Here is a 64,029-nt window from a genome sequence, read left to right as displayed (position 1 = left end):
AAGATCCAACAGCAATGAGTCACGCTCGGAAATGGTTTGTGAAACCAGCAAGTACTGATGACCAGGAATTTCCTCAATGTAGTCGGAGTCATAATGTTCCAGCCATTTTGTTTTCGAGTGGAGGATACACTGGAAACCATTTCCATGATTTCACTGATGTGGTGATTCCTCTCTTCATAACTTCACGAAAATACAAGGGTGAAGTTCAGTTTCTTGTCACGGATATACGACCATTTTGGATTGAAAAGTTCAAAGCAGTACTAAAAGGATTGTCCAACTATCAGTTCATTGACATTGACAAAGAACAAGTAGTCCATTGCTTCCCAAGCATAACCGTTGGCCTCATACGACACGAAAAGGAGCTGAGCATCAATGATCCATCAAAGTATTCTCTTTCTATGAAAGACTTCAGAAAGTTTTTGAGGACAACTTATTCCTTGAAGAAAGTTAATGCAATTAGAGTCAAGGATGGTCAACGCAAAAAGCCGCGGCTTCTGATCATCCCAAGGAAGAGAACGAGGTCTTTCACGAATACAGGAGAGATTATGAGAATGGCAAAACGCTTGGGGTACAAGGTAAGTGTGGCAGAAGCTAGCATGGACGTCTCAAAATTTGCAGAACTTGTAAATTCTTGTGATGTGTTGATGGGAGTTCATGGAGCTGGCCTCACAAACATTCTTTTTCTTCCGGAAAATGCAGTCTTCATCCAAATACTTCCTATTGGAGGGTTTGAATGGCTTGCGGCGACAGATTTTGGAGAGCCTTCACAGGATATGAATCTCAAGTATTTGGAGTATAAGATAAGCAATGAGGAGAGCACATTGATACAGCAATACCCACTTGACCATGCAGTTTTTACTGACCCCTACTCTATTGGAAAACAGGGGTGGGAAGCATTCAAGTCAATCTTTTTGGATAAGCAAAATGTAAGGCTCAATGTCAATAGGTTCAAACCCACTTTGTTAAAAGCCCTCGAGCTTCTGCATCAGTAGGTTATTATTTGATTTCTAGGGGAAACAAGGTCCTCTGGGTCATGTTACTTCATGTAATTCTTTTCCGTTTTGTCTATGTATTTAGCCAAGTGTTTCAACTCATTGTTTGAGAGGTCCCTTTTGTATATAACTTGAGGAAGAAGCATTTATGAAATTTTTAAGACTCTCTAGCACGCACTTGTGATTACAAATGACTTAAATGCATGATATAGATAATCCAATGAGAGAGAACAGTGCATAAATATTAAACAGATTTGAATGTTTTATAGTCTTTTACAAAGGAAAAACATAGAACAGATTAAGTGGTTGGTATACACTCATTTTCAAACATCCAATGGACTAGGAATCACAAGTTATAGAAGAGAGGGTATCATAGACAAAAGCCAAGCTAAGCAGATGGAATAAAATACAGACCAGGCCAAAGCCCCCATCTCTACCTTGTCATCATGTTAAACAAACATTTTGCATTTTTCATTTGGGTTCTTGTGCCATATGAATAATAGACGTCATTCTATGTTTTTTATTAAATTTTTGTTGCTGCAGTCAAAAGTTGTGATCAGTATTTAGTAGGGGTCGTCTAGAGTACTTTAATGTATGTCATACCCTTATTTTTTATTATTTTTAATAAATTAAAGTAGTGCAAACCTATTGAACTGGTTAACAGGGTATCCACTTAAATGTTGACATGTGTCATTTTTAAAAATAAAATTTACCATATTAACAATACATTCTATCTTGATTTGTAATATTGTTCAGAAACATGTAAGTATGTAACAAATATTGTCAAAATAATAAATTACACCTTCATGGTGGATTTCGGCGGAAAAGGGAAACGACGCTCATGGTGGATTTCGGCGGGACTGGTCTCGGGGCGAGGAACTGCTGCATCTATGGCGAAGTCCGTATCCTTGGTGGCTAGCCGGAGATTGGGATCGTCTTTTGAGATCAGGATCGGGATCGGAGCCGGCTGTCGACTTCAGGGTCGGGAGTGGCTTCTGCTGCAGGCTGGTGGGGGAAGTGAAGATCCGTCTTGGTCGCCCAAGAATGATGTGGTGGACTCGCGGCGGCGGTTGTGGGGTGTTCCCCTCTACTGGCATCGGCGACGGCGCATCTGGTGGTTGTTGGGTGGAAGAACACATGTGGGCTCAAGGGGCTAGGGCTTTGGTGTACCCTACTCTTTGGGCCTGCTCTTGGTGCTGCTGGGCCTCCTGGGCCTTGAACTGGTTTGTGACCCTTAGATTTGGGCACACTGGTCTAGGGTTTCAAGCGAGCTGGATTACCCTTTTGCTAAGGGGTTGGATGGATTGGGTCTCTATGGCCCATAGTGTTATTTAATTTTTGTCTTGGGTCGCAAAAACCAATGCCTTAGTTGGAACCATTTTATGAAAGCTTCGAGGTTTCTAGGTTTTTGTTAGAATAAAAGTGCGTGAATTTACCAAAAGGTGGGTGTACTCAGGATTTTTTTGGGATTTTATTCTTCTAGTTTCAGGAGGTTCTAAGGAACGATTCTTTCTGTCGACCCCATAGGGGTGTTTCGTTTTTGTACTGCTTGCTGAATTATAATGAAAGGGCTGACCTACTTCCTTCAAAAAAAAAAAAAAAAAATTACGACTTATGATAGTATTTCAGGATGTTCTCTAGATGCTTATTGTACTCAGGGATTTTGGCCCAATGTCCCCCCTTGTATTCGATAGTTTCTTTAATCAAGGCTTAAGGGCAGCCGCACCGCCCTTTATTCAAAAAAAAAAAAAAAAAAAATTACGACTTATGACCACATTTATTGTGGTTATGGTAATTGAGTAATGAAAGGTGTAAATATCATAGTTTGACAACTTTTATCAAATGGAGAATATTGATTATCAAATGGAAAACCTCCTTACGATTCTGAGTACTTACATAGCCGGACTCCCCATATCACACATCTCTCCTTTGTCATCCTGTAAACAAACATTCTGCAATTTTCATTTGGGTTTCTTGTGCCATATGAAGATTCACTGTTGACATCATAAATACATTCTAGCTTTTTCTTTACTAATTCACAATTGCAAAATTTCATCGATGCAATACAGAAGTTTGATTATTAGAATAATGATGCATCATCATCAGCAGTCAATACAGAATGACTCAATTACTAAATTTAGCCAATCACACTGAATGTTGCAAAGACAAGAAAATTACCGAGTATGTATAGAACTATACCTTCCATTTTCCAACTGTTTCTGATGCAATTCAAACTTTTAACCATACATTCTACTTTAGGAAATGTAGTGAATCAGCAAATGCATACACTGAATTAGCAACTTTGTTTTTTTAATTATGCCAAATTTAGGAACTATTTCATGTTAGTTTGATTTGATATGTTTTCTGGAATTTTGTTAATTTGTCACTTGAACCGGTTCATGTCATTTTAGGAATTGTAGTTATGTCTTTGTATGAATTTACATTGCTTCTTATTGATTTGTTGAATTCTTTAGTCAAGCATTGCATCCATATATTTCAGGTTTGATTTCAACAAACTGCCTATAGTTGAATTGAGAATACCATATGTTTTGGCTTTAAAATGGCCTTTCATTTAGCATTTTGAGTAGAGTATCTTGTATCATTTTAGACTTACAACAATGAAGTTTGATTCAATACTTGCCAGAAGCTTTAATGGGCTTCTGCAGAAGAGAAAATATGCAGCATTTTCTTGCTGCTTACTCATAGCACTGTGCTCGTCCTCTCTACTCAAGCCTAGCAATATAAATCTACCAACTTGTATGTCCATTTTTTCTTCTTCCACAATTATTTGTCTATGTCAATATTTTTCAAATACATGCTAATACATGATGATAGGTTTTGAGTAGCTATATATTGAAGTCTACCTTTGATTTTCTCACAGTGAATTTGCAGCTCTACCAAATGGGTGTTGATCTCAAAATGCTAGCCCACAGTGAAACAAAGATATCAGAACCAATATGCAATTAATGTTATGGAACCAGGAACTGAATTCTGTGAGATTGAGAATAGGGATGTTCGGGTCAATGGAAAAATGTCCTCAATGTACGTTCTTTCATCTCAAGGGGAGAATGTGATAGCAGCTGGGAATCACTCATGGACTATAAGACCTTATGCTCGAAAAGATGACGTAAAAGCAATAAGCCTCATTAGGAAATGGTCAGTGAAACAAGTAAGTACTGGTGATCACCAGGAATCAATCCCTAAATGTACCAGAAATCATAGTGTTCCAGCCATCTTGTTTTCTATTGGTGGATATACATTAAATCAGTACCATGACTTTGCTGATGTGATCATTCCACTCTATATTACTTCTCGAAAATATAATGGAGAAGTTCAGTTCCTTATCACTGAGAATCGTATTAAGTGGATTCAAAAGTTCCAAGAAATACTAAAAGGACTTTCCAAGTATGAGCTTATTGACATTGACAAAGAACTAGAACAAGTCCATTGCTTTCCAAGCGTAACGGTTGGCCTGAAAACATCTCGCAAGGAAATGACCTTTGATCCTTTGAGATATTCATATTCTATGAAAGACTTCAGAGGGTTTCTAAGAACCACTTATTCATTAAAGAGAGCCAATCTGCCAATGCAATCAAAATCAGAGATGGACAGCATCAACTAAAAAAGCCTCGGCTTCTCATCATATCAAGAAACAGAACAAGGTCTTTCACAAATACGGGCGAAATAACTCAGATGGCAAGAGACTTGGGGTGCAAGGTAACTGTGGCGGAGGCTGACATGAATGTGTCGAATTTGGCAAATGTTGTGAATTCTTGTGATGTGATGATGGGAGTTCATGGAGCTGGTCTTTTGAACATGCTTTTCCTACCCGAAAATGCAATTTTTATCCAGATAATTCCAGTTGGAAAGTTCCAATGGATTTCGACAACATACTATGGAGGGCCAGCAAAGGATATGAATCTAAAGTATTTGGAATATAAGATAAGCAATGAAGAGAGCACACTGATACAGCAATACCCACTTGATCATGCAGTTTTTACTGACCCTATCTCAATTGGAAAACAAGGGTGGATGGTATTCAAGTCAATCTATCTGAACAAACAAAATGTAAAGCTTAATGTCACTAGGTTTAAACCCACGTTGTTAAAAGCCCTTGAGCTTTTGCAGCAGTAGGGCATTGTTTAATCGAAGTTCCAACGCATGTTATTCCTTCTTCTTTTTTAAACAACTTCATTCATGTTGTAAACTATTATGGCTATATCATGTAAATTGTTGTATATTAGAAGATGCTTTTCTCTTTCCTAGTTTTAGGGGATCCATGTTTTAAGGAGGACTTTAAGGGTCCTTGTTTTATGGAGGACTTTAGGCTATATGTTCCTTGTCTTCCACTACATATGTAGTCCATTTCTCATACATGGAAGAAGATGAAAAACAGAAAATACTACACTTATTATCTGCATCTAAACTCTCTCTCTCTCTCAAGTTCTTAGAAGCAAAGCTCTCTCCATTTTCTGAAACACTTTCTATGTTCCTTTTACAACACGTTATCAGCACGAATAGCTCTACGATTCGGATTGCAGATTGACAAGAGGAGAGGTGAATAACTTGGGTTGCAGAGAAGAGGCAGTTCATTTTTCAATCATCTTCACTCTACCAGCTCTACAACCAAGTAGGTTTTTTCCAAACAAAAACCGATTTTGCTGTTTCATTTTACCTTCTGTTCTCTGTGTTCCAGTATTTATTTGAAATAGTAAATCAACTCCAAAACTCACCAAATTTTGTATGCTGGAGCCCTTATGTGTTTAGTGCATCTCTGTAAATTTTCGTATTTTTCTGGGTAGTTTTGCTTAATGTTTCAGTTCGTCTTTCGACTGTTATTCAGTAGAAGCTGCAATCATGTTTTTGTGATTTTTGTTGAAGCATTATGGACTTAATTTTTTGGTTACACTAATTTGAATTATGCCATTATAATTCCTTATGCTAGAAGCATTATGGGCTAAATTATTACGCGATTATTACATAAAGTTATGCGAGAAGCATTTGCTCAATTTATTACCTATACGAAATGTCAGAAGCATTAATGAGATTTGAACCCATTTCCTTAGGTACATAACCCCTGCATTAATTTGTTTCCGTTATGATGTAATAACATATATTGAATTTGGTTATGTTATAATTGTGAATATTAAATGTGGTTGAGTCAGAAACTCAAATCAAACCCGAGCCAGAAGCTCAGGCCCAAGCTACAAGACCATAACAGAAGCTCGCCATGTGTTGCCATGACAAAGACCAATTTGAGCCCAGCAGGCCTACTCTCCCTCTGCAGGACCTAGCAGCCCAACATGCCTCACACACTCTTTGACTAGTGCATGAAAGCTTGGGTCACGAGCTCGCAGCTAAACCCTGTAGAGTTTATTATCAAGCCCACTCTTTCTTTGGTCCAGCAGAACCAAATAAAAGGAAAAATGATTTGATTCTACTGAGATTTGAACCCAGACAACGTGCATGTCATTATGGCTATTGTAAATAAATTCACCATATTTCATATGTGTAATTAATTGCCAGAAGCATTTATTCACATAATTGTGTGATAATTAATATGTTATATTACTAGCATGCAATTAATATCTCAATTGATTTGTGATTTCCATTTATTCAATTTGTGAGATATTATTTCAATTTGCTCTATTCAATATTATTGTGTTACTTGTCTAAATTTCGCACTAGAATATATGTGTAGAAAATGCAGGTACCTAATGAACTAGAAGTTCTAAATGAACCAGTAGTTCATTCACATATCGAACCTGTAGTTTCGATAATGCCATTTAAGAAACTTGAAGTTTCCTTCATAAATTCACCACACATGATAAAACCAGTAGATTTTACATGTTTAATCCGATTTTCCATACCATGTTATAGAACCTGAAATTCCTATTAGTTGCTTATGGACGATACTACCCAAAGCACTAAGATTATTTGTTCATTTCCTGTAAGAAATGCCAAATCTCAACAAACTTGACTTTGTTGCTTTGGAGGTTTCCAGAAGAAACTATCTAAAGTGGACTCAAGATGTGATAATTCATCTAACTGCAAAGAAGATGAGATCAATAATCAATGTTGACAATGTCGCCCGAGAGGCTTTTAAGGCGAGTGCCATAATTTTCATAAAGAAACATATGGAGAAAGCACTCCAAGCTGAGTATCCGATAAAGATGATGCACAGACTCTCTGGGTCGCTCTGGAAGAGCGCTTTAACCATCAAATGACCATTTTCTTGCCTGAAGCAAGACATGATTGGCAGAAAGAAAATAACCCACATGACCGTCAGTCAGGTGGCCAAGGCCCAAGAGGCCAAGGAGCACGTAATCCAGCTCCACATGGCCAATGCCCATGTGGTGAGAATTGTGATGCCCTAGCTCAGCAAGCCCGAGTTGAAAGGAACACTAGTCTGGCTCGTCGCCACTAAAATTAGCATAATCTTTGTCATCGATGTGGAGGAATTGACTGTTGGTCCCGCACCTGCTGTGCGATAGCCGAAGCAGTAGATGAGTATTTCGCCAGTCGTGGAACTCGAAATACCAACTTTATTGAAGAGTCATTTTCCATCGATTCCACACTAGAGATCATGGATTTTCAGGAAGTTACTAAACATACCGAGAATTAGAACTCGAAGACATGGATATAATTGGCCCCTTGTGCCATATTTTCATCTTAATGAATGAAACATCTTCAGATTTTGGTGATTTATGTTTTCAATTATTTTGGATTATAGAAATGTGGTTATGTTCGAATATATTTAATTCAATAAATTTATTTATACATGTGATCCATTGAATTAAATAAATGAATAGGCATATTCTATGGAGAAGTTTGTTGTCTGGCTAACAGTGATATTATGCACACCATACTCCCAGATCGGAGATATTTTCAAACTTATTGCCTATTCATACCTCTGTGACAACTGCATCAGGACGATCCAACCTGATAGAGGGCTATGGCATAGTCCACTTTATGTTGTCCAATGGTATTGAATTTACCATTAATAAGGCCTTATATTCTCCACGTTCCAGAAGAACGTTATTGAATTTTAAGGATATTCGAGCCAACGGTTATCATGTTGAAACCACTGAGAAAAATGAGTGTAATATCTTTGCATAACCTTTCAATATGCAGCCAGAAGCGTATATTGGAGAAATTGAAATCTGTTAGCTAGAAGCTAACTTATTCGAGCAACTACTTGCTATGACATGACCATTTGGGACACCCAGGTCAAAGTATGATGCACCGTATCCTCAACTTATCACACGGGCATCCCCTTCTGAATAAGGGTCTTGTGTTTAGTAACACATTATGCCAAACTTGCTCGATCGTTAGGAATGTTAAACTCTAGACCATCATGTGCAAAGACTAGTATATACACACACCATTTTTCTGCACAGAATGCAAGGAAAATTTGTGGACCTTTCCAACCACCATGCGGACCATTTAAATATTTCATGGTTGTGGTTGATGTATCGACAAAGTGATCACATGTTACACTATTGTCCACAAGAAAATGCTGCTTTTGCTAAACTCTCGCCCAGATCATGAAATTGTGGCTCACCACTCGGATTATCCCATAAAGTCCATAAGACTTGATAATGCCGGAGAGTCACTACTACAGAAAATGCATTTAAGGACGTTCGAAAAACGTCCTAAAAAACTTTAGATGACGCTTAAAAAAAACGTCATCTATCAAGGAGTCATTGTAAGTCATCTTTTAAGACATTCGAAAAACGTCCTTAAATGTCTACAAGGACACTGTAAAAGCGTCATTGTTTCTATAAAAAAACGTCTTCTAATATTTTCAAGGACACTAGAAAGACGTCCTTGTAACTCAAAAAAACGTCATCTGATATCTATAAGGACGCTATGAAAACGTCCTTGTATCTCATAAAAACGTCCTCTCAAATCTTTAAGGATGTGGAAAAAACGTCCTGGTATGTTTTCCATGACACAAAAAAAAATATAAAATATACATATTTACATAAATGATTACGAACCATTATAAATTAATAGCTAAAATATGAGCACATTCATTTTCATAAGTTTACTAAACTAGAAATTCCAATCCAATCTAATAACAACTATACAAGTTCCATCAGATCATATTCATCATGAGGGTCCATGAATGTCTTCTACTTTAACTGCAAAACCAATAAAAGAGTAGTAAATAATAGTAACATCGAACACATGTTTGCCTAGAATTTAAAACTTAGAAGTAGTATCAACACATACAAGTGTTCCAACTTTTATCACAGAAATTTAGGCAAAAAAACCCACCAATATTGGAAATCATAAACTTGTACAAGTGCCAATAAATCAAGAAAAAACTAGACGAAATTTACCTCATTAATGAAGAAGGGCCGTGTGTCTTTATGTTTCTATCAAGCTTTAGATCTTTCATTCCCTGTAATTTACATACCCAAAAATTAACAAATGAACTCAGCATCCTTACATTATCACTCAAATAACAGAGAATTATAAGAAAATATTGAAACTGAAAATATGGTACATGATCTTAATTAGATTACCCCTATTGTGTTCACAAGTCCATGCAAACTTCAGCACGAACATAAAGATGTATAAATATATCATTCGTCAACATAGTGAACGTTGCCTACCACATTGATTCAAGCTATTTTCACCAAAATGGAACAAAAAGTTTCAAAAGGTCAATACATAATATACCTCAAAGCCAATGCAGCAACCTCAGAAGAAATGAAGCAACCCTGCCACCTGCAGATAAAAAAAATAACAAAATAAGGTAGTATATACAAGGAAATAGAAAACAAAAACCATATCCCACAAAAAGTGAAGTTGCTTACGTCAAGAAATTTCTAGCAACCATCATCATCCTACACAAATAAATCCCAGTCTTATTTAGATTCTGCATCCAAACCATTGAAATTAATTACCTCTTCTGTTTTTTTTTGGTTCAAAGAGATTACCTCTTCTTAACAATATATGATACCCAAGTGCACAAAGAGTAGAGTGCGTACAAGACATCTCAAATAAACAAGAGGAAAAAACAAACTATACAGATGTAAGAACAAATCAAAATGATAAAAATATAAATGACAGTGAGGACCCACCTAGTTGCTATACTTTGAATCTTCTGATTCTTGCCGCATCTTACCTACTAATACCCCCACACCCTACTAAAGGAATCTTCCCCTGATTGATAACAGATAACAAGTCAAAAAGTTTCGAGCTCTGATTCATATATTCAAAATGAACCAAAAAGTGCAATCTCAAGTTCTATGTACACTCTACCTCAGTGTAAACATCATGAATAACAAGTTATACGAAAAGCCAACGTACCCTTGTCAACAGGTACATATCCTTTAAGAGTCTGGTAGAGGTATCAAATAGTGGTTTCCCACTCAAGCCACCAGCTTCAGAAGCCACTGGGTTTCTACTAACAGAGTCTTCTGTCTGGTCTTGAAACAGTTGTGTTTGATATAATCTAGAAACAAATTAAACAAATTTTTAACTCGCAATAAACAAAATTTCAAGAATAAACCCCACATACTGAAATTATAAACTCATCAGTAACATATAGAATACCCTATAGTCATCATTTCACACCATGGGATAATGTAGCCAATTTTCCATCTTTCTCATAAGTTGAGTAATTGGCCATTCTTCTTAACATATGCCAAAGAAAAAGCTTTTTCCTTTTTCCCCCATTTCTCAGAAATCTCAAGGGGGTGATCAAAGACAACGAATTCTTGAGATGTTAATCATAAAGTATCTATTATGCAGAGAAACTTTGATTTTAATAAACCACGCATCAACAGCAACATCTAAGCAGTAAAGAAGTCTTTTATAATTTTATTACTTCACAAAGTTGGCAGCCTAACAGTGCAAAAAGCAAGTAATATTCACATTTTGATAGGCATGATAGAGCATATATGCCAAACAAGGATACTCATTAAGTTTCTGTTTAAAAGGAAACATACCAATCCGTCCAAGCGAAGGGCAAGGGCCACCTATATCCATACAGAAGAAAACCATGAGAGCACCATCTTAAGGACAAAAGAAGTAATCAATTACAAGCATATATATACATACTGCAGCAATATCTTCGAGATCTTCTTTAGACAAATCTGGAGCGATTTTCACGAGCAATGGAGGAGGGCCCTCTTCACCCCATTGCATTTCATCACGAGCAGCTTGTACCTTCATAACAGAAAGTTTTACATTTTGCACTAGTTTTGTGAACAACGATATTGAACATAGTTGAGCTCCATACCTTCTTCACAAGGACCTTTAACTGGTTTCTTCCTTGAAGCATACGTAGCCCGGGGGTGGTGGAAATCATAAACATTAATCACCTACAAAGGGATAAGCAGATAAACAGTCAAATTAACACCCCAGATCAGAAGTCCCTTTAGCTGATATAAGAAATTGTTGTGATGCACAAAGTGGGTACCTCTCAAATTAGAGACTTGAGAAAAACAATGAAGCTTCTGCTCGGATGTGAACCTGGTATGATCTACTGATGTGATAGCGAAAGATCTACTGATGTGAACCTGGTATGGGTTCTAGGTGGTGATGAGAAGACGAGATTTCAGCTATGGAGAAGGGATTTTGTGTTTGCGTTGAGGCTGTGTATCCCAACGCCACCGCACCGACACAAGACAAAGCCAACCACACCAGAAGATGGCCGGCATCCCAGATCGAAACCCGAGAAGAATCGGAGCCACGAGATCTAGAATCCGGCCACTGCCACTCCACCGTCCAAAGCCGAGACACCCTCAACAACCAGCAAATCGAACCCTGCCGGCAAATCGCAACACGCCGGGAAGACCAAACCAGCTCCCATGAAGAACGGACCCAGATCTGGTAACTCCGCCCCGATCCAAGCAGCAGCCGCCAATACCCATCCCTGAGCCAGACCGCCGCCCTAGAGCCACGCCGCTAACCTCCGTAATCATCCCCTCCCGGACCGGAACGCAGCAGCAGGGGCGCCGCCAACGATCGGCCGGGAGAGAGCGCTCTCAATCTCTCTGTTTTTTTCCCGCGCGTGAGGCGCGTTCTATCTTACTAGGGTACTGGAGAAAGACTAACGTTTATCGCGTTGAGGCTGTGTTGGGAAGGCAAAGGAGAAAAGTTTTCACTTTTAGTGAAGCGCCCGTGGTTTTAGAAATACTGCCGACTTTAAAACAAAGCCCCGTGTTTCTCAAACGTCCTTAATCACTTATAAGGACATTTTTTTTAAATTGCGTCATTGTATCTTTTAATGAGGTGTCCACATATTCAGTTTTTGTAGTAGTGAGTTTACAGATTGTCACTTTGATGAGACAATCTTCCCGCCGTTAGGGGGAGATAAGAACGTTACCGTTCCTGATGAACGACGTGAATTGACGTGGAATGTCCCCACTATGTCTCATCTCGATCCCCGAACCGCACAATGCGATAGTGAAGTGCGGAGAATTCTAGATCTACAAAGTATAGCCCAAAATATGCCAGACGCTTTCTCTGATCTAGCTAAAGTGACCAGATCACATATACCTGCTGCAAATATGCCTGTAAGGATAGACGTCCCCGTATGACATGTCATCCCAGATGGACGAGGTACAACCATGGCGGCTAACCAGTCATATGTCCCTGCCCAGAAGCGAGGTAGACCATTAGGTTCGAAAGATTCTTATCCCCAGAAGAGGGTAAACTCGGCACAAATGAATCTTCTTGACATCGCAATCTCAAACTGATTCATCTCACGAGATAAATCCGGATTATGGGTCCGTCCTAGAAGAGACGACGTTGGGGGACGCTCCAACATTTGAACCCACTCCCGAGAATAGAGAAATCTCGGTAAATTTTGTGAGATTTGGAATTGGAATGAGATTATCATCGATGATGTGTTTGTATTTGCGGTGGCCACCGAAACTAAAACAAGAGATGAAATCGAACCTTGCTCCATTGATGAATGTTAACGAAGAAATGACTGGCCAAAAAGGAAATAAGCAATCTAGGTCAAATTAGATTCCTTGACAAAGAGAAAGGTGTTTTGGACCTGTTGTTCCTACACCTCCCCATGTTAAACCTGTAGAATTTAAATGGGTATTTATAAGGAAGCGTAATGAGAAAAATGAGATTGTGATACACAAAGCTCGTCTAGTGGCGCAAGAATTTTCTCAACGCCCTGTGATTGATTACGAGGAGGCGTATTCTCCCGTAATGAACGTCATAACGTTCCACTACCTTATCAGTTCGGTAGTTTCTGAAAAACTGAATATGCAGCTTATGAATGTGGTCATAACTTATCTCTAGGGGGATCATAATACAGAGATATACCTGAAAGTTCCTGAAGGACTTAAGGTACCCAATGCAAATAGTTCTAGACCACGGAACGTGTTCTCCATTAGTTTTGAGGTGTTCACTTTATGGATTAAAACAATCTAGACGGAAGTGGTATAACCGTCTAAGTGAATATTTGATCGGGATGGGATATGTGAATAATAAACTACGCCCATGCGTGTTTATTAAGGAAACAAATTCCGGGTTTGCAATTATGGCGGTCTATGTTTTCAAAGACATGAATTTGATTGATATTCCTGAAGAGATCAAGGAAACTGCAAAGCACCTGAAGTCGGAATTTGAGATGAAAGCCCTTGGGAGAACAAATTATTGTCTCGACCTGGAGCCCGAGCAAAGTGCAGATGAAATTTTGGTCCATCAACCAAATTACATCCAGAAGATGTTAATATGCTTTAATAAGGATAAAAGCAAGCACACCCATGGTCGTCCGAAGTCTAGAGAGAACCGTATCGTTCTGCTGGTGATAACGAAGAAATATTGGTGCCAGAAGTCCCATATCTAAGTGCAATAGGAGCATTATTATACTTGGCTCAATGCCCTAGACAGAACATCTCTTTCGATGTGAACTTGTTAGCTAGATATAGCTCTGCGCCAACACGCCGCCACTGGAATGGCATAAAAGACATTTTTCGCTACCGTAGAGGTACGGCGGACATGGGCTTATTCTATCCCTATGCATCAAGGAATGGATCAAACCCACTTGATCCTCAGAATGATGCTCGCCTTGTTGTATATGCTGATACAGACTATCTATCAACCCGCACAAGGCGCGTTCCCCAACTGGTTATGTCTTTGCCATTGGGAATACTGCAATTTCTTGGAGGTCTACAAAACAGACCCTTGTTGCTATCTCTTTGAATCATGTTGAGATTCTAGCTCTTCACGAAGCAGTACGTGAAGAGCTAGAATCATGGTCGTCCGAAGTCTAGAGAGAACCGTATCGTTCTGCTGGTGATAACGAAGAAATATTGGTGCCAGAAGTCCCATATCTAAGTGCAATAGGAGCATTATTATACTTGGCTCAATGCCCTAGACAGAACATCTCTTTCGATGTGAACTTGTTAGCTAGATATAGCTCTGCGCCAACACGCCGCCACTGGAATGGCATAAAAGACATTTTTCGCTACCGTAGAGGTACGGCGGACATGGGCTTATTCTATCCCTATGCATCAAGGAATGGATCAAACCCACTTGATCCTCAGAATGATGCTCGCCTTGTTGTATATGCTGATACAGACTATCTATCAACCCGCACAAGGCGCGTTCCCCAACTGGTTATGTCTTTGCCATTGGGAATACTGCAATTTCTTGGAGGTCTACAAAACAGACCCTTGTTGCTATCTCTTTGAATCATGTTGAGATTCTAGCTCTTCACGAAGCAGTACGTGAATGTATATGGTTGAGAGCCATCACAAAGCACATGTGGGCTGCATTCCACCATTGATGAACCAACCACTATCCACGAGGATAATGCTGCTTGCATCAAGCAAATGAAGACGGGTTTCATCAAAGGAGACAACACCAAACATATTGCACCAAAGTTCTTCTTCAATCAGCAACAATAGGAGCATCAGAAAATTAAAGTCAAGCAGATTCGATCTGAAGACAATCGTGCAAACCTCTTCACTAAGTCACTACCAAAGTCTATATTCCAGAAGCATGTACAAGGTATTGGTCTACGTAAATTATCTGAATTACCTAACATGTATTTTCAGGGGGAGTTGAAATCAGGGGGAGTATCCAGAAGCATACCCACTTGACCATCGTGTACTCTTTTGTCCTTCGTCCAGGGTTATTTTGTCCCACTGGGTTTTATTACCTGGCAAGGTTTTAACGAGGCACATCTTTAGCATGGTCGCTCCACTTATACTACATCCTGAAGATGTTTGGATTCAACATATATGCATTTGCTCATCTTTTCCCTTCGACCACGGGTTTTTCCCACTGGGTTTACCGGGCAAGGTTTTGGTGTAGCAAATCTAAATGCATCCCTCTCGTAGACATAATACCTACTTATGGTGCTAATAAGAAGACTCCACTTATCTCCGAAGCTGTGATATTACTACTCCACACTCATGCGCGTTGTGCTCTTTTTCTCCTTCGACCAAGGTTGTTTTCTCCCACAGGGTTTTTATTACTTGGCAAGGTTTTTGATGAGACAACTTAGAAGCGCACAACCTAAGCAACATTATTGACATGAAATATCCAAGGGGGAGTGTTGTAAACTATTATGGCTATATCATGTAAATTGTTGTATATTAGAAGATGCTTTTCTCTTTCCTAGTTTTAGGGGATCCATGTTTTAAGGAGGACTTTAAGGGTCCTTGTTTTATGGAGGACTTTAGGCTATATGTTCCTTGTCTTCCACTACATATGTAGTCCATTTCTCATACATGGAAGAAGATGAAAAACAGAAAATACTACACTTATTATCTGCATCTAAACTCTCTCTCTCTCTCAAGTTCTTAGAAGCAAAGCTCTCTCCATTTTCTGAAACACTTTCTATGTTCCTTTTACAACAATTCATAATATATTAAACTTATGTGGGAGTGTGGCACACATTGTTTGACTCTGACCAAATAAAGAGAAATTGAAATGTATTATAATTTCTTATCAAAACCAATGTTTCAATATATATGCAAAATGGCTTTCTGAATAACATATTTAGTGTTAAATTATAGTTGTTTCAGTAAAAATGAAGTACGATTCAGTGATTTCCAGAAGCATTCATCGGCTTGAGCAGAAGAGACTAAGATATGGAGCTTTTCCTTGTTTCTTCCTGATAGCATTATGCTTTCGCACAGTGCTCGAGCTTGGTCTGATTCGACCAGCTTGTATGTCATTGATTCTTTTTCTTTTGCTATTAGTCTATGTTAACATGACGTTTTGTTGGAATTTTTAAGTTCTTACTGAAGTACTCTACATGATTTTTAGTTGCTACATTGATGTAAAACTTTCATTTACTCACAGTGAACTTGCAGCTGTCAGTAATCAAAGGTGAACTTGACTGGGAGATGGGAATCGAAGAGGTTAAAGATGTCAGCCTTCAAGTAGGAGACTTTGGTCTACAGGAAAATGAGAGACATGAACCAGATGCAGAGACAAATAGTAAGACACTACCTCTTTTCCAGTTGCTTATATTATTATGAAATATGCATAGCACTATCAAGTACTAGCTAGCATCAGTGCATCACTTATCAAGAGAGTTATAGTGGAACCCTGTATAGCCAAATGTACATTATTTCTGACTATACAGTAACATTACTTAGGTTGATCGTCTAAGAAAATGTTCATTTTCAGTTGCAGAAGTTGTGACAAAGAATTTGGAGCCGATTTGCAACGTTAAGGGACGGAGAAATGAGTTTTGCGAGATCAACAAGGATGTTCGGGTGGATGGGAAATCGGCTTCAGTGTTTATTGTTTCATCTGAAATGGATCTAGGAGATGGGAATAGCTCCTGGACAATAAGACCATATGTTCGAAAAGAAGACAAAGGGGCAATGAGGGATACACAAAAATGGTCAGTGCAACAAGTAACTAGTTTCCAGGAAATGCCTCAATGTACGCGAAATCACACTGTTCCAGCCATCTTGTTTTCAACTGGAGGATATACAGGAAACCATTTCCATGAATTTGCTGATGTGGTTATTCCGCTCTATATTAATTCTCAAAAATATGACGGAGAAGTTCAATTTCTTATCACTGACAAACGATCTTGGTGGATTACAAAGTACAAAGCATTACTACAAGGACTATCCAAGTATGAGGCTATTAACATTGATGAAGATGTAGTCCACTGCTTCCCAAGCACAACAGTTGGCCTTAAACGACATCCCAAGGATCTGACCCTTGATCCTTCACTATATTCCTATTCTATGAAAGATTTCAGAGATTTCCTATGAAACACATATGCCTTGAACAAAGCTAATGCAATCAGAATCCAGGATGGTCAGCGTAAAAAACCCCGACTCCTGATCATATCTAGAAGGAGAACAAGGTATTTCACGAATACAGAGGAAATTACTACGATGGCTACAAGCTTGGGATATGAGGTAACTGTTGCAGAGGCTGACAAGAACATGTCAAAAATCGCAGAAGTTGTGAATTCTAGTGATGTGCTAATGGGAGTCCATGGAGCTGGCCTAACAAACATTCTTTTCCTTCCTGAACATGCAATTTTCATTCAAATACTTCCCATAGGGGGATTCGAATGGATTGCAGCAAACTACTTCCGAGAGCCTTCAAGAGATATGAATCTGAAGTATTTGGAATACAAGATAAGCAAGGAGGAGAGCATACTGGAAAGTGAACCCCAATTGAATAAAAAAAAAGGATGGGAAGAGTTCAAGTCAAACTTTCTGAAAAGACAGAATGTAAAGCTTGATGTCGATAGGTTTAGGTCGACTTTGTTAGAAGCCCTGGAGCTTCTGCATCAGTAATTAGTTGCTTATTTTCTAGTCGTAACAAGCTCCTCCCGATATCTTTTCCTCTAAGAAGATAATGCCATTAGTCAAGAGCTCGCTAATAAGCTTATGTGATTTGTGTACCAGAGTCAACAAATGTTGAAATGCAGTTCATATATATGCTCTTCTTCTGCTCTAATATATAGAGACTCAATGAGAGCATTTAGCAGATGGAGAGCACTAATGTTTTTGCTCGGTCAGTTTTACGGCGAGAATGCAACAATTGAAACCTCTAACACAACACGGTTTAATATGATAAGAACACGCTGTTTTACTATGTGACTATCAAGCAAACATTCACACACGGAGTTGAAAAGAGAGAAAAATGACGCGAAATAAAAAAAAAGTAATGGATTGATAGAAATGAATAACCAAGTCTTATATATTTCCCAACTCGGAACCTCACTGGTGTTTGTCGTCTAGCCACAAGTTCTAGTGCAAGGTTCCTTTCCTCTAAAATAACATAAGTGACAATAATGAGTTGTTGCTTTACAGATACCTCTTTAGTAGAAAACAAAGGACTTCCCTCACTTTGCTCTTACTGCGGTCTCCAAAACCTATATATACAAACGGGCAGCTCATTGGCACAGTAGCAGGCAAAGATCCATGTGATCCTTTGTAAGCTGCAGTAAATCCTGAGTAGAATAATCTACAACTTCAACAGCCAAGGTACTTCTCCGTGCTCTATAAAGAATGTGCATAACCACCCATTTCCAAAAATATGGGTGGTTATGCCTATAAAGAATATAATCTATTACCCCTTTCCAAAGATCGGTCCGTAAAGGCAATCAATCACCAATCCTTTATTCTGATGTAGCTTCTAGACTAGTGGCAGTTCATCACCCGAGAAGATTGACAATCAAATTTCATTCACCCAAACCTTTCATGTTAGACCGGCCTCCAGTAGCTTGTCATTGTTACTGCTCAATGCTTAACTCCATCCTAAGAAAAGCAAGGCTTAATGCAACTCTTTGAAAGCAATGCTTAACTCCACTATATGCAAAAAGAATGCTCAACTCCACTTAGCGCTATCAAATGAGGTCGTTTTATGGATTTTCTTTCTGCTCTTCTTTAGAAGCATTGACATATGGTCAATATCTGTGGAAGATGAATGGTTATCGCCCTTTAACCAGAGCACAGCTTCAGCAGCCGCTTCCTTCTCTGCTTGTTTCTTACTATTGGAAGGCTGCCCTACAAAGTTCAACCCATTGAAGATCACTGTGGACCGAAACTGGTTGTTTTTCAGTTGTTTTGTTTTGTAGGTGGGAGCTTCATGTCCTGCTCTGACAAGCAATGTTTGCAGCTGACTTTTGGAATTGTTACCCCCGCTTTTACCATTATCGCCAACCCTCAAGGTGCCTGGACCTAACTCTTTTGTTATCTTCTTTGAGGGTACTGGCATCTTGCGACCAAAGACAAATCTACCATCACATCGGTCTTCAGAGACCAGTAATCTTAGGGCTGATAGGAGGTTAGTATGAGATTGCATATCCAATTTGGGATCTATAAGCTGTTTTGAAAGAACACATCACCATGTTAGCATTTAGCTATAAACTGAGTGATGCATGTGTGTTTGTGTGTGACAGACAGAGAACTGTGACATGGGAGCAAAACCAAACAACATGTATAGCAAGTGCATTGAACTCGAGAGCTAAGATGGCGAAGCTAAATACAAACCTTATTATGAATCAGTTCCTCAAGTTCCCTCTTTAAGCTAACATATGTATTTGCTAATGCAGGATTCATGAAAAACTCCAAGTATCCTCCCAACATCTTCAGGTGCCCATCCTACCAAAACCAAGTAGGAGTATTTAGCATATTTTCATCAATAACAGAACCTCGGAGAAACGAGCAGAGCAAAGTTAATGAACCTACCAGTCCACCCCTGGAAATGTTGCCTCCAAACAAAAGGAGCACAGAATCAGATACGCCGGTTGAATCCCGGAGGAATACTGAATTCACTTTCACCTTTTCGTTGAAAACTAGCCATGGATATGGAATTTTAGGCACTGAAGCATTGACAGAATTCTGTTTTGCAGATCCACAATTATTATCAAGATATCAGAAGAATGATGCATAATCAAAAAGGAATAATTTAAATCAATGCCACAAAGAAACAAGAATGTAGGGATGCAGCCAAAGGTGAGAAACTACCGAGTACAGAAGTACTTGTCCATCTTCCATTGTTTTCAACGAAATCGACTTCTCTTTGTTCTGTGGAACACAATTGCACACATCATACACCATTTATGAGATAAAACCGAGCCATCCTCAAGCAAACCAGTAATGCAAATGAATAAGAGAACTTGATGTAAGGACTACAGACACCTTCTATCACTCTTTTTGCTCAATTAAACTTATGACACCTTTTCTCTGACCTCACCCAGAGAAAGAGACAACTACAAGGAACTATGAATTTCTTCTTATGTGCCAGAAAGCTTTTACAAAAATAAAAATACACCAACATTGTAAGCTATGCATACTGACTTACCACAACAGAACATATTCCAGGAAATAATCCTGCACAGATGATTGCTCGGATAAGATGTTCATCATGGCTCAATGTATTGCAGTTCTCGGTGTTGTGATCAACCAAACCAGCATCCTTGAGCAAGAAGAAGAACTGCTTCCGAAGAGAGTCAATGGCTTTTAGAGTTTGTGCAGAAAGAAAATTTCTCCAGCAGTACTCATAACCAGCTTGTGATCTTTCAGCATTTTTCCAACCATCATATGCTCGGATAAGAGCCAGATGATCACTGCTATCACGGCCAGAAAATTGTGCTTTTGCCGATTCTGCAAGCTACAACAATTGAAAATAAAAAGGTTACTCGACAACCTATGCTTGTTGATTTCCTATGAAATAATGGGAAGCCAAGATCTGCCAATACAGGTATTGAATAATGACCAACTAATCTTATTCATTGCATATCCAATACTTTGAAGATGAAGAATAAAAGTCAACATCTAATTCAGTATAAAGTGGGAAAACATTTTTCACAAACTACAAAAAGCACAATATGTTGGCACACCAGGGGTAGGGGAGACATCACCAAATACACAACAGAGCAAATTAAAACTTAATTGTTGACAAGAACACTATGTCATACTCACATCCTTCTTGTCAAATGGCATCATGAATGGATCTCTCATACTAAGGCCTGCAACAATAGTCATTATTGGATCTAAACAATTGAAGATAGCCCCTAATATGAGCATTTTCCCAAGTTTTGGCTCAACCGGAAGCATTGACAGGTGGCGACCTGCAGAGCATACAATCAATATTTAAGCTATCTACTTGCAGACAAACCAGTTGCAATTTTTGAAAACAGCTTTGAAAATAATACTGCAGAATAACAGTTATTCATCACCTAATACTGTGAGATCTTCATTATCATCTAAAGCCCCAATGATCTTCAGATAATCAACAGCATTTTGAACCTACAAAAAGAAATAAAACTCAGAAAACAAACATGAATATCTGCATAGCAGTTATGAAAGTTCAAAAGAATTTGACAAAATTATCCTACGGCAAAGAAAATACTCAAGAGTATGCAGATAGGAATTTACCGACAAAGGTTCCGGTGACTGCAGTGCCTTAGAAAGGAACTCAGAAATACTTCCAAGTTGTAGACTCTTGATTTGTAAACATAGTGACTGCAGAGGCGTCCTCAAAAGTTCAGGCAATTGATAATCAGCAAAGGCATCATATACACATCGGGGATATAGATGGTAACACTCGCCAGGTTGAACACGACCGGCTCTTCCTCTTCTCTACAGATTTGAGAAACTAAATTAATATTGCAAATCCAAGTAAAATATAATTGTAAATTGCAAAAAAGATAACATTATATAACATCATAATAATAAACAAGATTTTTGGTTCCCAGATTCACTCACTAAAGTAAGTTAAAACCAATCTGAAACTTGTTTGCTACTTTCACTAAGTCTTCACAAGTGGAATGAATAAATACAAAGGTACATTTTAAGAAGGAAAAGAAAAACAGAGCACAGCAAAGGTTATTTAGTTTACGAACTATCAACCTAAAAAACTATTGAGAGAGAGAGAGGATAAATCTAAGCCCCATGAGAAAAGTTGGAAGTTGTTCATTTGAAATTGCATCAACTAGTTTAAATATTGAATCTCTCAAAACTGTCTTACTTGCCGGGAAGCAGCCTTTGATATCCAGGATGGAAGCAAACAGGGAGTATTATTGAGTGCATCATATGATGTTTCTTTCGCCTTTCCACAATCAATCACAAATACTACATCATTGATAGTGATACTGGTCTCAGCCATGTTTGTAGCCAGAACGATTTTCCTAACTCCATCTTCTGGTTTATCAAATATCAACCTCTGTTTACAAAAGCAATAGAGAAATTATTACTAAAGATCAAAGACTACATGTCAGAAAGCAAACCAATGCCACACTACTAAAACTATGAACTGGGAAGAAATAACAAAACAAAATTGATAAGTTCCATGTTAAATTGTTTAAATGTGACTTCAAAAGATTTATCCAACATGTGTGAAGCTGTAGTAGCTCACTGATTATGACATTCTTTTGCAGAACTAACAACCCAATTAGGCTGTGTTAAGGGATCATGTTTTAATAAATTTTGGATTAAATTACAAATCATCAGTAATAAGGTAAAAAAAGTAACCCCAATATAGTAACAGTGATTGTCACAATAGAGTACTTAGGACTGATACAGTCATAAGACTCGATACATTTCATTGATCAAAGTTTTTATAAATCTGAACCATGCAAACCCATGATTAGCATATCATTTTGGACTAAAACCTTCATCACCTTTTGATGGATGGAGAATCCCAATATATATGGATAATTTGATGAATTTTTATCCATGGGTTTTTCATCACTAAAACAGGGTAGTATAACTATATCCATTGAAAACAAGACTAAAGAACAGTGACAGCACCTGTTCAGAGCTAGGCATGGAACCATGACAGGCAAGCAGCAGGACCCTACTAGAATCTCCTAAAAGGGGATGAGATTGGAGTTGATCCTTCAAGGAATTTATGTCATCCCAACCAGTCATAAAAACCAAAATAGCACCAGGCCGTTCTTTCCTGACTATGTGGCAAAGCACATGCTCAATGAGATTAAAACCAATGGAGTCCGGATTCCAACAGGACAGAGACTCCTGAGTCCTTGGACTGTACTCCCTAAAGTCAGCAGCTTCAAGTGCATCCTGTTTAAGAAGGCACAGAAAAGTCAAAATACAAATCCTAGTCTTGCAAAGAAAATTAAGATACAAAACTTTTATATACCTCAACGGTAGAAGCAATTTGGCTCTTCCTCTTTTTGAAAGCTTGAGCTTGTTTCTGCATTTTCCACGTCTTATCTTGACCATAATCATCAATTTGATTATATTGATTTAACCGATATCCAGTCATTTCTAGAATATTCTCCAGAAAATATGCTCGGACCGGGTATGTAAAACCCTGTAAGCAAAGCGCAATCCCCAATTAAAAGTTAGTCCAGCATACCCTTTGAGGAAATCACATCTCTTTCAAAGGATGATGAACTAGTTCCCTGGACTTACAGGTATATGGATCATTGGAGCACCATTAAAGTATGAGGAGAAAAGCTCAGCATTTAAGGTTGCACTCATCAAAATCAATCTCAACTCAGGACGACGAGAGAGAAGTTCTTTCAGAACGATAAGAAGAAAATCTGACACAAATGCAAAAGGTTAATAAAAGTAACATTTGAAAACCAATCAACAAAGATAAATTCAAAAATTACCTTCATTCATTCCACGTTCATGAATCTCATCAACAATGACATGTGTAACACCTCTCAACTTTCTGTCAACAAGTAATCTTCTCAATAGTATGCCTGTGGTGCAAAAAAGAAGCCGCGTGTCCCTCCCTTTCATTCCTTCCAGCCTAACTTTGTAACCAACCTTTTAAGAAAAAAGAAAGAAAAAAGTAAATTCAGATTGGCCAGAAAAAGTTAAATGATCAACAATCCTAGCTGAAAATAAAAATGGATTATGGCAAGATTAAAATTTTGAAGAAAACAACAATGACATCAAGAACTCACTGATTCCCCCAGATTCTCCCCACGTTCTGCAGCAACTCTTTCAGAAACAGACATGGCAGATATTCGTCTAGGCTGAGTACAAATAATACTACAGACACCTCCAAGACCAGCTTCAATCTCAGATTCTAAAATGTACTGAGGAAGTTGTGTAGTTTTACCACAACCTGTTTCACCTGAGACAACTATGACCTGCTCACAATCAGAAACGTTTGTTCAGTTAACCACCAATACACAGAGAAATTAACCAAACAGTACACTGCTTAATGCTGATACAATAGTTTAACTAAAGTTATACATAAAAAAGTCTGCATAAGATTATCTAAACAACGGGGAAAGCAACCATATTAAGGAGCAAAAGCAATTGACCATAACCAGTTCTAAAAATCAAAAATCATAACTCACCTGATTTTCGGATATGGCTTTTAACAAGGAATCTTTCTCTTTATATGCAGGCAGACTTCTACGAAGTTCAAGCATCTTTTGACCTTCGATGGATTCCTGTAAAAGATGATTTTTTTTTTTTTTAACATGGATGCTTATAAGAAATAAATAAAAAGATAAACAAATGTAAAAGGGCCAGACTTCTAGCTTGCACAACTATGGAAAAAGGGAAGAGCAATGACCTGCCATTCTTGTTGCTTATTTTGCAATCGCAAGCTTTTCTGCTGAAGAATTCTCTCCATGGCAACACTATTCTGTATCAAGGGCTCCTCCTGCTCGTAGAGTCCCCCGTCTTTAGCTATACTTCCATTACTACTTGACCTTGACATTGAAGTATGCGATAAATTTCCTCTGCTCATTGGCTTTTGAGAAAGATGAGCTTTGAGATGAGCATCTACATCTTTATGCAGTCCAAAAGGTAAGACAACCTATAAATGCTTCAAAAAGTTAGAACAATATAATGGTTGCAAAGAATTACATGCAAGACTGTCAATTTATAAGCATGCAAGAAAATACCTCTCTTTGTGGTCGCCTATCATCCAGATCAGGTCTGTAATTTGGCTGAGGGACTTTACTAAAGACTACGACCTTTGAATACTGACGGCTGCTTGAGAAATTTCAAAATCAGATAACAGAAAAAGGAGATAGAATACAGCAAAAACTCATGTGTATAATATGCAGACTTACTGAACTAATAAAGCTATATAAACTTCTTTTTTGAAATAAGCTATATCAACTTCTTATCTAAAGAGAAGATATACCTATATAAACCCATCCCTCTTGCCAGTTCTGAAAGATGATCAAAATCACGCCTGTCCTTCCTTTCCCTCGACACCACTTCTTGCTCATCTTTGTTGCGAACAAGCATGGTTAACTTCCATCTCCACTCATCGATGTTGTCAAGGGTCGAACCAGTCTAAATACCATCATTTGCATAAATATCAACATCAGCAAATAGCATTTCAATTCAATTCGAGTATACAAACATGTACTTAACTACTAAAAGGCGCCACATTTACATCGAAAGGCAGTAAATCGAAATAAAAAGGTTCCGGCTTCACTGCTTAGAACAATGCTCTATAATCAACACACCATCCATTATGGAAATGTAGCAATAATGAACTCGAATTCCATCCAATTTTGCTCAACCATGCTCTAACCAAATATAATCAACACACCATCCATTATGGAAATGTAGCAATAATGAACTCGAATTCCATCCAATTTTGCTCAACCATGCTCTAACCAAAATCCAGCAGAGAAAGACTAACCATTTCCCGGCGAGAGCTCTGACCCGACCCGCACTCCCGGTCCGAATCTTCACTACCCGACTCGTTGTCCTGGTACGCAAACCTCCCATACCCCTGCTTCTGCTGCTGCTGGTACCACGCCGGCACGGCCGCAACGCTCCTCCGCCGCTGCTTCCAATCCGTCCTCTCCGCCGCACGCGACGAGGACGAGGCCGAGGCCGAGGCCAGGCACGTGACGTCAGCGTGACGGCAGCAGCCGGCGGAATTCCATTTGAGCAGGCCGGTGACGGGGTGAGTGTGGTAGTGGCCGTTGGCGTTCATGAAGCATCCGAGGAGGAGCGACGGCCGCCGGAGGAGGGAGAAGTGGTGGTGGTGGTGGCGGGGTTTGAGGGACATGGCGGTGGAGGTGGTGCGGATTATTATAGAGCGGTGAAAGAAGGCGGAGTAAGGCATGGTGTGGAGTTAGGGGGAGTGGGTTTTTTCAGTTGGGGAAGTTAGGGTGGCATTTGCTGAAATTAGGGTTTATGACAGGGTTGGTTGGGTTTATGGGGAAAAGGTTGAGAAGAAGTGGCGCTAACACCCTCTGCGTCACCACCTCTAGAGCTGGACTCTGTTTTTCCTCTCCCTCTCTCTTTTTTTTCTGTTTTTTTTTTTTTTTTTAATCCTATCTTTTCATCTTATCGAACAAAAAAAAAACAAATACACTCTTATTCAAAAAAAAAAAAAAAAACAAACAAATACACTCTGTTAGTAATTGTTGTTCTGCTTCAAACCGGTTTGGACTTGTGTGTATTTCTGAATCTCAAAATATCGCGTACGTAGAATTCGTGAGTTTTTACGTTTTTATTGTTGTATTTTGTATCGGTTAGTCTGTTACTGTATTAAATAAACTAACAATAGAACAAATTAGATAAACTAACAATATAAGATTTGAAATATTAGAAATATTTTGCAGTATTTTTTGGCGAATTATTAGATGAACTTGATCGAATGATGCAAGTAGGTACTTTTTCATGTACCGGGATAGGTGGTAAGGCACGAGATATATGTAGCGTAGTTTCGTGCCGTAGGTTTAATCTTATTACCTTATCACCTTAATGTAATTTATATACACGTCTCATATTTTACTAACTATGAAAACAAACAACTATTTATTGAATAAGTAACATGTACTTTAAGGTGGGAGTATTCTAGGTTTAAGGGGTGCATCTCTGTTCATATCAATGAAATGAACTTTGATGTTCATTCAACATGCATGTTCAACGTGATATATAGAATTGTCCTGTACTGGGTAGAATTTGCTAGCTCATGAGTGTTCTTGAGCTCTTAATTGGCTTTGAAGTTGGAGAGGCCATGACCATAAGTCATGAGGAGAAATGAGTCCATTCAACAACATTACCAACTTGAGAGACAAACAAGAAATCAGACACTAATTCAACAACATCAATCGAACACTAGCAAATAGATAATAGTGCTAATAGAGGTCATCTTCGCATAAGGTTGGAAACAACATCAAGTTCACAAAAGCTGGAAACATCAACTTCTTCACATAAAGATGAATATAACATCAACTAGTCATAGGCTACCAATGTAGTTTCAGTACAGAGTCAGGTTGATATAGCCTTCATTTAGCTCGGTATACGTAGACTTTGAGCTTACGTTCGCCTATCAACTGGAACAGACAATCATCACCTGCTTTCAGTTGATTGTCCTGCACAAATGCTCTCCAACCAGCAGCATTGAATCTTCCATTTCGCCTACTTTTGTCGATTGCACAATGAACAGTCCAAGTTCTCTCACCTGAAGTTTGTAAGGTCACATCGGAATAAGACCCTATTTCACACAGATGTTCGACGGTGAAATACGAAGGTACTCTCTGCAAATATGAGAAAAGGTAATAGTAAACACATTATCCAGTGTATCCAACACGTTGATTTCTCTCATTATACAACATGGCTATGTTGAGAGAAGCTAGCTTACCAATATAGCTGACAAGTATGATTTAGTCATTGTGATCCGAAAACCTGGCTTGTCCCCGAATATGAAATTGTTAGCTCCATAAAAATCATGTTGGTTGTCATTGTTTTGGTCTCTACCAGCATATGATGCAGAGGGAAAAGAGCTACCTTTTGAATTGGGTGTAGACATGCATCCACCAACTCCTGTTTGATTCCCATGATTAATACCATGAAGTATGCATCCCAGTTAAAATTGTCATAAAAATTCTAGATGGTTACTAACTTGCACAAACTTATTTTAATACGTACCTCCTCCACGAATTGGGTAATCCATTTCCATATTGTTGCAGTGGAAAATGTGTACTTGGAAATGAGAATGTTCGCCTTCATAGCTGAACACTATGAAGTAATCTTGGTCTATGGAGTAAAAGTCTGTGAACTGCTCCCATCCTTTTTGTAACCAGATTCGGCTACCACGAATCGTTTTTTTCAGTTCTACTGGCCATGATGTTCCGCAATTGGGAACCTTGAGGAATATGGAGTCTGCCATACAATTCCCATACTTCCTCACAGCTGGCTCTGGAAGTTCCTGAAATTCATATATAGCTTCCCAAAATTGATATGTGCATGCAATTACAGCATTCAGGAACATCAATGTACACAAATGATCATCATTCAATGATCAAGACGAAGGGTATACAAATCAATAAGATGAAACTCAGTAATGTTTATGTAATGATCAACATGTCTGATCATATTGCTTAATCAAGCCGCAAACTCGACAGAATGCTACTAAATTAATAAAGACTAAACAAGAGTACTGCAAAGTGCAAACAAAAGCATGTAATTGCTCCATTCTTCTAAATGAGAGAATAAAACATGTAAAGGTCTAGATGGGGCATGAGAAATGAACTAAAACCGCATTTTTTCCCCTAAAAGAACAAAAAAGTTTTCAGCTTTCACGTTGATGAAATATCAGAAACCAAGCAGATATAAAATCCCTTCTTTAAAAAGACCGAGTTTTTTTCATATACAATTATACATTATGAATGAAATTCTCTCTAGCTCTCATAAAAAATTAAAAATTATAAAAAAAAAAAAAATCAACTTCTTCTCTTACATGTTTTTTTTTTCTTCTTCTTTTTGTCTAAGAAAAAAAAAGTTCCTGGTTTCAAGTGAAAAAAATTCAGAAATCAAGCAGACGAATTCTTTCTTCTTTCTTTTTTTTCGTTGCCAAACAATGAGAGTAAAAACATGCAACTTTCAAGCTGACAAAAATTGAGAAATGAAGCAAAAATTAACTGAAAAGGTTTCAACTTTTAAGGTAAAGAAGCTAAGAAATGAGGCAAATTAACGTTTTTACAGCTTTACTACCAGATTTGCAAGCTTTGGCTCATGAGACAAATTAAAAGGCAGAGGTTCAAGCTCACAATTACCTTCCCATCTTGGAGATCCACAGCAGTAACAATCTTCAAGCAGAAGCTTGGAGAGTCCACCGGGAAGGCATGTCCTCTTCCCTCTCTCTTGCTCCGAGAAGCCATCGGGCGTGACATTGTGGCCATCTCTGTTCAAAGGCTCAACTTTTCTTTTGGAAACTGAAACGTTCAAACTATGAAGGCTTTTTTTTTTTGTGAAGGTTTTGGACTACTCTTGAGATGTAGGTGTAGCTATATCTCTCATTCTTAAATTGAAGCGACAGTCATTACTCCGGTCATAACTCTGTCAGTGAGTTAAATTGAAAGCGTGCAGCAAGGAGTTCCTAGGACAATGGGTCCATTAGAATCTCCTCCTTGCATTTGAAAAGGCAAATGAACGGTCTAGATTTTGAACCCTATGGTACATTTTATCATATACAACACAAATACATTGTTTACTTGAAAAAATTGTAGGCAAAAAAGACATGATCGACAAATTGACTCAAAAAAACTTGAAGAGAAGACAAGTGTCGTATCAAAGTAACTTATTGTCGAGCCGTAACCAATGCCTTTCTTCTCTACAAATTAATAGATAACGTAGCAAAATGAGATAGCAATATGAGACTTCATACAAGGAAATGTAGCTGAAGTCCAAACTTACAGCATAAAAGCTAAAGCTGCGATCAGATATCAATAAATATTCAGCTATAGTTCTACAACAATAATCCATGGCTGCATTTTTCAAAACTCCAGGTCACTTCATCACTGAATAACTAACCAATGGACAACAATTAGTCAGCTTATACAACCAAAGACACAAACGTAGCCCATATTGTGTTTCATAACAGGTACAGGTAGACAGTATTCCTTTCAATATGGAGTTGGCGCCTGGAATTACTTGTGCCTGAATAGGATTATGATTGCCGTGCAGTTATCTTTACAGCGCCGCTCACGCACAGCTTCCCTTACTAGAGAGCGGCTAATAGCCGTAACAGGTAGTCCCTCCTGCAGATTGCAGACAGATCATATACAAGGAAATCAGACCACAGAGAAAAAAATAAGAATGGCAAAGTGACTTTTAGTTCAATGTAGAAGGGCAGCCTATCTGACCAGTGGACCTATACATTCAAAATCCAGTGCAAGCCAGAATGACCACTAAGAAGAATATTTGCTCTAACCTTCAACTGTTTCTGAACAAAATCAACAGCATCACTTGGTCCAATTACCTGTAACGAATTTAGAAACATCTTGTTCAAAAACAAAGAATCTAAAGAGTAACACCCAATATGGAAAAAAGATGTTTGATTAACATTTTAAATGTTAAGGACAGACTTCAATACTCTAGGGTTGTCTCTAGTGAAGTAGTAGTAAAGAAGGAAAGCATACCCCCCAGAGGCCGTCGCAACCAAGAATTATGAAGTGCTCTCTTTCTGTAAGGTCAAATGAATGAATATCTGGGGTAGCAACAACACCAAACTGCAATTACAGAGTTCACAGAACGAGCAATTCAATCACATATTGTAAGGAAGAATACAACGTGATTGGCCCCAAAGAGAGAGGAGGACACAACCAATAGATGGTATGAGTTTTAACTCAATACTTCAAAATAATAATCCATATAGTTTTTTATCTTTTACAGTGACATGAGCAATGTTTATTAACACCAAAATCATGCTTTGCAGGTTTAATCTTTTTCTAGATAGAAAATGTTCTCTGCTGGATTGAAAACAGATGAATCATTTAAGTACAGGGAAAAGCGTCTGAAAAAAGAAGAAGAAACTAACACCTTTTTGAACTGGCGATCTCCAAAGGCCCTAGAAACTTCAAGGCGACCCTGCAGTCGTCCATTTGAACTCACACTACCACCAGCCTGATGACACCAGCATGTTTCAAGCAGAAAGGAGTACAAAATCATTTGACTGATATAGATAAAAGTAATCTAGGCTAGAAATGAAATACATTAGCAAGATTTTTATTTGGACTCAAATAATATTATCCCACTATTGAGTCTGCTTTAATTCTCTGCATTCATCTGAAGAACTAAAACACCATTCCCCTCAAAGTAGCAGACACCAAATAGCAATACCACATATGAAAATCATAGTCCTTTTATCAGCTTTTATTAATCATATAGTGCTTAGTAAAGAAGGTAAACAAGGACTACTTCCCTAGAAACTCAACTCAACAATGTTTTACATAAATACAGCCCTTACCTTCTGAATACGAGCACGCTCCTGTGCATAGATGGCTTTGTGTTCTCTTGTTAAAACAATGGCCTTCAAAAGACGTGCTTCATCAGAACCATTTTGCAATCCATCAACAGGAGATGATCTTGCTACCACAGCTTTTGCATCCCCAATATTAGCAACAAATACCTAGAAACATCCAGTAGCATTACAATCAAATACAAGGTGCCAATGTGCCATTACCTTCTTTTCGGAACATCATAGTTATTCTACTTGGCAAGAGATTTGAATTGTCATCTAGCATTCTTTAGAAACTTTAATATTGTTTCTCAATACAAACAGAAGCAAACTTACTGTTTTTCCTAATATCCAAACACATACAGCTGTAGCACCGTCTTGCCATCCCCCTGACAAAGCCAAAAAAAAGGATATCATACAACATTAGACCATTAAATAGTTTTGGATTCTTTTACTTATTTTCAGGACAAAATATTTGACCAACAAAAGTAGATGGATGAATATATGGATACACAAAAGATGTGACAAGTAACTATTTGTGATGCAATCCTTGCAGCACAGGATAATCAAAACAAGAGAAATTCAAAACAGAGGATAGAAGATTAAATCAGTACCTGCAGCACTTTCTTGAAGAATAGCCTCATCAGTTTTCCGAAAACCTAAATTAGGGAAATTCAAATACATATCACCTACTAAGAAGCAATCCAAAGATGGATGAAGTACTATACGATAAAAAAAAAAACATATCTTGCAAAGTTGCATAGTAAATTCGTACCATCAAGAATGGCTTTCTTAGCTGCTTTCACATTCAACTGCAACACCACAGAATCCAATTAGACTCGAAGTAACAGATTCCAGGAATGCAAATTGTCAATACAGTAAGTCAGACATCAATGCCGCATAAGAGTTAACCACATTGTGCATGCATGAAATTAACATGGTAATACTATAATTTTCAAGCATTATGATACTTTTCCGATAACCCCCTAAAGCGGTTTCATCAATGAAATCTTGTTTACCAATTAATTGTCATCAAATCATATGATTATTTCACTATAAGCTATCAAGTGCCTTAACCATATACATGAAATCAGACCAAGTAAACAGACCAACTCACGTGGTAACCCAGCCGAAAGCACATTCGAATGCAAATGCTTCTGAGCATACTCTGCAGCCAATCGACCTCCATGCCCATCATAAATCGCAAAATGTGCACACCTGAAACATTCAAAGTTCGAAACTTTACCAAACACCTTACAAATATACTTCATTCACAACACTAAAACAAACCCAAAACTGAGCATAATAAGCAAAACCAAAGCATCAAGAACCTCAAGTTTCCCTGAAAACCCAAGCTCGCATCCAAGAGCAGAACCCACGCGTCCTCCATGGCGTGCCTTAACCCCTTATCCTCTGCTACCTCAGCTTCGATTTCAAAACCCATTTCCCTCGCATCTGGATTTGCCTCACTTCCACTCGAATCAACTTCTGGGATTTGGCTTTGATCGATTTTCAGCTTCTTCGCAACTGAGCTTGAATCCCCGGAATCGCTCTCGCGCTTTGGCTTCGATTTTTGGATAGCTTCACTCATTCTCAGCTCAAAGATTCAACCTTTTATCTCAAATTTCACTACTCAAATATTGTTGGAGCTCTCAAGATAAATGAATGCTTCTTCTTCTTCGACCTCTAGAATGAGTTGAAGCTCTCATTTTTTATAGTTATACAAAGTTACACAAATAGTCACACCATTTCGACTTTTTGGTTATTTTATAAATTTGTCACTTTTGTCGCTTAACTTAGATACCGTCTTTTAATTTAATTATTCTGTTAATTTTGATACGTAAAAGATATTTTGGTAAAGATGATATAAAATTAATTTTTGCGCTCCTTATTACTTTTTTTTTTTTTTTACTTTGTCAAGGAGAATCCAAAGGCTTCCTAGGTCCAAGATAAACCCCTTCGGCGCATATGAAATGCTCCAATTGTGCATTGCAGCACAGTGCCTGGCCACTTTGACAACTTCGGGATTCGAACCTCGCTCCTTATTTCTTTATCCTCTCACGATCATATTCATTTTCATCTTTTTCAAAATACTCACAATCTTCATTGAGTTTCGAACTCGACCATACTCGATCAAAAATAGAAATTTAAAAAAAAAAAAAAAAACCCAGTTTTGTTTCTTGAATGATCGGACTGAAATATCCTCAAGTTTAATTGAGTTTAACGATAGATTTGATGACAATAACTAAAATAAATTGCTAAATTAAATGTGAGTGATAAAAGTTGGTATATTTGTAAAGTCGGTGAATAAAGTATTGAACGGATTATAGTTTAGTGATCATTCGTGTAATTAGTTTCTAGTGTTAATTGGGCTAGGCCGGATCTCCTTTCGTGTTGGGCCCTTAAAACGTCCCATCTATCATAGGCATATCCGTCTTTATGAAAAGTTTTCAAAAAAAAAAAAAAAAAAAGACACAAACTTTCAAGTCAGAAAGTGGGAGAGAGTAGTGAAGTGAAGTCTGAAACCCTAACCGAAACGGAAACCAAAACCCAAACCCCGTGATTTTACGTCCACGACAAGAAAACAAATCCGAAACCTACCAAACCCTAACCCCCAAATTCCCTCCCCGCCAATGCTCCCCGCCACCTAATTCGCCGGCCGGTGCTCCAATTCCACCGCTTCATGTCGGTCGACGGCCGGGACGGCCCGGCTCAGGCGGCCGGAAACGGACTGGGGAATTCGAACAATTCGGCGGCGGCGTTCGTGACGATGTCGAGCCAGCGGCTGCGTCTGAACCCTAACAAGGAGCACAAGCCGGAGAGCTACGACGACATGCAATTGGATTTCAGCCCGTCGATCTTCAGCTCTCTGGAACGGTACTTGCCGCCGAACATGCTCGGAATGCCGAGATATGATAAGGTCAAGTTCATGAGGGAGATTCTGCTCAAGTATTTGCCTCATGGAGAGCGCAACAGAGTGAGTTTTTTTTTTTTTTTTTTTTTTTTTTTTTTCGATTTTAATTTTGATTGAAAAGGAAGAAAATTTGAGAAATGTTTGGATTTGATTGAACTCAAAGCCTTGCCTTTTTGGTGATTTGGGGGTGGAATTAGGGTTTCTGCTTCTAACGGGCAAGTGAGCGTGTGTGCACGTGTGTGAATGTGTGAGATTACGATATTGCCCCTGGAGTCCTGGTTTTCTCTGTGTGTTGTGGGAAATGAGGGAGCTTGAGCTTTGCAGTTGTTGGTTATAATTTTCATTTCTGATGTTTTGTATGTAGTTAAAGTATTGAGATATTGATGAACAATTTGATTATGATGTGTGTACACCGTTCTAATTCGTTGTTAGCTCTCGAGCTTATGATGGATTATGCAATTTATGTTGTTTGGGAATTTTGTGTACCAGGTTCAGAAGCATAGGGATTACAGGCAGAAGATCATATTGAATTACCAGGTACAGATTGATGCATGGTTTGTCTTGGTTGTTTTTCTTTGTAGTAGTAGCTGGGGCTAAATGGTGAGTCTTGTTTTGCTTATGTTACTTTAAGAGCAGTTGGGAAACTGATTTCATTTCTTTAATTTTTTCATTTCAAAGTCGGTTGTGTTGGGGCACAAATACACGCCCACATATGTGTCATATGAATGCATTCACTGCCTTTAAAAAAAAAAAAAAATGAAGCTTTCGATGGGAATTGTGTTTTCACACCAACTAAAAGTTGTTCTTTTGAAGCAGTAGGTACTTATTGAACTGTATGACATGTGTGTGCAGCCTTTGCATAAAGAGTTATACCAGCTGGATCCTGCCACCACCTTTGTTCCTGCATTTCTAGAAGCAGTTAATGAGAATACTGAGGAAAGCTTCAAAAGGATATGTTCTGAACCCTCACCTGGAATATATACTTTTGAGATTTTTCAGCCACGGTTCTGTGAATTGTTATTAGCCGAGGTATTGGCCATCAGTATTCTTGTATCTACATTTGTATTTAACTTATCTGTCATTTTATAGGTGCCCATTTATCTTTTCTTTATTATTTCTTTTGCTGCGTAGGTGGAGAATTTTGAAAAATGGGTCGGTGACTCCAAATATAGAATCATGCGACCAAATACAATGAATAGGTATGGTGCTGTTCTTGATGATTTTGGCCTTGAAACCATGCTTGACAAGCTTTTGGAGGGTTTTGTTCGTCCTATAGCTAAAGGTGATATATTGTTCTCTTCACTGAACATTTTGATAATTGTGTTCTGCTAGAAGATATTACTTGTTAAGGAAGCATGTCTTGATTTAGTCCTCTGCCAATTCTCTGTAATGCAGAGCTGTTTCCTGAGGTTGGTGGATCAACTCTGGATTCTCATCATGGGTTTGTGGTTGAATATGGTAACAATAGGGATCTTGACTTGGGTAAGTATTTTGTTTTATGGATATATAGTTTGAAGTTTATCCTTTTTTGCAGTTAAGCATGGTAGTGTCAGTTAAGCACTCCACTTTCCATATATCTCCTGTTTCATTTGAAGTACATATGTTCATTAGGTTTCATATTTGTAGGTTTTCATGTTGATGACTCAGAAGTAACTTTGAATGTGTGCTTGGGTAAACAATTTTCTGGAGGAGAGTTGTATTTTCGGGGAATACGTTGTGATAAACATGTAAATAGCGGAAGCCGTCCAGAGGTATGTTGGTCGTAGATGCAGACAATTAATCCCATACTTTCTGCAAGGCAGTGCAAACACTTTTAAAACACATTCTATTATCTAGTTAGGTTTTCCTTGATCCACGTTCAGAAGACTGACTATCCCTGAATTTAATTCGTTCTTCCCCAAATATTGGTAATCAGTTAACATTAATTACCTTTCAAAATGATATATTTTGGATTCAATAGGTGTCAATTACCAAATATAACACTACTGTACTCTTTATTTCTAAAGTTTTTAGTATTGTTTGGAAGATTTAATTTTTTATTCCCGCAATACTTTTCTCAATAGTCAATACTGAAGTGCTTAACTTAAATTTTTTGTTTTTGACTTTCATTAAATTGGAAGATCAAAATTATCATTAGTTTTAAAATTGTCTGATATGGCTTTTAAGTGTGCACCTTTAGGTTTTGGAGGAAATTATGACAAAGTTCTTGGGAACATTTCAGGAATGTGCAAGACTGGAAAAATAATGATTGTTATTATCAAATAGTAATGAATAAAGCACTCTCTTTTAGGAATGTTTGAGTGCTCATTTCATGATCTCATTCTGCTTTTTTTTATAAGGCTTTTGTTGCTGCATCATGGCATCATGTGGTGGTGTTGAAGTCTGGCAATAGGATAGCCAAAAAGATTTTTTTAAAAAAAAGTTCTGTCTTCTACAGTAACCAGTGGGAAATATATTTAGCAAAATAGAAAGCTGATAAGAAATATATAGAGAGTAATGTTATAGTATTTGAGTTCATAGCTTAGTTCATGACTTGTAACTTTATAGGTCCTAGTTCTTGATTTTTAAAGTTTTATGATGTGAGTTAAGAAACATTGCTGGCTGCTGTCATCCTTAGGTGGTTTTATACTGATGGAGTATGTTTTTTGAAAGCAGGAAGTCTTTGATTATTCTCATACCCCAGGATATGCTGTGCTTCATCGTGGTCGTCACAGGCATGGTGCTAAAGCCACGACATCAGGTCATCGTGTCAATTTACTTCTATGGTGCAGGAGGTATGTCTTTTATTCTTTCACAAGAAGCTATATATTTTGATCATCTCTGTGCATCTTACTTGCTGCGTAATAATTTTGTTTGTTTTTATTTGTGGGACTATTGTTCCATCTAACAATTTTCATCTAATTGTTTGAAGTGGGTAATAAGTTTAAGCGGAAGTTCCTAGTGAAAGTTGAATCTGTTCTCTAGACACTATCTGAGAGGCTATCCTTTATGGATACAACATTATCAGAAATGAGATTTCTTTTAAATAAAATTTCTTTCAAACCCTTCCTCTCCTTAGTTTAGTGCAATTTTAGCATGGGTAGGGTGATTTCTGTGGTATTAAACACGAGTATAGGGTTTGAAATACTTGTTTAGCCATCTCTCAAAGTCTGGTATCTCCTTGCAGTTCTGTCTTCAGAGAGATGAGGAAGTATCAGAAAGATTTCTCTAACTGGTGTGGGGAATGCTTGCATGAGAAGAAAGAGAGGCAACGGATGTCAATTACAGCTACGAAACAGGTAATGTCTATTTAGATGCATGCAAATAAAGTCAGCATTTTGGGAAGTAAAGGCATGGACCCAAACACACTGCCACGAAGCGCACAGAGTGATGGATATGATTTTCACCTAAGCAATTAATTGGATCAAAGTTGATGCCCATTAATTGATATGAACAAGCGCTAATATTTTACAGCACTTCCATACTATAGTCTCGAAATGCATGATAAACAGGATCAAAATGGAATACATACTCAAGCAAGTTGTTTCTCTGCAGGAGTTGTTGCTCAGGAAGGATGATGAGTCAACAGCGTGATCTTCATTCACTGCTCATATACACCATTTGTTGTAAAATGTAGCTGTAGCCTTGTCCTAGCACCAGAGAGACTGGTCTACAGTAGATGAGAGTTATGCTTTTGTGCATTATTTTAACTTGGGACGCATCTGCTTATGTACATCAGTTTATGTTATGAAATTGATAACTTCCTATATTGAACTTTGAAGCATTTGTGGAATTGAACTTCTGTAAAAAGTCCTAATGTTTATGTGAATTCATTGGGTGGCTGTTTTATTCGATTTCATAAAGGAAACTCGTATTAGATAGTTTCTTCTATTTACCGGTTTTTGGATCATAAATTTTTGTTTTTCTTTTTTTTTTTTGTTTTTACACGTTAGAGGAAATATAAAAAAAAAAATTCTATACACTGAAAGTGCAATTGACTCAATTAAATTTTTTTTAATTAACTAAAAAGTGTCGTTCATGTTACCGTCCATTCATGTTGGTGTAAATGCACACGTTGATGCTCTTAATCTCTTCCCTCTAAATAGGAGTGCAAGAGTGCTTGCATCCGTATAACAAGAAGCTTTTGCCAAACTAATCCTCATCTGTCAACCGCTTAAGCTTCATCAACAACAACGATCACATAGTCACTCACCATTGGATTTAATTTCAAGGGTTAAGACTAAAACACTTAAAATTTATTTTTTTTAATTTCAACCCTTAATATTAAATTTAAGGGTGAGTTATTTGGTCACCAGTGACCTTGCGAGCATTACTGTCATCCTCAAAGCAAATCTTGCAAAAACCAAACTAATCAAAGCCTCCCATGAGGACGAGGCCCAAAAGCCCAATCCGGTCCGCTACGCACCCTATAGCGCCAATCCAAAACTGTTCATTACTTAATCGTTTCAACGCGAAAACACAATTTCCATGATCAAATAAAAATCTCTCTTTTTTACTTCCACTGCTGATTCTTTCAGGCTCTTCAATCTCACTTCCAAGATTCTCACTCTCCGATTCGCAACCGTCGCCCGAGCCCTCCGCCGCCGCCGCCGATTCCCAAACCCGGCGCCCCGTCTTCTTCTTCTTCTTCTTCTTCCCGCTCGGCGTCGATAATTCTCTCGGTTGCTGCCTGTCTTCGTCGTCCGTGGTTAGGGCTTAGGGTTTCAATTGGCGTTGTACTAAATCAAGGCTAGGGTTTTCAATTTTGTGTTATGGCTTTGTAGCTTTGGGGTTTCTCCACCCGATTATATACTTGTACTAGTGGAAATTTTTATTTCATTATTGTCGAATTTAATTTGTTTTTGCTTTTTGATTTGATTCGAAGAGAAAAAAAAAGAGAGAGAGAGAGAAAGAAAAGAAGAATAAGAGAGTGTAAAATATCATCAATAAAAAAAAAAAAGTGTTCTTGACGGCCCCATATTGCTTGAAAAGTTTCATTCAGAATATATTTTTCGATTTTGTGAACAATTATATGGTAATGGGGAGCCCCGGATTAAGCAACCGGAATAATGGCCAGCAGCGGTTAGGCATTACTGAGCCGATTTCGTTGGGCGGTCCCTCGGAGGAGGATGTGATCAAAAGCCGTGAGCTTGAGAAGGTTATGGTGATATTGAATTTGATTCGTGACTATATTTTGAGTGTTTGGTTCTAGTTATGCTGAATTGAGTTCGGTTTTTGGATTTTTGTGGGCTTTTTTTTTTTTTTTTTTTTCAGTATTTGCATGATGCTGGATTGTATGAGAGTCAGGAAGAGGCTGTAAGTAGGGAAGAGGTGCTTGGAAGGCTCGATCAGGTTGGACTAAGTTCTATGTTTCCGCTTTGTGCTTTATATTTGTGAGTGAGGTTATTGGTTCTGTAATTTTGGTTCATATGGTTATTGTTGTGCTCTATGATTGTAATGTATGATGCTGAAATGCAAGCCAGATTGTGAAGATATGGGTTAAGACCATTAGCCGGGCAAAGGGTTTGAACGATGAACTGGTGCATCAAGCAAATGCTAAGATCTTCACGTTTGGTTCATATAGGCTAGGGGTATGAACTCTCTTACTCTTTCCCTTCCAACTCTAGGGAGAGATTCTTTGTTTGCAGTGATCCTGTTCATTTTTGTTTTTCAAGAATTTTAGAAATGTTTGTAGATGTTCATGTATCCTGAACTCGTGCTCTAAGGCATTGCTGCATCATGCATAGGTGCATCCTTCCAGAGACAGTGAAATGTTTTAACTACTGTACATTCACTCTTTTAAGGGTAAAGGTGAAAAGAAAAATGCCTTGGGATTCCTCTCTCTCTCTCCCAATTTTTTGTACTTTTGATGCAGTCTTCATCTCAAAGTTGTTCACGTACTGTGCTATAAGCATGATACTTGACAGAATTTTAACTGTTCAACACTTCTGCTTTCATGTTCATGTTTTTGTGTCTTTCTTGGTTGCTACTCTCTAGGACAGTGTGGTCTCCTCTAGATAGAATTGGTATTACCAGTGAGGCTCACTATTACTGTGAAGTCTTAATCTTGATAGATTTCGAGGATTATTTTAAAGAATGCTTACTTAGATGTGAAATCTCTAATGTGACCATGAGCTTGTATCTTCTCCACAGCAGCTTCACATATTGCTTTAACTTTACTTTTTGCTCCTTATTGTTAGGTTCATGGCCCTGGTGCAGATATAGACACACTCTGTGTTGGACCCAGACATGCAACTCGAGAAGTATGTAGCCTTCCCTTTTATTCTGCAATAAACTCTACTTATCGCCTCTAAACCAAGTGCTGATTTCTTTTGTAACTTATGTGTAGGAAGATTTCTTTGGTGAGCTATACAGGATGCTATCTGAAATGTCTGAAGTAACGGAGTTGCATCCTGTTCCTGATGCCCATGTTCCCATTATGCAGTTCAAGTTTAACGGAGTATCAATTGATCTTCTTTATGCAAAACTATCTCTTTATATTATTCCTGAGGTAAGTCTTAATAAATGCCGGAAATTTATTAATTATGTTTTAAAACCTCATATTAGCATTATCTGATGCATAACTATCAAGATAAAAGATGGCTCACTTGTAATTTTGCATGCATTATTTTGTAAAAGCAATTGAATTGTACACAGTTCTTAGAGGTTTTGGCACTCATTTTTACCGAATGTATGTTATGAATTTCATGAAAGATACTTCAGATGGCTAGGCAATAACCGGCTGGCAAAAAATTTCTTAATCTTGTGTTTATATGTAAATCTCAATTTAAAATGTGTATAGTTATAATGGCAAACTTTCAATATGTACTCTGTGATTTTATATTAATGGTTTTCTGGTATTTTTTCCCCAACATTTTTAACTTGAGCAGGACTTAGATGTATCACAAGATGCAATACTACATAGTGCAGATGAACAGACAGTTCGCAGTCTCAATGGCTGTAGAGTTACAGACCAAATTCTGCGTCTAGTCCCAAGCATTCAGGTTGAGGCCATCAGTGTCTTTTGCTTATTTACATACTGATTCGAGCTTTGAGTGTTCTTTAGCATCTCTTTTGTCGCTCATCATGTATTTGACTTTTTCATTACAGAATTTCCGCACAACACTAAGATGCATGAGGTTATGGGCAAAGCGTCGTGGTGTTTATTCAAATGTATGTTGATAGATTTACAATGGTCTAAATTAAGCCATCGTTCTTATGGTGCCTTTTACTTATGGTGTATTTTTTTTTTTCTGTGATGAGCAGGTTGCAGGATTTCTTGGTGGTATAAACTGGGCATTGCTTGTTGCTCGCATATGCCAACTTTACCCGAATGCATTGCCTAATATGCTAGTATCTCGGTTCTTCAGGGTCTATACTCAGTGGCGTTGGCCAAATCCAGTAATGCTCTGTGCTATCGAAGAAGGGTCTCTAGGACTTCCGGTTTGGGATCCCAGAAAAAATCCAAGGGACAGATATCATTTGATGCCTATAATTACTCCAGCTTATCCTTGCATGAACTCTAGCTACAATGTGTCCTCAAGTACTCTGCGTATCATGTTAGAGGAGTTTCAGAGGGGAAATGAAATTTGTGAGGTATGCTTATGTGATATCTTCTTTTGCCTGTATGGAGAACATAGAAAGTACAAAAGAGAATTCATCAATCACTTGTATTATTCAGTGATCTGGCTGGCTGGAGTGGTGACATTTTGTATGTTAACTAGGTCTTCGGCTCATAGCTGCATAGTTCAGTTTTTAAATAGTTCCTGTTGCATTTAAAGTATACCATTACAACTATGTTTGTGTTCAGCTATGTTTCCATTTCTGGTTTATTTGAATCTATGTCGGGCTAGGGATGTTAACTTGTATTAATGAGTTATATGAATTGTAAATTAATTTATAAGTGAAGTAGTCTAAATTCTCTGAATGTTGTGTCGTGGCAGCCATTCTCTATCTTCCTGAGTTTTATGTTTGTTAGTGCTTGCAGGCTATGGAAGCAAATAAGGCTGATTGGGATACCCTTTTTGAGTCGTATGCTTTCTTTGAAGCATATAAGAATTATTTACAGATAGACATCAGTGCAGCAAATGCTGATGGCTTTAGAAAATGGAAAGGCTGGGTTGAGTCACGTCTCCGTCAACTAACATTGAAGGTGAAACTGATGAAATATATATTTTTTTACGTTTTACTTCCCTCTTCTTAGTAAGCAATGATCCTTATTTCTTGTTGATATGCAAATGCAGATTGAGAGGAAAACTTATGAAATGCTGCAGTGTCACCCACACCCAGGTGGTTTTCCAGATAAATCCAGACCTTTTCATAGCTCATACTTCATGGGCCTACAACGAAAACAAGGAGTTCCAGTCAAGGAAGGTGAGCACTTTGATTTAAGTAAAGCTGTTGATGACTTCAAGCTTGCTGTCTACCAGTATACATTAAGGGAAATTGGAATGGAGATCCGTGTATCCCATGTAAAACGCAGGGAGATCCCTAATTTTGTATTTCCTGGAGGCGTTCGGCCTTCGCGCCCATCTAAAGTAAGTTGGGTTAGAAAGCGACGTTCAGAACTGGAGGTTTCTGGCAGCACTCAACAAGATAGGTCAGGTGAAGATAGAACTGTTTCAGATGGAGCAGATAGTGGTAGAAAGAGAAAATTGGAGAATGATAATGTAGAGACTGACCATGCCAAGTCTATGCGTCCCTGCGTTGGGGAAGTTTGTGAGGCTAGCCCTCCTTTTAGTAATGTCAGCCCATCCTCTGCAAAATATGAGAATAATGTAGAAGTTAGCACAGGAAAGATAGAAAGCCCAGCACAGATTCCTGATCAGAATGGTCAGGCTGAAGTATGGTCAAGGTGCAATCCATTAAATGTTGCTGGTGATGCATCAAGTTCTAAAGAAGCAGAGAAACTGGCCTTAGAGAAGATTATGGCTGGTCCATATGTTTCACATCAAGCTTTGCCAGAAGAACTGGATGAGCTCGAAGGTGATTCTGAAGACAGGCATCAAGTCAAAGACTTTTCTGGGAACATGAAAGACAGTCGCATCGAGCCTTCAATCGAGAAATCTAACAATGGAGCTGAAACTTCCACTGGTTCATATAATGGAGGCTTAGAGGAACTTGAGGTCAAACATATTACTTTTGCTTGTACACGTTATATTTCGATTTCAAATTCTTTTTATGTCATTAATCGATTATGTTTACCATCCTTTGTAGACATTACTTTATGTTTTTCTTCATTTTTTTTCTAAAGGCAAATTGGCAAGAACATGTAAAATGTATATGCACTCTTTTTCTCAAGTTTTACCCTTTACACTGCTCTCCCTCTCGACTCTTAGCACATATGATTAGACCAACATTGTCAGGAAAGCATGTTCTTGATCCCATATTTTCATTTTATGCTCCCAATCTCTTCTCATTTGTATTGTTTTGTGGTTCAGTTTCCCATATCTATGTGATTGTTCATCTAAGCTTTTAACAGTTGTTTCCTTCTTTCCTTGTATGTTTTGATGTCCCGAAGCCTGCTGAACTTATGGCACCATCCTTGAATGGAACCCCTGAACCTGTGGCACAGAGGAAGCCAATCATCAGGTATGTACAATGATTTCAATCGATTATATAATGATTTTCAATCTAAATTCGTGTGATTGATCAGTTTTAATCTTGAACTACAATTTAAACTGGTAATTCCTCAGTTTTACTTTGGAGCCATGTCTTGATCTCTTTCTCATGTATGTGCAGGCTGAACTTCACTTCCTTGCCCAATGCTTCTTGAAAGAGCTCATTGGGTTGTTGAATCCTTAACGTTTATATGTACTATAAAAAAATGTTCATTTTTGACTCTCTGTATGAATGATCATAAGTTAATAAATATTGAGTTAGCAAGCCACTCTTTTATGTATGTGAGCATGAAAAATTGTATAAAACCTATTTGGCACTGAGTATTATAGTTTGAGGATTCCTCGACTTGAGTTCTTCGTGGTTCGTTTTTGTTGGAAACAGGAAGATATCAATATCGTCACATCTTTACCATCCAAATTGTAGCATCATATGTATCACTAAATCTGAGAATCATATTGCAGCATCATACGTATTACTAAATCTGAGAATCAACTGAATTCATGGTTCATGTTTCATCTGCAAGATTCTTAACAAGTACACCAATTTGTGATGTTGACCAGTTAGGATTGGGCATACAATGTCAGACGTGACAATGTGCCCCGGCCAGCTATGTTTTTTATCCTCTCATTGTCTTAACCTATTCTAAGGAATATGAATATTCGAACTTACAACTTCTACTCACTTTGTTGAAAAAGAATGTTTTACCGCCGAATCGAATCGAATCAAATGCTAGTTGGCTGAGATAGGTCAGGTGTCCTCCTAGTGGGATTAGACACACTAATCAAATTTCTAAAATAAGAAAGTAAAGACCAAATAGTACTGCGGTCTGTCTTGACTCTTGAGTACTGTACAGTGTCAGAGTGTATACTAGTACAATCTGAAAAGCGTGTTACCTGTTCTTTCCTTTTTCAGTCTCCCATCATGTCTCTCTCCCAAATTCTCGTTCACTTCTTCAAAAACACGCACATAAAATCTATAGAGAGAGTCAGAGATGGAAGAGGAGGATTTGGACTATGTTCTGGTGCCACTGGGTCTGTGTGTTCTGGGAACATATCATGTTTGGCTTCTCATCACCGTGCTACGTCATCCAATACGAACTGTGATCGGTCTCAATGCTCAGTCTCGTCACCAATGGGTCTTATCCATGATGAGTGTTAGTACCCAGTTCCTCTCTTTTTCTCTCTATATATACTTTTATTGTATGAATTTTCCATTTTGATGGTTAGTGTTGCCATGAAAGTAGAATTGCATAGTATAACCAAACAGAAAGAAGAAAAAAGATTAAGAATTGGTTTATGGGATTGAAGTTTGAGACCTTTATGGCTTTAGTTCATGTAGGAATTGGGCATTACCACAATTGGATCATAGTTTCTTTGTACACTCAAAAAGGTCATGGTATGGTTTTGGGGGTGCCCTTTACAATTGAGCATATGCTGTGCTTTCACATTCTGAGCTATTGAAATTCCAATACTGATCCTTTATCTGTAAGAGGTCTGAGTTAGCTATAAAGTATGATGCTTGAAAATTGGAAATAATTCCTGATGTGGTTTCTGTGAGATTAGTATTTGGGTAAAGGAGAGTTGTTTACAAATAAGACTCTTTAGGGGTTAAGGGATTTGAAAAGATCTTCATGGTTATCTTCTAGTAAGATTGGTCTTCCTTTCAACAAGTGTCTAATGACAGAGGCAACATCTAACATCACATGTTTATTTTGATAAAGAAGTTTTCTTTTTATCAACTTTTCAAGATCTAGAATCTATATTGAGACTTGAATTTTCTGGCTACCTGGTGTTGAGGATCAAGTAAGTCGATTCATGGAAGTAGTTAGGCTGATCTATGAACAAGATCTTTTGGTAGAATCATGGTCAAGCCATACACCTTTAAAGGCTTCCTAAAGTATCTTTCTTGCTTGATGGATGCAAGTGCAATTTTTCGATACCTACTTTTCTGAAACCATGATATCTAATCTATGCCTGACTAACTTCTCAAAAAATGAAAAGAAAAGATAGTAGAGTTGTGAGTGTTGGTTTGGTGTTTTTAAAAAGAGTTAACTCCTCCTCTCCATATATTCAGGACCCTTTGAAGAATGGTGTTTTGGCTGTTCAGACAATACGCAACAACATAATGGCATCCACACTTTTGGCAACAACAGCTATCACTCTCAGTTCTCTTATCAGTGTATTTGTCAGCAGTACATCAAACTCTGGCAACACCTCGAAACTAATTTATGGCAATAAGACAGCCACTCTCTCTTCAATAAAGTACTTCTCTATATTGCTGTGCTTTCTTGTTGCCTTTCTCTGCAATGTGCAGTCCATTAGATACTATGCCCATGTTAGCTTCTTGGCCACTGTTCCAACATGGCAAGGTAGAAAGGATTGTATTGAGTATGTTGCAAGAAACTTGAATCGGGGAAGCTACTTTTGGTCACTTGGATTGCGAGCTTTCTACTTCTCATTCCCTCTCTTCCTTTGGATATTTGGGCCTATACCCATGTTTGCATGTAGCTGTGTTATCTCTTGTGTTCTTTATTTCCTGGACACCACCACCAGCTTCACACGACATCTTCACAGTTACTCAATCAAAGAGGTGAAAACTGATAATGATCTAGAATCGCTCGGACAGTTATCATAGTCTCTTGGAAAGTACATAATACTCTTACAGTTGGTAAGTCAAAAGTGAATCAATCTTTCATTAGACTATTAGCAGGTTTATGTGTATAATATCTATATTTTGTATCACTGTGAATGTGCTTGGAATCCTGCCTTTATTGTGCTATTAGTCTTTAGAATGAAATGTCATCGGATTCAGGTAAAAAAGAAAACTACAGATTAGATCATCAAGGAATCATTGATACTCTGGCGGGTGGCTTACAACTTTTCAAGTATTCTGCTTCATTCAAGAACAAAAAGCCAGGGAATAAGTAATTTTCAGATCAAGAAGCGGCTCTACTTTTGAACAATGAGAATGGAGTCTGTGTATCTTTATTTTATTTTTTTTCCTTTTTTTTATTGTAAGTTGGTAAATGTATATTTGTTCATCAATCTTGTACTTTTCAAACTTTGACATGTATAATTCTTGAATCCTAATACTATCCCACTTAGATGTGGTAGAATAACTAGTATGACATTTCATTCCTGTCTCATTTCTTGCCCTTGCTCAGATTACAGTATGTTATTTCCATGTTTGATCTCATTGTTTGAATCATCATTCCTGCGATTCAAAATCCCCTAATATTTGGTATTATGCTGTTCTAAGCACAATTGTTTCTGGATGGGAGCTCTTTTATTACTGCTGAAGATGTTGAGCCCTGCACACAACATCTGCTTCATAATAGTGGTTTTTTAGTACAATGTAGCCTCCTTGTGTGAGTCATCAAGAACCTGCATAGCTTTGTCATGAAAATGTTATTTCTCATATGCGACTAATATTACTGAACTGAGGCAACAGGTGCCTATGAGTCTATGACAGATAATAGCAACTTCCTCGTAGTTTATTTTGCTTTCTTTACGCTTTCAATAATTGGAGAATAGTGCCTGAACCAATAACACCAATGCACTAGTAAAGTCAATGTGTGCCGCTTGTCCTTTTCTGCTCGATAACATGCATTCAGTCGGCATTCAGATACTTGGTAATTGAGGATCGTCAGATCCAATCCAAGAACAATTATTTATGATACATTTGGTGATGTCACCTATGATAAGAATCCAGGCCGACCTAATTGATAACTGGAGGTATCTTTGCCTTGCACAGTGACCAAAAACACTCTTAGAACTATAAGAACTGTCATTGGCCTCAAGGGAGTAAGTGGTGAAGCAACAGTTGGGAAGAGATGGTTAGCTTGGACAGTGTGCTGGTAGCAGCGGGTCTGTTTGTGTTGGGAATATACCATGTTTGGCTATTCATCACAGTTCTGCACAATCCCATAAGAACTGTCATTGGCCTCAATGCTTACACTCGTCAACAATGGGTCTTCTCCATGATGACTGTTAGTCCTCTCTTTATCTCTCTCTTTCTTTCTATCCCTTTTGCAATTTACAGTCATTTCTTTTTAGATTTGATATGTGGATGACAAAGTAGTACGAATTTGGTGAGTGGAACTTTCCAATGGGGGAACTAATTTCGATCATTTTCTTCATAAACATATGGGAGCATGCCTATCTGGGTCACTATTTCATTGTAGCCAATATTATCAGAAAGGGTATCACTTGATGATAAGTTAATTTCAAGCTAGTAATGGAGATTGGAATCAAGTTTGGGTATCTTCGTTCCAGTTAATGATGGATATTAGCACTAGATAGTGGTCTTTACTACAAAGTTTAAGTTGAGTCCATGAATTTCAGGACCCCTTGAAGAATGGTGTTTTGATTGTACAAACTTTACGCAACAACATAATGGCATCGACACTTTTGTCCACAGCAGCAATTACTCTTTGTTCGGTGATCAGTGTACTTGTGAGCAGCGAATCCAGCTCCGATAGCACTGTATCAGTACACTTGGTTTACTCCGACTACACTCCCTCCTTACCTTCAATCAAGTACTTGTGCATTTTGCTTTGCTTTCTTGTTGCATTTCTCTGCAATGTGCAGTCTACTAGATATTATGCCCATGTCAGCTTCTTAGGTACCGTCCCAACATGGAAAGACAAGACAGGTTTCATTGAGTATGTTGCGGCAACTTTGAATCGAGGATACTACTTTTGGGCCCTTGGATTGCGAGCATTCTACCTCTCGATTCCTCTCTTTCTCTGGATCTTCGGGCCAATACCCATGTTTGTTAGTTGCTGTGTATTGTCAATTGTTCTCTATTTCTTGGACACTACCTCCAGCTTTGCACAACTTATTCATACCCAATTGTTCAAGGAGGAATCAAGAACCGCTGATGTGGAGTCGACCGCTCAATCATTGTGAGTTCTGTTCAATGTTGCATAGTATTGTAATGGCTAGTTTAAGTCTTAGTTTGGATGTTTGAATATTACAGAGTTTGTGTACCTTTATTTATGAATATGAAATCCGTTTGTGTCTAGTGTATATTAACTTGTTTCTTAACTACTCTAGTTATATTTCAAATATAATGATCATACTGAAACGGAATCTCAAGTTTATAATGTAATTTTTCACATTCTTGCTGAGGATATTGTTGGCTGTCACTTTCGAAATCTTGCTTTTAGGTTAGCTACTTTGGGGTAATGCATCTGTCTGTCTTGTCAGAATGCTTACTCTAAGGCGATCTTGTTCTTTCTCAGGAACAATTCTGGTCGTGAGAACTTCTCCCAACTTCGTGATCCTCTACTCACCAGGTCCGGCTAGCTATAACTCAGTCAATTATGCCTCTTATGGTGCTGGATATATGGTCTGCAATGCTGGTTGCAATGGTTGCAGCGGCAGGACATGAAGAGGAGAAGTGTTTCGCTATCATCTATGCTTGACACTTACATGTGTTACCTTCTTCTCCAAAATGTAACAATTTATTCACTCAGGGTGTCATGATCGATGGCATGCTACTTGTTGATATGAATGACTTCTTTCTTTTACACAGATTCAGCATGTGCCATAGCTTAAATTTCAGAAGCCGAAACCATTTTATTATGTTGATTTCATGAATAGAACAAGTGCATTATGCATGCGGCTCATGCCTTAAGGGGTTTAACCACAAGGGAGGAGCTACTTCTGGGCTCCATGAGGACCATGACCATATAGGCGGGGAAGATTTTGGACAAAAGGACTTGAAGAAGTGAGATAAAAGAAACAGTAAAATCTCGTCTGGTTTCCGAATTGGAGGATTTGGAGTGGAAAAGAATACCCATCTTATGATTGGTAAGTGCAAGCTTAGAAAAACAAATGCATTGTATGCTTTATTTCATGAAAGATCAATCTGAATGATGGAATTAGGTTGACAAGCACAAACTGATCGAAATCTTCTCGAGTGTTTTTAAATATATATACAATCAATTAAGTCATATTTGGAAGACCGATCTGAAGTTGGACGCATTATCGACGATTGTAAGTCATATTTGACATCTTTACACTCAATTAAGATTTCTCATGTCTTTCGTGAAGCAAATGGTGTAACTAATAGATTAGCCCACCTTGCTAGTTCAAACTATCTTAATGATGTATGGTTAGAGGAGGCTCCTGTTATTATTCAGGATGTCCTCTATGAGGATTTTTGTAATTGCACTCGAGGTCAAGGCTCTATGTCCCCCTCGCTGCATTCTTTTAATATAATAAGTCAGGCGTGGGGATGAGCCTCCCAGCTTGGTTGGGTTCCAAACCCCTTTCAAAAAAAAAATATATATATATATATATATACACACACACACACAATCGTGTGCTTTTTCTTGGAATGATACTTCACCATGATTGACAAGCACTAAGAGCAAGTCCAGCGGTTCTCTTTTGCCCGGGCTCCAGCAAGGAAAACTGATGTGGTGACCGGGCAAGGGGAAAATCATCCCTCCACCGGTGTAGTTTGGCCCAGCCAAGGTTTGGCTTTCTTGACTGAGGCAAAAAAAAAGGCAAAGCCCTGACTAAAATTCTGACCAGTCGAAGGAGACGCCAGCTCGGCCAAAGCCGGATGTGGCCGACGTCAGCGATAGATAAGCAGAGAGAGACGCGGAGGAGAGGACGCTTGGAGGTGACGCACGAATGAGGTTTAGCAGGAGGACGATTTGCTCCGCCTGGGGTTGCTTCGATCTCGGCCTGGGGGCAGCGTCTGGGCGGGCTGACGCCACGGAGCGCCAGGACAAGGTGAGGCGACCTCGGGGGAGTCGGGTCCGTGGACGGAGGACGCCGGAGGAGGGAGAAAAAGGTGGGTCGGGTCGGACGAAACCCGCCAGGTCTGGGGGCGCGCGAGAGAGAGAGAGAACCGGAGGGGGAAATGAAAAAAAGAAAAAATTTCGTCCTGAATTTTTTTTTTACTATTTAATATTTATAGAAAATTTTCATATTTTAAAAATTCATAATAAATTCATACGAACTCCGAATATTGCGTTCCATATATGCACGAGATCGTATCGACAAGCTCTACAACTTTCATGAAGGAAGTTTTCCCAACTTTCACGACCCCCTAAATAACGTTTGTTTCGAAAATAAAAATCGATTAGAAACCGAATTTCTCGTACAACAACTAAATAACGTTGTATTGTACTTATTCCTAGTTTTTCATGTATGTAAGAAAAAATCGATGAACAGTGAAAAATGAACAGTCTTGACTGGTCAAGAAAAAAAACGGGTGGAAACCCATGTCCAGTGGCAGTGAACAGTTACTTGACTGGTCGACGCCTTGACTTTTCGACCTTGACATTTCTTGACTACGGGTGAACTTGCTCTAAAGGATCGAGACAAGGTATACTAGGCTGAAATATAGAAATTGACCGAAACAAGGTTTCATAAGTATAGTTATCTTTCTATTATAGAATAAACAGAGTAAGATTTGAAATATTCGCCGATATTTCTTTCTATCCCTAAGAGATGCTCATCATTACTAATCAATATATCTCCGATTCTAAGGATGTATATGTCAATATATCCTTAAAGTTGGGTGCCGGTATTTCAAACCTCGGAGAACCCTATCGTCTGGCTAGATTGGTCATATATAACTCGAGAGCTAGAAAAACCAACAGATCTTCAAACGTGGAAATATTCATACCCAGTACTACGTGAAAAACCCAACTCAAAACATCACTAGCTTAAAAAACTCAAATCTGCCTGTGGCGCTAGATCTGTAAGAAGTCCTATACTCCTGTAAACTAGAGAGCATATTAGACATGCCTCAGTTGATGAGACAGTTCTCTAATCTTTCATAGCATCACCTCTATTAATCAACAAGTGCTAAAGATCGAGCTGGTTCGTTTTGTTGTAGAATTTTAGGATAAACCAATCTCCTAACACCCTTTATATAGCCAGTACCAAATGAAGGGAAGCATGTCGATGTAATTTGGGGCATGAGTAACAGGATATACAATTTGATCACAGTTGTTGTAAATGTTAGAGCATTCAATTCCAATCGATAACAAGGGAAGAGCATGTTCATAATTACATCACTATGTAATCGAAAGGTTATCCCGTGAGATTTTGATAACACTTCTCCTCAGTGTGCTAGGGCTGGGGCCAATTAACACTCCCTCCACGCAAGGGTAGAGTCTCACATTTGAGGATCAACTTTTACTGCAACACCTTGTTATGTTAAGGCCTTGTTTGGTTTCCGGAAAGGAAATTGGTTCCTTGGTCTTTCCTATGAGTATGGGAATGTAAATTTCCCACTAGTTTTCCTACAAATGTTTGGAAACACCGGGACAGTAATCGGAAAATGTATTTTACTTTCCTTTCTGATGTTTGGTTTGTGCATGAATACTTGAATAGGAAAGTAGGTAACATCAATTTTCCAATAATATCATTTTATCAAAACATAAACAATTTAAGATTCAAAAATTTCTTGGAATAAACTCTTAGTAATGTTTGATCGTCCAAAAAAATGAGAGTCGAGAGCTTTTCTCTCGAAACCCTAGAGCCGCCTTCTTTGGGCTGCTTCCAGGGAGGTCATCATCGCCTCCACATGCCTTCTCGTCTCGACGATCTTGTCATGAGACAAATCGTTTCAACCCTTGGGTTGAGGAATGGTGGGTTGCCTTTGCGGCAGTGCTCGATTGGCTTTGCTTCGGGGAGCGATCACGGTGGAGATGCTTCTGTGGCCAGAAAGGGAGATCCGGTTTCGGGTGGCGTCCAGGGATTGGAGGATTTTCGATGGCGGAACCGGGCGAGTGCTTGCAGTGAAGCGAGGCGTCCAGTTGCTGTCGGAGTTGTCGAGGTGGCCAGCGGCGGTCATGCTGCAGTCGGCGATGGAGCAACTAGTTTGGATGGGCTGTCTTCAGGAAGGTCGCTGGACCCTTCTCTGGTGGCAGTACTGGGTGCAGGTGGCGCAGGGGATGGGGGAAAGACGACGATCGACCCTGTCCCGGGTGTCTACAACTGTTCGGACCTCTAGGAGATTGGGCTACTGTGGGGCCCACAGTCTGTTGGGCCAGATCTTCCTATGGGCCTAGATGTGGGATTCAGGAGACTTGTGCATCTTATTACGATGCTTTCAAGAGATTAGCCCTAAGAATAACGGCAAAGGAAAGCTTTAGGCTTCCTGTCTTCGGTACCTAGCATTTGATTCCAGTCTATTGCTATTTAAGTTTAGTTTCTCTGATTGTACACCAAATGAGGTCTTAGGCAATTAGGGTTACTCTAGTAAGGATTTAGGTAGTTGTTTGGATTTGTCTCCTGATGGCTAGGTCTAAAATTTGTGCTCAAGTTGTTCCCAATGAGGGTTACTTGTTATGTGCTTAACAGCTTAGACCAACTAGGTTTTATTTGGTGTAAAACAACATATGATGTACGTGCCTTCTGACCATGGATAAGTAATAAAATTATCTACTTCTAAAAAAAAAAGATTCAAAAATTTCTTGGATAATTTGGGAGTAACAACCATTAAAATAATCTTTAGAGTAGGTAATTAATGTTCAATTAATGCTAGGAAAGTATGAGGGAAAATGAATCTCATGGGTATGAAAGGATCCATTTTTCCCTCCTATTTTCTCTACATGCAGGAAAGTTGTTCATTTCCTTGGGTGTGCCAAACACAGGAAATGATCAACTTTCCTTTCCCAAACTCTCCATTCCGCGAACCAAACGAGGCATAAGTCCAATCCAATGAATTTAGATCAACTCATGTATATATATATATATATATATATATTTTTTTTTTTGAATAAAGGGCTGGTGCGGCTGCCCTCAAACCTTGATTAATGAAACTGTCGAATACAAGGGGGGGACATTGAGCCTAAACTCCTGACTACAATAAGCATCTAGAGAACGTCCTGAAAAACTATCATGCGTCTCTACCAAATAATTGTATTCAACTAGGCACCAACTAGCAAAGAGCGCTCTACTGGCAACTCATGTATATATAGCAACTAATTCTACAACTCATTGGGTTCTAACCTATATATGCATGAGTGAAAAGAGGTTGAAGTGGAAAGTGATTGTGCTATCTTAGTGGCCGCTCTAAATCATAATATGGAGGACAACTCTGAGGTGAGTCGAATTCTCGATGATTGTAGAGATTACTTGCAATATTTTGATTATTTCAGAATTCGCCACATTTATCGTGAAGCAAATAGTGTTGCTCATAGGTTAGCTCACTTTGCTAGTTTAGATCGTGTTGTGGATCTTTCTTTAGTCGAGGCTCCTGACTTCTTACAGGATGTCCTCTATGAGGATTTATGTAACGCAACTATGCACGCTCGGGGTACAGGTATTACGTCCCCCCCGATGCGGCAAAACTTTATGAATAATAATATAGGCGTGGGGATGAGCCTCCCAGCTTGACTGGGTTCCAAACCCCATTTATCAAAAAAAAAAAAAACCTATATATGCATGAGTTGATTTCATTAGTACTCTTAATTAGAAATTAGCATTTTCTTTAGCATCGATGGCAAAAATTTTGGAGAAAGTTTAAAATAAACTTTTTCATGAGATCCATTTGTGCTATTGCAAAGTATTTTACACAACATGCATAAGTTAAACCCTAACACCTCATTTATCGAAATAGGTACATGTGTTCTTGTGCTTAACTTTGTATTTGGGTGGTAAATGTGTCACGACGACTCTACAAACTTATATATCCCTTATCTATAATCTTAATGAAGTTTTCCTCTATACATATATTTGATCTCTTAAAGAATACATATCCAACACGAAAATCTCTCTCCCTTTGAGAGAAAACCCTAACTTGGCGGCGCCCCTGTGCTAATCTCTCGTCCGGTGGGGGCCCTGGCAGCCCAGCTGGCCTTGGCCTTGCCAATGTCATGTGGTTTTGCTGCCGGACGGGGAAGGAATGGGCTGTTCATGTAGTCCTTGGATTGGGTTGCTCAAGTTTTTGGCAGGTGCAGTTTGGTTTTTGTGTTTCCAGCAGGTAATCTCTGGGAGGCAGCAGATCTTGTGTCGGTAGAGGCTTGGATCGACGGCGCGATTCGAATTTGGTGGTGGCGTTGATCGGGGGCGGTGAAATCGAGACTGGTTCGTAGGGATGCAGCTTGTGGCGGCCTGGTCTCATCGGGTTTTCATGTTGAGGCGTGGTTGGTCGGGTTTTGGTCGTGGCAGACTGTGGTGTGACTCGGAGCGGCGGGGACATGATGGAGCAGGCGCCAGGGAGGAGCTACGCTGGAAGTTGGTGGTCTAGAGGTGATGGCTGGAGTTAAGCCAAGCCAAGCCTGCTGGGCCTTGGGGGGGCCTTCTTCTTGGGCTGCTTGAACTGCAGTATTTTGGGCTAGGGTTTTTGCCCTAGGCCCATCTTTATGTTTTTAGTTAGTCTAATTACAATAATTCCTTATTTTAGGAAGCTAAGCGTTTTGTGCGCACTCTATGTTTCTCTAGCGCCTCTGGAGTAGTACCAATGGAGGATATCCGCTATATCTACGTTCATGAATGTCTAATGGTAGGTCTATTTCTATGTACCACTGTGGGTATTACCACTACCTTCTTGTCTGTCTGTAGATGGCAGCGGAAGGGTATGTAACGGCCTATTCTGGCTTTAGATGAATATATTGTCACCCGCCCTTTAGGTTTGGGTTTGATTCAAAAAAAAAAAAAATGAAGTTTTCCTCTATTAAAAAAAAATTATACGATTTTTTTTCTTTTATGCAGAAATACTCAAGATCTTCGATCGTCCGTTATTGGATAAAATCCCAACTCTTTATACATGACATTGATGTGTGTGTGTGTGTCAACAGAATTGGCATAAAGCCCTTACCAAACAGCCACTTAGTACTCGTCATAAAAAAAATTAATTTTTTTTTTTTTTTTTTTAAAAACCCACTTAATTTGGAACATCTTGATTGATGGTACTATATATACAACTTTCTCTTTTTCTCACATGCAAGGAATTCTTATCTAGAGTTTAGTTGGACAGTTTGATATCATAGCAGCGCTTGAATACATAGATACATGACAGGTGCATGTAGGGGAATTGCCATTGGCGTAGCTGCATTAGCGCCAGACCCTTCTCATATATTCTGGTTGAAATTCTCTGACTTTTTCTTGAATATAATGTGATGATAGCAGATAGCATAACAACCGGACCCTTCTGGTAAAGAAACAAAAAATTGTGGCCCATTTTAAAGCTCAAACCTTTGACTCATTGAATAACCTTCCCATATTTCTTTCTATTTGGATTTTCTTATTCCTCTTTCTATCAGTGTCACCACGAATTCAACCTCCCATGACTTTTCTTTTAAGATATACTTCTCATTTTAGCCTTTTAGGGACCAACTTATTATGTAAATAGATTACTGGAAGGAATTTATTATCAATCTTCATTTGTTTTTCTGTGGTAAAATCCAATCAACTAGCTAGCTACGTACAAAAATATTAATCTAATATCAGGTATATTCTTCAAAATCTTAAACACTACTTTTAGTTGTTATTTAATTGTTTATTTTATATATATATATTCAAGAAGATTCCTGAACCTATTCACTATGATTATGATTGTTTGAGAATGATTTGTTATGTCTGAGTAGTGAAAATCATTTACGAATCAAATATATAATTTTATGATTTTTTTTTGTTTAATCTAATAGCTGCTTATGTTCTAAACCTCCTAGAAAAATTTCTGGTTACATCACTGAGAATTGCAATTTTTTTTTACAAGTAAAATAAATTAAAATAAAAGATCTCTACAACAACTCTTTTTTTTTTTCTTTTTTTCTTTTTAAGGGTTTGGGAATGAACGTTGGAAACATAGAAAAGAGAAGTTTTTTATGATTTTCGAGGGGAGGTAGTCAGTGCTTTTTCATCATCACTTGATATTCCTAGTTCTATACTTCTATTGCTGCTGAGGTTATGGCAGTGATCAACGCAATCGCGTTTTACTTGGGTGCTCGATTGGAAGCATATTTGGCTTGAAAGACTCCTCTCTAATTCTCAATTTTCTCCAATCTCCCTAAATGGTGCCTTGGCTACAAGTGGCATGGAAGAATTATGCTCATCGGATTTCAATGATGCAATTTTGCTGCTCTCATATCTTTCGAGAAAAGAACCAAGTGGCTGATGCTTTAGCCAATTTTGGTGCTTCGTCGACGGGCTTTACTTGGTGGATTTCATCTCCATATTTCATTAATCAATTTTTCACTAGAAATAAGTCAGATCTTTCTAATTTTCGTTTTAGATGAGTTCTTTTGTTTCAGCAGTGGGAGTCATGTTTCATTGTCTATTTTTGAAGGTGTAGGATATGTATTCTGCTCATACTTGTATGTTTACTTTAATAAAATTTTTACCTCGCAATAGCTTGATTAAAAAAAAAAAAAAAAAAACCATGACCAAAACCCCAGTAAGCTAGCACTGATACGATATGATCCCACTAGGGCACCCCTGATATTTCTTGTCAGGGTGCATGTGATTGATATATATTCTGTGCTCCAACTATAAAGTCATCAAGTTCCTCCACTTCACTCTTTTCTCAGTGGAGGATAGGAAGTAATTGGTATTGTGTTTGCCTCTTTTGACTGGTTATATCCTAGAGTGGTATATGCGATGGACATTACAACTTTGTCATCCACACTATGATATTCCAGTACTACTGGATGAGAATTTTGAATTTCTACGTCACTTTTGAGTGTGCACATTGAGATCGATCAATGCTATACTAATACTATGCTGTTGATTACAATTGCATGCAGTCTAGCTATAAACTACTCACAAAGACGATTACTCAACTAAACAATCGCTTCTGTGTATAGGCTAACAAACTACTTGGCCGTTACTGAATTCAAGAATTTTTCTCAACAAATGAATTTGCATGTTTAGTATATACACCTCCATTGTCACGGGCCGTTATACAGTCCCATTGAATCGTTTGTAAGAATACTCTGTCCCCGTAGCCTTGTGCATACATATATAGGATATGTGACTCAGGCTGAACCATATCAACTTGAGTACTTTGAGATACCCACAGTTGTGCCCCAGTAACTTGGCCATCATGGTTAGCAGTCCGCAGTTTTTTTCACTTGCTTCATTAAAGTTGGGATCTATCTACCATTTGAGATTTTGTGCAAATAATTAAAAGAAAAAAAAAATTATAAGTCGAAAATAGAGGGAGGGCTCAAACTTGAGTAAGAAATGAATTGAAAATGTACATGAAATGTTATAAATCTGATAACAACAGGCAATAGAATCACCTTATTCCTATTTATTTCTCATGCTGTAATCTATTTATGGACTGACATGTTCCACAAAATGTGTTTTTGTGAAAGTGAATACATAAATACAATTACGTTTTCCTTTTTTATGTAGCTGTTGGCTTTGATCAATGACAAAAGATAGTCTTCTTTATGATAAAACACAATCAAGTTAATACATTACTAAATAATATCAACAAAATATTAATGAACAAACATACTAGGATTATAAATTCATGAAAGTCTAGCAGAAATTGATCTGTCCGTCTCTTAATTAGAGATACATCTCTCCTCAACAGCTCTATTCCATTGGAAAAGGAAAAATTGATTCTATCAGACTGTTAAAAAATTGATTCTGTCAGACTGTTTCAGCCGGTTTGAAACAGCTCAAGTGATTGCAGTAGTACATAAACGTTTAATTGTCCAGAAATAAAATTCTGCAATATCAATATGCAGCATAATTGGTTTTTGTTCCCAGAAGTGAACCGTCTAGTCCTAGGAATTAACATTTTCTTGGTATCATAGTATACTGCATCAGAATGTTGTCAGACCTCATCTTCTTGGGCTTCCCAGAAATTATAAGAAAATTAATAAAAAACAAGATATATATGGAGGAAATTAAATGCTAAATCCCTGTAAGGGATTAAATCTGGCACAAAATCAGAACTGGATTAATCCGTGTGTAATGTTTCTGACCTAGGGATGTGAAACTGATGTTGCAAATACTCATTGACCAGTTGAATGAATTCAATAATCTGAAATACTTCCATTTTCAGAGTACCCTAGCTAGTTCTAACATGATCCACAGATAAAAATAAATAAATAAAAAGATTACACTTGAACAAAACCTCATCGATATAAGTAATAATATTAATGTTGAGCTGAGGAAGGGGACTTATTTAACCTAGTTAGGTAGTCTAACCAGACTGATTTGGATTTAGAGGTCTCTCAAACAAGACCCATGATTGCAAACTGCAGCTGCTCTCCTAGATCTGCTTGCCCAGTTCTTCAATCTGCAGGAAAATATATATATAAGATCTGCAAACTATTAAAATGATATATAAACAAGGACTAATTAAAGAGCAAAGGAGCTGAAGAAGGGTGGGGAAGAGAATCAAGCAGATGGGAGTAGCTAGGTGATGACAGAAGCATAGAGAGCACAAAGAAGTGAGATGCATATTCATTGCAAACCATCCATCTGTGCTCTCTATCTTCTGTCAACAACATCATCACCATCACCACTACTAGATCTCTCTACTCCCTACCCTAAAAACTAAATGATATATCAATCACGATGATTAGCTAGCTAGCTAGAGAGAAAAGCTAGCTTAAGTTGTAGCTGCAAGCAGGCAAGTCAAGCAGAGATAGTTGAAAGAACACAGCCCCAATGGGTCCGTATTTATAGCAGGAAAAGCGAGCTTACTGACTTAAAAGATGAAATGGTAAAAGGGGTAGATATATCAGATATGTACTGTCACGGTCTTTCATTATTGTAAAGGGTACTATAGTACAATGCCATATCTGATCACTATCACTCATTTACTGTCTGATATCTACTTGCAACTGTTTCTCTTGCTCACGAGATTAACATTTTTTCTCAAAGGACTGTACCTCTTGTAACTCTCTAACAAACCCCACACCGTTCCCAAAGTCAATTAACCCTATCTGCATACCCTATCTGATACCATTTTAGCTAATAGAGAATATAACTTTTCAGTTTTCACCCCACCACTGCGTTAATCAGTGAGGAGGATTCGCGAATGTAGTCCCATATTTGGAACGAAGGATCAATTATCAACTAGTACTGATACTAGCTGCAAGCTGCTGCTACCTGGTAGGGTTGAGTTCAATGATTCAGATCAGATCAGATCAGATCAATTTCTCAGTGTATAGTGGCTAGTACTGTAGTACTATAAGATCTCTAACTACTACTACCACCACCAATTTTCGTAATTGTACTGATGCATATCCTAACAGAATGCGTCAATATTGATATGCCCCCATGTGCATTTGGATTTCCATAATCCTTTTAGGATCATAAACCCAGATGGCTGTGGTCAGCAAATCCTTATGTTCTTCTCAGCTGGGTCATTACTAATTCAAAGCAACTCCATGGTCAAGTTATATATGAACACTATAGTAATTGATTAATGAGTAAAAGGGTGTCTGAAACTTTCAAGTGGTTTTACCTGGTCAAATTTCACAAGTCTTGCAGAATCCATTAATTTGTTCAAAAGCAAACAATTCCTAATTTGTTGTTAATATATCTATCTTCTGAAGTATGACAGGCACTTTTAAAGCTAGCTACCCACTAATTGGGATAAATCCCAGCCACAAGCTACAACATCTAGACTCTACAAGAAGTGTAGAGACATTAGTAGTCACCCTCGTGACCTCCACAAATGCCTAAATTCACAAAATATTATTTCCATAAAAAAGTATTAGTCTGTATACACACACACATATATACCTGATTAAGAAAAATCATTATATATATATATATATATAAATTTATACAAGATATGAATGAGCTCAAATACTGAACGCACAAAAGGGAGCGCAGGACCACTGTGGTCCATTGACTAGTCGATTTATCATATAAAGGTGTACATGAATATAATGGAAAAATAATTTTATTTATTTATTTATTTATTTGAATGAAAAAGAATTGAATTTTTGACCTTTCTTATCTTTTATTTGATTAGGAAAGTGAAAATAGCACACTTTTTTTTTAGAAATCACACCCCTATTTTATTTTTCATACAATTGATTGCAATTATATCATCCTACTGTAATGAATGACTAATTGTTGTATAATAAATTTTTTTTTTTTTTTTTTTAAAGAGATTGGGTGCCAATCCATTAAAATGAAGAAGTAAGCAACATTATGTACACAACGACTCACCCTCAGCTGATTACGAATTGAGTCATTTAGGCTACCCTAAAATAACCTAGATGATTATCACTATAAAATTAAGTACCAAGTAACCTGACGAGACTAGGATTAAAACCTATTAAGGCAAGCTAATTTATTCGAGAACTCTAGAATCTACCTAAACAGAGGGATAATCTCTGGGAATAAAATTTTTTTGTTCATTTTAAAAACAAGAGATAGAAGTATAGCAAATGATATTCCATTTCTAACTATGTGTGTCGTACAATTAATATTTATTTTAAATTTCTTAAAAATCAATAGATTTTACCGTATAAATTTGCAACTTTCCGCCATATGCTTGTTCTTCTAGTATGTGGTGACTACGTAAAGCAACCTATCATATTTAAGTTGCATGTATGCATATGACATTCTTATGACTAGATTTCTAGATAATTTATTACTAGATTACTTATGGGTGCGGCACTGCGGCTATTGTCACCATACCATTTTCTTTGTTCACCCTACTTGCTCATTACACCATACATTTTAATTTCAATTATTAAATTTACTTATGTAACCCATTTCTATTTCCAAGAATATCCTTATATGATATATCCAATTAAAAGATTTTTTTTTTTAATGAAAATCTCGCATTTAATTTATACCAATAAAAAAACTGTAATATATAAGTTTCCTAACAAAATCATAATCTAATTTACTTCCTTTTTTAAATTTTTTCTTTCTGCTTCAATGTTCATTTATTTCAATCTATATCAAAAGATTAGTTAGTTAATAGCTATGAGCAATGAAGAAGATATTGATATTTTTCTTTCGTGTTTTAAATTTTTACTTTCGGTGTTCACAAAATGTATTGCAAAATTTTGTAATCAGGGGTTTAGGCTCATGTAGAGATTTCTGATATTATTTCGGAAAATACTCTAGATGCTTATTGTAATCAGGGGTTTAGGCTCAATGTCCCCCCCCCTTGTATTCGACAGTTTCATTAATCAAGGCTTGAGGGCAGCCGCACCAGCCCTTTATTCAAAAAAAAAAAAAAAAAAAAAGGTATTGCAAAGATTTTGATGTAGTTAGCATTTAGCACTAATGCTTTTGTGAATTAAATAACGTATTAATGCTTTTGGTGGTTGAATCTGATTCTGCCATATTGGTCCAGTTGATGCAAATGCCTGATCTCTCCCTCCATCCTCTGGGATCCTTACTCAATGGATGTAAGTTGCTTATGTCTAATATGAACAATGCACAGCTCACCCATGTGTTCCGGGAATGCAACATGCTTGCTGATGCATTAGCAAAGAATAGCATCAATCATGATCTGGGCATCATCACTTTTGAAAGCCCCCCTATCCATGCTGCTCAGGCATACTTAGAGGATATTGCTGGTGTGTCTAGAGTCAGAAGATCTGGCATGTGCTCTCACACTTAGTTGTTCTTTTGCTTTGTTTGGGTCTTTTAGACCCGTCTGTAACCAAAAAAAAAAAAAGACAAAAAAATAGTAATAAATGCAAATTTGGGAGGAGAAGATGAAGATTAATGTTATCCAATGAGAAATTAAGTAATCTTTCTATTTAATTCATTGGTTATTTATTTATTTTTCCTTATAAATTTGGATTTTAGAAAATTAATGTACTTAGTAGTCATTTTACATTTGGGTAATATAAACTTTCAATAATTCAAATGTTTGTATGGTGAACTAAGAAAATAGTTGGGTGGCAATTAACAATTCTTGAGTTTTTTAATATTTTCCCTTAATAGATTGCAGCCTCAAACTACAAATTTCATAATAAAATTTGATAAAAAACTCATCCTTGGTAGGTTCCGTATAGATAATTAGATAAAAACTTCGTTTGTACCCAAATTCATTAGTTTGGTATAAAACTGTGAAGAGTGGTGTCGCAATTAGTAAATCATACACTTGATTTTTACCTAAAATCCATTAACACTATTTTTCAATTCTTTCACATTCATATACGTTGCTGTTATAATAAGCTATATAAACTACTAGGTGTTTAAACCCTTGAAGGGTGCCATGCCACATTCATGCATCAATAGGGTTGTTCATGAAAATTGTGTGCTACATAATATGTTGATGTATATATTTTGTGAAAAATAATAAGGTCCCAAGTGAACTCAAAGTCCAAAAAATTAACCTACCTTGGTCTATATACATAGAATTTGAGATGACAAATGAATATTTATGATACTCATATGTTACTATCAATTCTCTAATGAATATTCATATTTCCCATATGTCACTATCAATTCTCTATTTCCTCCTCCTTACTTTGAGGAAGAGAGGAAATAGAGAAACAATTAATGAGTTGTCAATACTCATAGCTACCATTTGTCATCTCTAATTCTAAGCCACGTTATGTGAATCAATAATCTACTCCAGCATGGTGTGGGTTTTTTTTTGGGTAAATGAGAGAAGATAGAGCTAAGCCAAGTTCTTGAATCAATACTCTTCTCCCAGCATGGTGTGGGTGGGAGAGTCTCTTTTCGGTTTGCAGGGATAAAGGCTCCAAAGTCCATTATTGCAAGTTGCCAAGAAGCATGGAGACGAGGGTTTCTATTTCAAAGCATCCTCAACACTCGTTCCTTATCCCTTCTTCCATCTGTATGTCCTCAGAACAGCACTTTAATCAAAGCGAAGGAACCCAATTGGGGCGGTGGGCTGCTCTCCTCTGCTGACCACCGAATAAAGCTACCCTCCATCCCAACACGTGTCGACACCCTACTATCTACTTCCCCTATAGGTCAATTCTGTGGCCCAATGAGAGTGAAGCTGGCTATCTGACGGTAACCCACTAACCCTAGAAACTTGAAAATATCTCTAAACAACTGGCCGGCCACCGTTTGAGACCCGTCTCACCCAACAAGGTGATTGGGGTCATTGCTGCCGTTTTTGGCGAATGAAATATTCGTTGGAATTTTTGAGCTTTCCCCTTTTGGATTGGATGGATATGGTTTCGGACAGAGGTGATGGGAGAGGAGAAAGTTGATTGGCCAAATGAGGTGTCTGCTCTCTGATCTGGTTCTGTGCTGTCTCCTCTCCAGCGCTTCAGAATCATATATTTTATGCTTCTATTATCATTATCTTTATCTCTTGCGTCTTTATTGACTGGTCTTGGATTTTCACAATGTTGAATCACTAAGAGATCGAAGAGAATATGTATATATGCAGCAGCATCACATATGGGTAGCGTCTAGATTAAGCAGTTGGCAATGTATATAACAAAGATGCAAAAAACTAAGCTAATATCAACAAGTTCATGAT

General features: G+C 38.0%; 9 protein-coding genes, 1 long non-coding RNA gene and 1 pseudogene across 14 annotated transcripts in view; 7 read left to right on the top strand and 4 right to left on the bottom strand.

Moving 5' to 3' along the window:
• LOC133745649 (beta-1,2-xylosyltransferase XYXT1-like) overlaps nt 1-1,167 on the top strand; it is a 2,240-nt gene extending 1,073 nt beyond the window's left edge. The window contains exon 3 of the mRNA XM_062173756.1: nt 1-1,167. This exon is cut by the window's left edge and continues 192 nt beyond it. Coding sequence (XP_062029740.1) covers nt 1-992 — 992 coding nt within the window. The 3' untranslated portion in view covers nt 993-1,167.
• A 2,796-nt stretch (nt 1,168-3,963) lies between these two features.
• On the top strand, nt 3,964-5,126 carry LOC133745088 (beta-1,2-xylosyltransferase XYXT1-like). The gene is given in 2 exon segments (XM_062173080.1): nt 3,964-4,572; nt 4,575-5,126. Coding segments are annotated over 2 exon segments (1,161 nt in total).
• A 3,936-nt stretch (nt 5,127-9,062) lies between these two features.
• On the bottom strand, nt 9,063-11,187 carry LOC133742334 (uncharacterized). The gene is made up of 6 exons (XR_009862516.1): nt 11,070-11,187; nt 10,958-10,987; nt 10,317-10,461; nt 9,684-9,731; nt 9,341-9,402; nt 9,063-9,139 (listed from the first exon to the last, which is right to left on the bottom strand). It is a non-coding gene; the product is annotated as an uncharacterized LOC133742334 (long non-coding RNA).
• Nucleotides 11,188-16,017: 4,830 nt separating this feature from the next.
• On the top strand, nt 16,018-17,877 carry LOC133745087 (beta-1,2-xylosyltransferase XYXT1-like; annotated as a pseudogene).
• Nucleotides 17,878-18,121: 244 nt separating this feature from the next.
• On the bottom strand, nt 18,122-26,194 carry LOC133743305 (DExH-box ATP-dependent RNA helicase DExH3). The gene is made up of 19 exons (XM_062171183.1): nt 25,569-26,194; nt 25,059-25,213; nt 24,814-24,901; nt 24,480-24,725; nt 24,259-24,354; nt 23,857-24,045; nt 23,557-23,716; nt 23,354-23,484; nt 23,079-23,252; nt 22,727-22,999; nt 21,945-22,139; nt 21,353-21,556; nt 21,154-21,223; nt 20,897-21,045; nt 20,277-20,585; nt 19,940-19,999; nt 19,661-19,813; nt 19,463-19,573; nt 18,122-19,295 (listed from the first exon to the last, which is right to left on the bottom strand). The coding sequence occupies exons 1-19, from the start codon at nt 25,998-26,000 to the stop codon at nt 18,798-18,800; spliced, it is 3,693 nt and encodes a 1,230-aa protein (XP_062027167.1). The 5' UTR covers nt 26,001-26,194; the 3' UTR covers nt 18,122-18,797.
• A 788-nt stretch (nt 26,195-26,982) lies between these two features.
• Nucleotides 26,983-29,149, bottom strand: LOC133707494 (B3 domain-containing protein Os03g0212300-like). Its single transcript, XM_062133069.1, has 4 exons — nt 28,942-29,149; nt 27,815-28,094; nt 27,528-27,709; nt 26,983-27,423 (listed from the first exon to the last, which is right to left on the bottom strand). The coding sequence occupies exons 1-4, from the start codon at nt 29,065-29,067 to the stop codon at nt 27,172-27,174; spliced, it is 840 nt and encodes a 279-aa protein (XP_061989053.1). The 5' UTR covers nt 29,068-29,149; the 3' UTR covers nt 26,983-27,171.
• A 377-nt stretch (nt 29,150-29,526) lies between these two features.
• On the bottom strand, nt 29,527-32,845 carry LOC133743909 (probable protein phosphatase 2C 8). Of its 3 annotated transcripts, none has more exons than XM_062171982.1 (10): nt 32,456-32,845; nt 32,234-32,342; nt 31,900-31,936; nt 31,739-31,783; nt 31,461-31,513; nt 31,134-31,295; nt 30,707-30,790; nt 30,307-30,396; nt 30,031-30,146; nt 29,527-29,925 (listed from the first exon to the last, which is right to left on the bottom strand). In XM_062171982.1, exons 1-9 carry the CDS (start codon nt 32,713-32,715, stop codon nt 30,039-30,041), a joined length of 948 nt encoding a protein of 315 aa, XP_062027966.1. In that variant the 5' UTR covers nt 32,716-32,845; the 3' UTR covers nt 29,527-29,925; nt 30,031-30,038. The 3 variants fall into 3 exon arrangements, with proteins under 3 accessions (XP_062027966.1, XP_062027965.1, XP_062027967.1); XM_062171981.1 differs by having other exon boundaries at nt 30,099-30,146; XM_062171983.1 differs by having other exon boundaries at nt 30,099-30,146; nt 32,242-32,342; nt 32,456-32,595.
• Nucleotides 32,846-33,589: 744 nt separating this feature from the next.
• LOC133706809 (2-oxoglutarate and iron-dependent oxygenase domain-containing protein CP2-like) lies at nt 33,590-37,871 on the top strand. The gene is made up of 9 exons (XM_062132359.1): nt 33,590-34,101; nt 34,528-34,575; nt 34,891-35,067; nt 35,170-35,320; nt 35,434-35,520; nt 35,665-35,789; nt 36,694-36,812; nt 37,205-37,316; nt 37,573-37,871. Exons 1-9 carry the CDS (start codon nt 33,808-33,810, stop codon nt 37,609-37,611), a joined length of 1,152 nt encoding a protein of 383 aa, XP_061988343.1. The 5' UTR covers nt 33,590-33,807; the 3' UTR covers nt 37,612-37,871.
• Nucleotides 37,872-38,478: 607 nt separating this feature from the next.
• On the top strand, nt 38,479-43,983 carry LOC133743139 (nuclear poly(A) polymerase 1). Of its 2 annotated transcripts, none has more exons than XM_062170954.1 (12): nt 38,479-39,175; nt 39,292-39,369; nt 39,501-39,608; nt 40,218-40,280; nt 40,367-40,528; nt 40,908-41,021; nt 41,128-41,190; nt 41,284-41,613; nt 41,996-42,169; nt 42,261-43,142; nt 43,538-43,608; nt 43,759-43,983. In XM_062170954.1, the coding sequence occupies exons 1-12, from the start codon at nt 39,050-39,052 to the stop codon at nt 43,790-43,792; spliced, it is 2,205 nt and encodes a 734-aa protein (XP_062026938.1). In that variant the 5' UTR covers nt 38,479-39,049; the 3' UTR covers nt 43,793-43,983. The 2 variants fall into 2 exon arrangements, with proteins under 2 accessions (XP_062026938.1, XP_062026939.1); XM_062170955.1 differs by having other exon boundaries at nt 38,480-39,175; nt 42,005-42,169.
• A 529-nt stretch (nt 43,984-44,512) lies between these two features.
• LOC133746202 (uncharacterized) lies at nt 44,513-46,783 on the top strand. The gene is made up of 2 exons (XM_062174375.1): nt 44,513-44,791; nt 45,712-46,783. Exons 1-2 carry the CDS (start codon nt 44,630-44,632, stop codon nt 46,270-46,272), a joined length of 723 nt encoding a protein of 240 aa, XP_062030359.1. The 5' UTR covers nt 44,513-44,629; the 3' UTR covers nt 46,273-46,783.
• A 512-nt stretch (nt 46,784-47,295) lies between these two features.
• LOC133746201 (uncharacterized) lies at nt 47,296-49,606 on the top strand. 2 transcript variants are annotated; one of them, XM_062174374.1, is made up of 4 exons: nt 47,296-47,626; nt 47,982-48,175; nt 48,254-48,544; nt 48,884-49,606. In XM_062174374.1, exons 1-4 carry the CDS (start codon nt 47,471-47,473, stop codon nt 48,945-48,947), a joined length of 705 nt encoding a protein of 234 aa, XP_062030358.1. In that variant the 5' UTR covers nt 47,296-47,470; the 3' UTR covers nt 48,948-49,606. The 2 variants fall into 2 exon arrangements, with proteins under 2 accessions (XP_062030358.1, XP_062030357.1); XM_062174373.1 differs by having other exon boundaries at nt 47,300-47,626; nt 47,982-48,544.
• Nucleotides 49,607-64,029: the final 14,423 nt, after the last annotated feature.

This window comes from Rosa rugosa, chromosome 4 (assembly GCF_958449725.1).
Source record: "Rosa rugosa chromosome 4, drRosRugo1.1, whole genome shotgun sequence".
NCBI lineage: Eukaryota > Viridiplantae > Streptophyta > Magnoliopsida > Rosales > Rosaceae > Rosa > Rosa rugosa.
This window is presented reverse-complemented; position numbering and strand designations above follow the sequence as displayed.

Bases quoted from the DNA above. Each gene is read 5' to 3' on its own strand.
- LOC133743305 (XM_062171183.1), bottom strand. From the start codon at position 26,000: ATGCCTTACTCCGCCTTCTTTCACCGCTCTATAATAATCCGCACCACC. The intron at 19,814-19,939 runs GTAGTTTCTCAC...TCTGCAAAACAG, and splicing joins GACAAGTACTTCTGTACTCG to AATTCTGTCAATGCTTCAGT. The intron at 19,574-19,660 runs GTAGGTTCATTA...TGGTTTTGGTAG, and splicing joins ACATTTCCAGGGGTGGACTG to GATGGGCACCTGAAGATGTT.
- LOC133707494 (XM_062133069.1), bottom strand. From the start codon at position 29,067: ATGGCCACAATGTCACGCCCGATGGCTTCTCGGAGCAAGAGAGAGGGA. The intron at 28,095-28,941 runs GTAATTGTGAGC...TATGAATTTCAG, and splicing joins TGGATCTCCAAGATGGGAAG to GAACTTCCAGAGCCAGCTGT. The intron at 27,424-27,527 runs GTAAGCTAGCTT...TCATATTTGCAG, and splicing joins CATACTTGTCAGCTATATTG to AGAGTACCTTCGTATTTCAC.
- LOC133743909 (XM_062171981.1), bottom strand. From the start codon at position 32,715: ATGAGTGAAGCTATCCAAAAATCGAAGCCAAAGCGCGAGAGCGATTCC. The intron at 31,514-31,738 runs GTACTGATTTAA...TGGCTTTGTCAG, and splicing joins TCTTCAAGAAAGTGCTGCAG to GGGGATGGCAAGACGGTGCT. The intron at 30,147-30,306 runs GTATGCTTTCCT...AATTCGTTACAG, and splicing joins GTTGCGACGGCCTCTGGGGG to GTAATTGGACCAAGTGATGC.
- LOC133706809 (XM_062132359.1), top strand. From the start codon at position 33,808: ATGTCGGTCGACGGCCGGGACGGCCCGGCTCAGGCGGCCGGAAACGGA. The intron at 34,102-34,527 runs GTGAGTTTTTTT...TTTGTGTACCAG, and splicing joins CTCATGGAGAGCGCAACAGA to GTTCAGAAGCATAGGGATTA. The intron at 37,317-37,572 runs GTAATGTCTATT...GTTTCTCTGCAG, and splicing joins CAATTACAGCTACGAAACAG to GAGTTGTTGCTCAGGAAGGA.
- LOC133743139 (XM_062170954.1), top strand. From the start codon at position 39,050: ATGGTAATGGGGAGCCCCGGATTAAGCAACCGGAATAATGGCCAGCAG. The intron at 39,609-40,217 runs GTATGAACTCTC...CCTTATTGTTAG, and splicing joins TTGGTTCATATAGGCTAGGG to GTTCATGGCCCTGGTGCAGA. The intron at 43,609-43,758 runs GTATGTACAATG...ATGTATGTGCAG, and splicing joins CAGAGGAAGCCAATCATCAG to GCTGAACTTCACTTCCTTGC.
- LOC133746202 (XM_062174375.1), top strand. From the start codon at position 44,630: ATGGAAGAGGAGGATTTGGACTATGTTCTGGTGCCACTGGGTCTGTGT. The intron at 44,792-45,711 runs GTTAGTACCCAG...CCATATATTCAG, and splicing joins GGGTCTTATCCATGATGAGT to GACCCTTTGAAGAATGGTGT.
- LOC133746201 (XM_062174373.1), top strand. From the start codon at position 47,471: ATGGTTAGCTTGGACAGTGTGCTGGTAGCAGCGGGTCTGTTTGTGTTG. The intron at 47,627-47,981 runs GTTAGTCCTCTC...CATGAATTTCAG, and splicing joins GGGTCTTCTCCATGATGACT to GACCCCTTGAAGAATGGTGT. The intron at 48,545-48,883 runs GTGAGTTCTGTT...GTTCTTTCTCAG, and splicing joins GAGTCGACCGCTCAATCATT to GAACAATTCTGGTCGTGAGA.